The sequence below is a fragment of the Poeciliopsis prolifica genome, unplaced genomic scaffold (genome assembly GCF_027474105.1).
Source record: "Poeciliopsis prolifica strain line A6 unplaced genomic scaffold, Auburn_PproV2 SCAFFOLD004, whole genome shotgun sequence".
NCBI lineage: Eukaryota > Metazoa > Chordata > Actinopteri > Cyprinodontiformes > Poeciliidae > Poeciliopsis > Poeciliopsis prolifica.
The window spans coordinates 3910652-3982740 of NW_026562379.1; the positions used below are offsets into that span (position 1 = coordinate 3910652).

The 72089-nt window shown below is 37.8% G+C and overlaps 1 protein-coding gene across 2 annotated transcripts; it reads left to right on the plus strand.

Moving 5' to 3' along the window:
• The first annotated feature begins 3562 nt into the window (after positions 1-3562).
• On the plus strand, positions 3563-60577 carry pdgfd (platelet derived growth factor d). Of its 2 annotated transcripts, none has more exons than XM_055029096.1 (7): positions 3563-4136; positions 35583-35772; positions 38209-38386; positions 45370-45408; positions 49285-49480; positions 55368-55585; positions 60108-60577. In XM_055029096.1, the coding sequence occupies exons 1-7, from the start codon at positions 4019-4021 to the stop codon at positions 60240-60242; spliced, it is 1074 nt and encodes a 357-aa protein (XP_054885071.1). In that variant the 5' UTR covers positions 3563-4018; the 3' UTR covers positions 60243-60577. The 2 variants fall into 2 exon arrangements, with proteins under 2 accessions (XP_054885071.1, XP_054885072.1); XM_055029097.1 differs by lacking the exon at positions 3563-4136 and adding an exon at positions 34292-34337.
• The last annotated feature ends 11512 nt before the right edge of the window (positions 60578-72089 follow it).

The following is a 72089-nucleotide window of genomic DNA, read 5'->3' on the forward strand; positions in this document are numbered from 1 at the left end:
GAATTCCACAGTCTACATGTAGCATCATGTTCATCCTTTAGCAAGGTACAGAAGCTTTAGCAAGGTGTCACTCTGGAGCACTTCCACTGAGCAGCACAATTTACACAGATTGAACAACGTTGTTTGGTATATGTGGGGAAAAAAAAGAAAAATATCTTGGTCCAGTTCTGGGAACATATGCTGTTATTTAAATGTACAATAAAGCTGGTTAAGTGTAATTTAGTTTAGAGAAGCTGATAATAATAGATGCTGAAATACATCTAGCAGATGTATCAAGCTGTACGCCAAGAGTGAGCGAGACATCGACTCACTGATCCACACCACCAGGATCTACAGCACGGACATTGGGATGTCATTCGGACTAGAGAAGTGTGGTCGGCTGATCACAAAGAGGGGGAAGGTGATCCGCACAGAAGGAGTCTCACCCCCACAAGGAACAATAGCAGACATAGAGGACAGCTACAAGTACCTAGGTATACCACAAGCAAATGGTAACCTCGATGAGGCCACAAGGAAAGGCACAACGAATAAGGCAAGTCCTGAGAAGCCAGCTCAATGGCAAGAACAAAATCCGTGCGATAAACAGCTATGCCCTGCCAGTAATCAGATACCCTGCTGGAATAATTAGCTGGAGGAGATAAAAGCCACAGATATTGAGACCAGAAAACTACTAACAATGCATGGAGGGTTCCATCCCAGATCCAGACAGACAGAATGGTAATGGCGAACCAACCAGACATTGTCGTAGTGGATAAACAACAGAGGAAAGCCGTTGTGGTAGATGTAGCAATACCAAGTGATTGCAACATCAGGAAAAAGGAGCACGAGAAACTGGAAAAATACCAGGGCCTCAGGGAAGAACTGGAGAGGGCCTGGAAGGTGAAGACCACAGTGGTGCCTGTGGTCATCGGGGCCCTCGGGGCAGTAACCCCCAAAGTGGAGCAGTGGCTACAACAGATCCCAGGAACAACATCAGACATCTCAGTCCAGAAATGTGCAGTCCTTGGCACAGCCAAAATACTGCGCAGGACCCTCAAGCTCCCAGGCCTCTGAGGATTTGAACCACCTGCGGTGGGTGAGAAGGGAATTTATATATATATATATATATATATATATATATATATATATATATATATATATATATATATATATATATATATATATATATATATATATATATATATATACTGGCAGCCCAAATGAACCAGCTGCTACAAAGTGGGACTCACCCTGAATGGTTAACTGAAGGGCGGACAATCCTAATCCAGAAGGATCCAACAAAGGGTCCAGTCCCACCCAACTACCGACCAATAACCTGCCTCTCCACAACCTGGAAGCTCATGTCAGGCATCATAGCGGCCAAGATAAGCAAACACATGGATAAACACATGAGCACGGCACAGAAGGGTATCGGTGTAAATACCAGAGGAGCCAAACACCAACTCCTCGTAGACCGCACAGTTGCCCGAGACTGCAAAACCCGACACCAACCTGTGCATGGCTTGGATCGATTACAAGAAAGCCTATGACTCAATGCCGCATACTTGGATCATTGAATGCCTAGAGATGTATAACATCAACAGGATTCTGAGAGCCTTCATTGCAAACTCGATGAAGCTGTGGAAAACCACCCTTGAAGCCAACTGCAAACCACTTGCACAAGTGTCCATTAAATGTGGCATATACCAAGGAGATGCTCTGTCCCCGCTACTGTTCTGCATAGGCCTGAACCCCCTCAGCCAAATTATCAACAAGACTGGCTACGGATACCGACTCAAAAATGGGGCCAACATCAGTCACCTCCTCTACATGGATGACATCAAGCTGTATGCCAAGAGTGAGCGAGACATCGACTCACTGATCCACACCACAAGGATCTACAGCACGGACATTGGGATGTCATTCGGACTAGAGAAGTGTGGTCGGCTGATCACAAAGAGGGGGAAGGTGATCCGCACAGAAGGAGTCTCACTCCCACAAGGAACAATAGCAGACATAGAGGACAGTTACAAGTACCTAGGTATACCACAAGCAAATGGCAACCTCGATGAGGCCACAAGGAAAGGAGCCACAGCTAAATACCTCCAATGAATAAGGCAAGTCCTGAGAAGCCAGCTCAATGGCAAGAACAAAATCCGTGCGATAAACAGCTATGCCCTGCCAGTAATCAGATACCCTGCTGGAATAATTAGCTGGCCAAAGGAGGAGATAAAAGCCACAGATATTAAGACTAGAAAGCTACTAACCATGCATGGAGGGTTCCATCCCAAATCCAGCACCCTGAGACTGTACACGAGCCGCAAGGAAGGAGGCAGAGGACTAGTGAGTGTGAGAACCACTGTCCAGGACGAAACAACTAAGATCCATAAATACATCAGGGACAAAGCCTCAACAGACAATGTGCTCAGTGAATGTCTCAGACAACAGGGAACGGAGGTTGAGGTGCCAGAGATACCATCCTGGGAGGACAAGCCCCTACATGGGATGTACCACCAGCAAATAACCCAAGTGGCTGATATCAGTAAATCCTACCAATGGCTGGAAAAAGCTGGATTCAAGGACAGCACAGAGGCCCTCATCCTGGCCGCCCAGGAACAGGCCCTAAACACCAGAGCAATAGAGGCCCAGATCTACCACACCAGACAAGACCCAAGGTGTAGGTTGTGCAAGGAGGCCCCAGAGACAGTCCAGCACATCACAGCAGGGTGCAAGATACTGGCAGGGAAAGCGTACATGGAGCGACATAACCAAGTGGCAGGCATAGTGTACAGAAACATCTGTGCAGAATATGGACTGGAAACCCCGAGATCAAAGTGGGAAACACCCCCAAAGGTGGTGGAGAACGACAGAGCTAAGATCCTGTGGGACTTCCAGATCCAGACAGACAAAATGGTAATGGCGAACCAACCAGACATTGTCGTAGTGGATAAACATCAGAGGAAAGCCGTTGTGGTTGATGTAGCAATACCAAGTGATTGCAACATCAGGAAAAAGGAGCACGAGAAACTGGAGAAATACCAGGGCCTCAGGGAAGAACTGGAGAGGGCCTGGAAGGTGAAGACCACAGTGGTGCCTGTGGTCATCGGGGCCCTCGGGGCAGTAACCCCCAAAGTGGAGCAGTGGCTACAACAGATCCCAGGAACAACATCAGACATCTCAGTCCAGAAATGTGCAGTCCTTGGCACAGCCAAGATACTGCGCAGAACCCTCAAGCTCCCAGGCCTCTGGTAGAGGACCCGAGCTCAGAGGATAAGAACCACCCGCGGTGGGTGAGAAGGGAATTTATATATATATATATATATATATATATATATATATATATATATATATATATATATATATATATATATATATATATATATATATATATATATATATAATGTGTGTGTGTATGAATGGCAGCATTGAGTTTATTTGTGTCTTTAAATGTTTTGTAAAAATAAATAAATAAATAACTTTTGACCGCCTGTGCCAACATCTGTTATTGTAACACACCCCCACAAACACACGCGCGCGCCCTCGTGAATGGAGAGCGCGCGCGCCGCTCTGTTGGCAAACTTTTGACGCGCCCTGACTTTCACAGTGCAGATGCGTTAGATAGAAACTATTTGTCAGCGACTGACTTGAATTCTTTTTTTTATTATTTCCACGGTGATAAGACGTCCGACGCCTCTGGTCTCATTGTCTGACCGTGAGCGGAGCTATATTATCCTCCACCTGCTCTTCCTTGTTTCGGAGTTTGCCCTCGGTTTCAACAGGAGCCTAAACTTTCACAGCAACTTCCCTCCACACTTTGGCTCTTTGGCATAAGCCGAGACGCTGCGTCCGCACCTCATGAGCTCCTGGAAGGCAGCACTTGTATTTCCTTCATCTAAAGAGTAAATATATTGGCAGACACAAGAGCTGTTGAAAGGAAAGCGGTCAAAGCGTCTTCTTGCTCGCTGGGAATTATAAGCTAGTCGTTTATTTGGAGGTTAAGAGGACAGTTTCCTAAAGAGGGCAAAAGTTTAACAGCACCATGAATGGAGCGATGGTTTTCCAGATGTGGATCATTTTATTGTTGGCCACTTTAAGCAAAGTCGGGAGGGCTCAGGTCGCCAATGCCAAAGTGTTGAGGGGAAACAGCAGGAGAGACGGTAAGATGCCTGTTTTTGTTTTTGTTTTTTCTCCACTTTATAAGGTCGCAGCCTTCTTGTTTGTATGAAAGATGTTTTGAACCATTTTAGACAACAAAGGGGGAAACAAAGTGAGTTTTAAATAAATGAGACAGCTTGTAAATGTTCAATGATCAGGAGAAATGAGCAACGGAAATAACTAAATAAATGTTTAACTATCCCAACGAGCATCAACCAGTGGAGAAAGCAGAGAGAGAGAAAAAAAAAAGCATTTTGTGGCAGACTGTCATCAGGGTGCTTAGATCCTGTCATTGGTTCTACAACTTCCCTAATCCATTGCATACTCTCTGGAAGTGTGCCACACTTACTTTTTACTTACCCTTGAGGCTGAAGTCATACTGCAGTGCCTATGACTGTACACCTTCACTCAACCGCAGGGTTGCTTTTAGCTGGAAAACTTGAAAATATGTGAGTGCATTACATTCTGTCCAGCAAAGCTGCTCTTCCAGGACTGCATTATCTGAAATCATTTTGAGTCTTTGTTGATGATGAGCAACGCATGATGCATAATCATAAGGGACTTGAACTTTAAATGTGAATGTATTAAATGATCTCTGTTGCACAATCTAAAATACAGTGTCTTGAGAAAGCATTGATGCTGGTTGAACATCTACCCACGTTACAGTCAAAAACTTCAATGTGTTTTATTAGGATGCTATGTGGTGAACCTGCACAGAGAAATACATCACTGTGAAGTTCAAGGAAAATATTGCAGGGCTCTAAACATTTTTTTTTTCTTGAATGAATATCTGAAATCTGAATGCAATCAAATGCCGGTTTGTATCAAAAAATTACTAACGAGGGTCCACAAGTCTATATACTGTAAGCACAGCTGTTTCGTAAATTCCTCACAGATCTGCTAGCGAGCATTATTGAACAAATATTTGGACTTTGAATATCCGTTAGCACTGCTCAACCCATCATCAGGAAATGAAAAGAGTATGGAACAATTTCAAACTTACAAAGTTGACTCAACAAAGATAAGATGGTTTAACAATAATGCCTGCCACACATTTAAGATTTTTTTATTGTAAAATGTTTGGAGAGCTTTTGATATATGCTTTCTGTTTGCAGCTATTTGGTTTATGACATAAAATTCTAATAAAATACATTACAGTTTGTAAAGCGACACATTTGGCACAAACAGAAAAGCTTAAAGTAGGGCCGATGCTTTTAGCTGAAAAACATGAAAATGTATGAGCGCTTTACCACATCAAACTATATTGGGTTAACTTGAGATCCATTTTAATTCTGCATGTATCTGTTAAAAATATAAACACTTACATTTATGCATGCTACTTGTTGCAGTATCGAGAAAATGTTAGTTTGAATGATAGCAAGTGTGCTGTGTCAAATGTTCTCTTTCTGCTTGTCAAATGATTGTGTGTGAACTGAATTATCTCACACAAACAGTCACAGCTGTTCTAGAGTGGCAGACTGAGAAAAAGCTGGCAGGATAGAAAAAGTATCTGAATGCAAAAAGTTAAAGTTTTAAGATGATGTCAGATGAACCAGTGGCTGACAGCTTGAGTTCCCAGTTTCGGAAAAAACATTGCGTAGAAAAGGACAAGAATATATCATAAAGCTAGAAGATCACTAGGATGCATTATTAACATAATAATTTGCTTTTAAAGTAGTTATTTGTTATAACTGTTTCTGTCCAAACTGATGAAAGGAGTTTTAACTTAATCTCAAAACAGATATTAGACAGTTAACATGATAATATATATTTTTAATAAAAAAATTCTATATATATATGGATATATATATATAGATTGTCAAGACTGTCTTCAATGTAAGAAACTGTAACCTTTAAAATCTACTGAGAAACGTCCAGGTCCTAACTCAAGACAAATATGTAGGTCATAATATGAGCTGTTGTATGCTCAAATCATTTTGAGCATACAACAGCTCAAAATGATTTGATATTTCAATAAACTTCATTTATATTTTAGACTTTTTATTACCTTTCATATGCATTGCTATTAGTCCCATCACACTATTGTGTATCTCCTTAGTGTTTCAGTTTTGTTGGAAAGATGTGCAGCCTTTGGTAAATAAGTCTTAAGTATGTGACACTACAGAACACACAGCTTGTTGTGCTACTAAGCCAGACTACCACCAGTTGTACTTGACATGTTGGAATGTCAAGTATGTGCCTTTGCAAGAGCATTTGCATAATTGGATTTGCTTTTGAAATGTTTCAGCAATTATCTATTTCTAATAATATTATTATGAACAACTAAACTCTTCTTATGCTATGCAATCACTTTTGCTTCTCCAGGACAGTTCACTCACCTGGCCATGGTAAATGTTTGGAGTGTCTTTGACACCAGGGTTGTGTGACCAACTTTTCGACTTATTTAGCTAATAATTATTTGACTGTGGACAATCAAAAACTTTGCAGACATTGGTAAACATTCATCAAGTTTAGAACAGAATAAAAAAAGAAGGTGACATGGCAGCAAAAGTAACCTTTTGTCCTGAATATTGTAAAAAAAAAATTCAATAAATCCAACATTTGGAGTTCAGCTTATAACTGATGGGTTGCTGGTTTGAGCCCCGACTTACTAGTTGTGTTTGCGGGCAAGACACTTTCTCTGCTTTGCCTGCTGGTGTCGGACAGAAGGCCCTGTGGTGCCGTTGCATTGCTGCCTCGCTTCTGTCAGACTGCCCCAGGGCAGCTGTGGGCAGCTTACAATATGTAGTGTGTGAAGTGTAGTGTGAAGTGGTCTGGGGTCCTGAAAAAGCGCTACACAAGTATTGGCCATTTACCTTTTACTATATGCCTACTTTATAGCATATGTCATTGACATGACAAATCCCAAAGTTATTTTCTCAAAATGCTAATTTCTTCATGCTGAAGCCCAAGTCACACATGTTTTTAGGTGATTTTTCTATTTTTAAGATTATGAAGTAAGATTAAAAATAAAACTAGTTTACATACACAAATAGACACCTGAGTGAATGTATTCCTTCATATCTTTGTTCAGCTCTAACTATGCCAAATGACTGCGCTATACATTAAGGCTGATTGGTGCTACAGAATGTTGTTTGAGCTGTTATGCCTTCAAAAAATATTAACAATCTTCTTTTAGCACATGACCAAGCAAAAAATTGTTTCAATTAATTGTTAGTGTTCTGCTATATTCTGTTTGCTCATCCAAAACTCACAGTAAAGGAGTGCCATCCTAAGCTGAATGTGGACAAAACAATACTTCACTGCTAAAAGCTAGTGGTGTACCTTTGATGACCTCTGTAAACTTGCATTATCTTCAGAATAGTAGCTCTAAAGCAGCCCCACTTTCATTAAAAGTAAAGCATGTGGGGGCTATTAAGTCGACATGACAAGATAAGATGGTTGTAGAAAGTTTGACTTGAGATTTTAATAACCTAACAATTTCAGCAAAAGAAAAATTGACAGTCCAGTAATGTGTTCTTCAGATTTCTGTCAGTTTTAATTTTGCTACATGTGCTTTAAGGTAGTTTTGTTTTGTTTTTTTGTTTTTTTCAATATGAGTGCAAACAATGTTTCTAAGTAGTTGAATTATTTGTGTAGAAAGTGCATAATACTGCCTCTTTAAGAGCTCTTTAATCCACAACAGTCTTGCTATAATTCACTCTCTAGAAGCTCTCATAGCCAACATGTATTAATAAGTGTGTGTTTGTTTTCCTCGGCTGATAGGTGGAACTTGAGAGCTTAGTTCCGGTATTTGATTGACTGGTTCTGATTAGAGTTGCTTCCATGTGCATAACCTCATGCTGATAGGGACACCCAGGCATTCACTTGTCCACTGACTACTGTGAATGAGCCTGTGTGTCCCAGAGCATATTTATTAAAGGAGGTGTTACTTCATAGATATTCTGACAGAAAGTTAGACTCCCCTTCAATTAACCCTGCCTCACTAGATTCCCTTACTTCCCTCTTAAGCATTTTTGGCACTTGACTCATTTTTTTTTTCCATCTTTTGTAATATGTCTGTACATCAACAGTCTGTTGAGATTCAAATCAACCCCCAATATTTCCCCTCTTTAACATAACCCAATTTCTAAAATAACCCACAAATAAACACAATGAATGCTGTAAAAAATATAATGCAAGCAGTTATAAACTCTTGGGCTATGTTCACACAGCAAATCTTGATGCTCAATTCTGATGTTTTCCTAAAATCCAATTTCTTTTTTTAATTTTTTGCATGGTTGCTCATATTACGAATAAATTTGACTGCAATCAGTATTCAAAATGACTAACTTTCAAAAAAGAAGAATGTAGATATGCAGAAGTAATAGTGGATTCCACAATCTATGGGTCGATTTTAAAAGTATTCAGCAATGGGAGCCAAGAACATTCTTACAAAAACATAACAAGACAAAGAAAACTAACAAAGAGTCAGTACAACAAATAGCATTGGCCTTTTGTGGAGGTTTGGTGGCAACTTCTGTAGAAAAGTCTATTTAGATGCGTAGTCAGATCAGGAAGACCAGGAGTGGTGTGATTGTGATGTAATATACTGAAATGAATGTTTTTCATAATTTTATAATAATTTTCAGCCATCGTTTAGTTCCAGGTTAACTGCATATGGTCTGTTCTGATGCAGAATTATTATTCATGTCTCACATTAATAGTGTAAAAGTTAGATGAAATGTGATATGCTTGTTCAGACTGCAGATGCTTTACATACTATCAGATGTGCATTGGTACATACAATGTGAAAAAAAGTCTCTAATGTACGGTGGTTTCCAGAATTTTACCATGTTCATACTGTAAATTAGAGATTTTCTTACTACAGTGCAGTACCATATAAGGAAGTGGCAAAATTAGATTTTTTGGGGGATGAAAATATCGGAATTGGTAGATTCACACTGTATTGAAAAAGTTGGATATAGGTTGCATTTAGGGTCGAAACAAATCATCGTGATTAATTGATTATTGAAATAATAATCAACTAATTTAGTCATCAAATAATTGTTAATTGGCGTATACGGAGTGTGAACAACATAATTTTCTGAAATAATTGCACACTCTGAACAGAAATAAAGACAAAACTGTTCAATAAATATATAGCTATTTTTTTACATGCTACAAATGATTAAGTGCACACAAAAGGAATGCTGTTTTATTGTATTGTAGGCAATAAAATATTTATTTTTCTTCCAGGAAGTGGAGTATTTGCTTACTTTATTTTGTACCTGCCGCAAAACACCCCTTTTATCTCTTTATCCGTTTCCCATCTAAAGAAAACTTCTTAGATTAATAAAAATAATTTTAATCCTAAATCTTCTAAGGGTATAAATATGTTCAAGAGCATACGAAATGCTTTTAATCAAATTTTAATTTTCACTCTTTAACATTCCCTTTTTTCTTGGTGAGGTTATTATGAGAGTTTAACGTGATTTTACAAACATTGTTTAAAACAATCATTATTGTTTTTTGTGGTTAACAGTCATGTTACATATTTTCTACAGCTACAAAACGTATTATTTTTTTCTTCTTTCATGTTGATGGTGATAAGGGAAAACAGATAAGGAGCTACTGGCTGGGTGCATTGCTGACTTCTCTTGGCCCCTTTCCACTTTCCCTTCATCAACTTTCCTGATTTATTCACTGAAATATTCCGAAAGGAGAGACATTTCCAAGTTTCAGATTAAGTTTATTGTCCCAGTGTTTATTACAGTTGGTGCAGGATTGGGTTCCAGAGTCGTGGCGGAAAGTTTCCACACCAAAGACATTTGCAAGTTCTTGTGGTCACCTCTGCCATGTTGTTTAGGATTTGTTTGCTTTGATTATTTTAATTCTGTGGTTACTGCACATAGCTTATCTAATGGACAGTCTGATTTTATTCACCAGCTAAAAAAAATCAGTGCATACCCAGTCAGCATAAATTTGGCTAATTGTCAGAAGAGGATGCAAATATGGACCATGCATTACATGTTTGCTTAAATCTTTTCACATTTTGTCACATTATTACTAGAAGCCTTGTGTATTTATGTGTGTTGACATCATGAGGGTTTCACCATAATGTTTCACAGTGAGAATAGCAAATTTTAGATGATATGCAGTGTTAGTTTTCTGTCTGCTGTAATTGTAAAATAAAAAGTCAAACGTTGATTCCATTTGACAAATTACCACAATTTTGCTATATTTCTTACATGGCTTTGGGCTAAATTTATTTAGAGATGTTTTGATGTTTTGTTTTTTTTTTTGTTTTTTTTAGTGAAGACTTTTTTTCTCGTCACTTTTGCTCAGCAGTGTACAGTTGTGGAAAACAAGACTTTTCAATTCCACGCTGTAGGGTTCATTTACTACATAGGTGACTTTTGCAGAAGACTGGATTTTGCTTTGGGGTATGGGAGCTAAAAAGGACTAAACACAAATCAGAACAAAACAGTTCAGATTTTTATTACTGCCCAAAATTGAAAACCATGTCTCACTTCACAAATATGCACCATTTTGAGATTTTTGGTTGTAACATAACAAGCTGTGGACATTTTCCAATTAATTAACACTTTTTCCAAAGCGCTGCATAGGTCAAAGAACTGTACTACACACATATCAGCCTAGCACTAAATATGACAAACGGATGGCAATGCAGATGCTAATGCCCTTCTTTCTAGAGTATAATAGTTAAAAGCGATAGAGGGAGAATAGGAACAAGAGGTAGCTCTGGAAGCTCTTATGTGAGCAGGAGATGACACTCCTCAAACATCTGTTTCAGCAGCAGTCACTCTTTAAAATTTTCCAAGAACATTTCTTATCCTGCTTTGTATTGTAGAACATTGTTGAAGGTCATCTCTGTTCATGGGAGTTCTAATTTTGGGAGTTCTCGTTGCGTGTATGAAACTATCTTTACTAAGAAGGAAAATAGTCGCCCAAGACAAAAAAAAATACACCAAACCCCATATTATCTCACTATTGTTACGCTGGTCACATTTTTAAGATTTTTTGGTTTATATAGAAAGGCATAAAAAAGCTATGTATGAAATATATTACTGGGTTTGGTCATCATAATGCACCTTCAAGCAGTCATTCAAAAAAGTTTAGAGTTTGAATAAGACATTTTTGGGCTGTGATACATTTTTTATCTTTAAGCTCTGATATTTGGAGAGCAGCCTATGCTCTGTTGATTGTTATAATGTGACAAAATGTAAAAAATAAAAAAAACACTTCTTTTGATATCTCTGATATCTGTTCCTAAGAATAGGGAAGACACAAAAACCATAATCTAGAACAAGACTTAAACGATGCTTGTGATTGACTTATGTTGACTTACGTATTATTGTGTGCACACAAAATCTTTTATTTACTGCTTTGTTTCTTAAAATCATTCATAATGCCAAGCAGGATTCTTTGATTTATAACTTACATTCATTGTTTAATTTTTAAAAGAGTTTTGACACCAACAAAGTGTGAAAAGCTCACATATTCACTTGTAAACTATGAAATATACCATGAAAATTCTGCCTCTTTTTATTGGTAATGTGTGTTGTACAGCAGCATTTCTCATAATGAGGCTCTTTGGTAGATGTACAACTGAAGGAATAATAAATGAAGCAGTCTAAGGATTTAGACTACTTCATGTTCCAAACAGGTGCAATTGAAGTGCTACATTGGAAAAGCAGTCATGCTTACAACCGTGGTTAACTTCCCATGCAGAAACATGTTTGACATACTGGTTCAAATATTCAATGTCAAGAAGCCATTATTTAGTTAAAGAGGAGCTGAGCTTAACAGAGAATATAACGTCTGTTCTTGGTTGGGCCAGAGCTTCCTCATGTTTTGTTAAAGCGCACTGGCATAGCAGTCTAAATCCTCTTCTTCTAATAACGCCCTTCTTATCTCTTGCCTTCCTCTCTCAGGCCCTTCTTATCATTCTGTGCTTCTCCACATATCACTCAATCTCTCCAGTTCCTTCTCTTTTAATCTCTCTCTGTCTTATTTCTGACTTTATCTTCTCATCTTTTTGCCTTCTGTTTCAGCTGTTTTTAATCAAAAGCTGCAGTTCTGATAGCAAATGTTGCAAAACGGCATTGCTCGTATGCACTTCGGCGTCACACAAAACTGTTACATAAGCAAGTTTAACGCATTAAAGTTAAATGCAGTTTGTAAAACTTTAGAAATTTACATAGATCTATAAAGCATAGATCTATAATGTGATTGAAAGGGCAAAAAATGCATATCTGCTTTAAAGTTTCACTCATAATGAGAAAAAACCTTACAAAATGTAAACTCAAGTGTAGTGGCTGTGGACCCAAAATGTTTATAATGTTTATAGTCAAGTTTATTTGGATGTTTTCAACAATGAGGCAGTTCAAATTGCTTTGCCTCATAAAACATCATACAGTCACAAATTATAAAACAGAAAACAAACATTACATTTTATCAAATACTATAATTAAACTCAAGTAAATACACAATAAACATGATCAATGTTCTACTTACTACTAATCAAATGCAGCTTGAAACAGGTGGGTTTGGCCTGGATATAGTGTCACCGTTTTAGTGACGCTAGAAAGGTTTTCCCAGAAAAAAGTGTTACACTATTTGATATTTGTTGTAAATGATCACTGGTCAGGAGAGAGCTACATTGGGAATTGGTGAGCCTGCATGTACAATTGAAGCTCATCAGACATTTTCTTTCTTTCATACAATAGACAATAATCACAAAGTGTTTATTTAGTTGATCTATTTCCTGCTCTTCATAGACTTTTTATGTCTAAAGGTAATTAGATTGACTATTAGATGTGTTTTGTCCTGAAATGGGTTTTCTTAGAATCTCCTATTTTACTGTGGCCATTTGTTGTGTGTCTCTTCTGCAGGCTCCAAAGCAGGGCAATTTTTATAAATATGTGCAGATCACTTATCAACTCACATATAGTCACTACAAATGCTCCAGAATGTTCCTGTTTTGTCACCTTTAATACAAGAGGAGCAGAAACAGACGTCCAATTGGGATTTGAAGTGTTACATTTCTGAAACATAACCAAAGTCAGAAAACAGGTTGTGACCTTCTGATTTTAATAATTAAATTCAGAGATATACTTCCTGGAAACAATAACCTGACACACAGGCATCGCTGTGTTTTGTGTCTTACTTTAAAATCAGGAGAGATTACTCCTTCCTCCTCTATAGATATTGATGATGTAGATTCTGTTTTGTTGAGGTTAACAGAAATTAGCTGAAATGGCTGAATTACTTTACTTAAAACAAAATCACCAAACAGAAGGCTTTAGCATTCTCCATATATTCAAGTTTGTAGTTAATGGAAAGTAAGTAGTTGTCCTCACAAAAGCCCTTTTCTGGGAGACAATTTTTTCCTGGTAATATGCTTTTATCATGAGGAAAGATGCAAAGAGGAGTAATAATGAAAGGCAAACCATCCTGGGTTCTTGAAATACCTTTAACAGTCAAAATAGACTTTGAAGTTGGTGACATTTAAATTACTTACCTAACAGATTACGTCACTTTCTGGAAAGAAAGTCAGCGGAAACTTGAAAATACCGAAATTAAGCTTGAAGAAACTTTGCTAAAGAATACTTAGATTACAAGAACGGCGAGTCTTAGAAACTAAAGGAGAGCAGACTTGCTCAGTCAGAACAGTAAAGTGCATTCTTATTTATTTTTGTTTTAAAAGTAGTGTTTACTTGACTTTATCTCTAATAAATTACAGCTCTGTGAGAATGTGAGAATGAAAAGACTGTTTTCATTTTTATTAACTGGTTTTGACTTCTTGATTAAATCATATTTAATATGAGATCCTCTAAATCATAAAAAAAAAACTGTGTATTCATTTGGCATGAAACGGGAAGATCCAGTCTTCTCTTTATGGGCAATGATGTTTGTGAGCTTGTTTACCCAGTCTTGTCATATTAAACAGCAGGATTTAAAGGGGGAAGCACAGTCGCTGAGGTTATTTGGAATTCATGAGTCACATTGAGTCCCATCCCAGTGCGCTGAACTGCCCACCCACCTCAGCTCGCTCACATCCAAACACAATTGCAGGACCTCCCTTTCGAGGGAATCCCCCAATAAATAGCTGTCATCATGAGATATAAACATCCACAGTCTGCTCGAGCCAAAGTCACCACACCTCTAAATGTTTGGCAGACACTATTGTCATCTCCTGCTAACAAGTATTAGGGTGTTCACCAGTGAGACATTGTGGTGTGGGGAGGGGTAGGAGTTTAATTTCTTTCTATTACAAAAACAAAAACAGAACAATTAGTGTGAATTATGTCTTGCAAAATGATGCTTATGGTCATTCATAAGGTGATACTTGGATTTTAATATGAAGTTTGGGCAGCTGATGAACAAATCTAGAAAAAACCTGAAGGGCAGAGAAGAGAAGGAGGGAAAAGGTGTTTGGAAAAAGATACGCCTCGTTCAAAAAGCGGTCCCTCCACTTTTCTGCTTCGTCAGCTTCCAAAGAGATGGAGAGGACCAATGGCAGGACAAAGTGATAGAGTATAAAAGAGGAGATAGACGAAAGCAGGAATGATTGAGGAGTGGAGAGGAGAGATAAGACATTTCTGGAAAGGGAGAGCAGAGCCAAGTATAGTATCAAACATAAGCAGATTATCTGATCTCAACATCTGATCAGAATCGAAGCCAAATGAGATAAAAATACAGAACCATGACTTTTTTTTTTTATTCCTTCTATGTGCTCAGGGAAGTCAAAATATAATTTAGCTTCTTAATCTCATACCTCCAATATCTGTCTTTGGCTTTAACTATTTGACAAATATCTGAATAGCTGTAAGAGAAGGCTTTTCATGATCTGCTAGAAATAGAAAATGGTTTTCTGGAGAGAAAAAAAAAGGCATTCGGGCAACATAAATAAATGCTCCAAAACATCTTCATATCTATAATTTTGTCTATAAATAGCTATAATGCATCCCATTTAAACAATATTATCTATGCTGGTAAAAAGCCTGTTTTGGGGTTTTTTACTCTGGAGGCACAGAATTTATAATTTCCAAAGAAAATAGTTTGTTTGCAAAGTTGTGATTTGTGCAGACTCATTTATCTCTTCTAATGTGTATTGTCTTCCTTTGGCAATAATAACTCAATTTACCATCCAATAAAGCACTTCTGAAAATGAGCTGAGTTGGGGACACAGCGGAGGAGAATTAGAAAGCAAGCTAGAGGGTGTTAGAAAGACAGATGTTTAGTTTTTGTGGAGCACAATAAGCCTTGGAAGCTGAAGCATCTGAGTTTTAGTGGATGTAGTTAAAAAAGGAAAGTATGACAGAGGAAGCAAGCAGTATTTGCATAAAACAAACATTGTCAAGGGAAGGACAAAGTGAAATGGTTAGAAATTAGAAATGGGTGAGCAAAAGGAGAATTAAGAGAACAAGGAGTCTAAACAAGGACAAGGTCTTGAGTAGAAGATTAGGACAAGCAGCATGCAGCAAAAAAGAAAAGGCAAAGAAAATGACAGGGAAATTCTGCAGCCTGCCTGTATGTGAGTTTCACAGAAAACAGCTGACAAGTGCATGAACAAAAGAGCTGATGAAAGATGGAGACGGGAAAGGGATGAAATGAGACAACAGAAATAGAGCATGATGGATATGAAAGAGACGCAGTAGAAGTGTGAAAAAAGCAGTGATGTGGGAGAGAGTGCATGGCATCACAAAAGAGAAACATGAGAACCAGGGCTGTGCTGCATAAGCAGAGACGGCAAAAAAATTAACCAGATTGTGATAAGACAAGTACAGAGGGAGAGACGGCTTGAGGAGGGATTCAGAGGTTTCCTGAAACTTAAATAAAAGTCTGATGAATAAGAAATGGAGTGTAACACATGGGAGTAAAGCAGCATGCAGAACACAGCATGTGCTTTGAAAGGATGTAGATTAAGTGCATAGTGATCTTCTCTAAGTGTTGGCTCTGTCTCAGTCCTTGAAAAAACAAAGCTTATGTGGGTAAACAGCAAAGAGATGGAAAGCCTGCTGATGTGCTGGTGGGAGTGTGTTAAAGATTCAAAGATGAGGCTGCTTGTTCATGTGTTTGAGAATGGATTTTGGATGACACTATAACTGTAGAATATCGCAGCTCAAATAGCACTTACAATGTAATTGCCACTAAAACATATATAATGCTTGTGAGAAGTCTGAATATTTTCATCAGCAGCATAAATTTTTCAGTAATTTGGGGATTTTACTGAGACAGTTGAACATTTTCCTTTTTCCATTATGTAGGGACTATATAACAGAAATCTACTATGAGCAGAAAAACAAGAATTGTGTGCAAATCGTACATGTAGCTTTAAATATATGCATACTCTATCAACAATATTTGGTTGAACATCCCTTAGGAAATTGCAGACTGCTGACATTTCATTGCCTATCAGCAACTTTTGTTCTAGCGAGATATTTAACTTGTCTTCCCGTCAGAACTTATAAAAATTAATTAGCTTCCCGGTAAAGATTCGGTTTATAAATATAGTCTTTTGAAGACTTCTCACTCCTCAAAACAGTGGGGAGTCAAGAGTGTCAACCTTGACATAACCTTGACAGTTATGTCAAGGTTTCAGTCTTTTGACCAAAACTGTCTCTTCAAATGAAAAGAAATATATTTCTTTTCACGTGTTTGTTTTGGAGGAACTCAGGGTCAAGCAGCCTAATAGGTGCTAAACACTGCCTACAGTGAAGTGATTGACTAAGAGGCTGCTGACCAAATAGGTGCCTACTTAAATATTATCTTCCAGCATGACTGAAAATTACAGCTACTCACATGGAGAAACCAAATACCTTGAGAAATGTTTTGTTGTTAGAAGAGATAACAATTTTATTGTTAAATTGACTACTCTTAAAAGCCAGGACTGTTGCAGGTAACAAGTCATTTTAAAGGAGCTCTAACATTTCTGACTGGTTCAAATACCCTGAACCAGTCCAGAAGCCAAATAAAAAGCATGTGGTTCTTCTATCGCTTCTTAATGGACATTCATGATCATGGATGTATGCATGGCTTTGACTCTGTATCTATAATGTTGATTGTGTGATTTTGATAAATAAGTTCAAACTTTTTCCTTTGACTGAAGGTTGCATATTTTAAAACAAATGCTGCCCTGGAGAAAGAAAAAATAATAATTGAAGTTCAAAACTAATTTGGCATTTATTCTCATATTTTCTATATATGAACTTTTGCTTGGTTATATATGTACATTGCTTATAGACTGGTACATCATATATCCCCAATGCTAATGTCAGCATCCACAGTCTACATTTCTTAGGAAGTATTTTTTCAGAGATGTTACATGAATGAGCAGAGATTCCTGTAACACTTCAAAGCTGAATGGACGCAATAGCACTTGGCAACAATCTGGCGGTTGAAAAAATATAATAAGAGGTTCAAAACAACAAATATATATAAATATATAGTGTAAATATAAAACAATTCAAGCTGCTGATGGTACGCCTATAAGGATCCTTAGGAATTAGAATTGCTTTATGTTTCAGCAGCACAGATGGTTGGCTTGACCTGCAGGTTTGTCCTCCTAGGTTTCAGTCTTTTATGTTTATCTCCCCAATGCAGTGTGTTTATGCATTCAGCTCTAGCTCCCTTTGCGCTTATGGGAGCTGCTACTTAAAAATTGTTCACATTCACAGACAAAGTCTCCAGTTATTGTGAAAAACACTGAATATTGGCTCTGTTTGCATCATACAGTAAATGTGCAGTGGGGGAAAGGATTATCAGCCTCTAGAGTATGGCAGATGTTTTCACTCTGTGAAGTTGTTATTATTATAGCAAATAGTCTTCATGGAGACACATAATGAGGCAGCGACTATACCACAGAGGCGGCTCCTGCACGTCTTTTTTGACAGATTTTATCAGCACGATAACACAGAAACTGTACAATACGTACAAACAATATGTGGCTAGGATTAGAGTGAAGACCTGGCTAAAATAAATTCTTTGTCCAAATAAGCAGGATGGTTCTAGAAGGTTTGCATTAATAAATGAAATCATCTGTTGAAAATTGATTTTGTGTTTACCTTTGCTATGTTTCCTTGGCTGTCTTTAGAATTTCTTTACTGTCACTCTGCTTTCTCTGAGAGCTCAAAAACATGCATAATCTGTTAATTGGTCCATCTAGCAGATGCCTTTTGGTGTGATCGTGTGTGCATGACTATTTGCTTTGTCCCTCTATGTTGCCACGTGATGGAATGGCATCCATTTCAGGGTATGCCTCCCAATCTGACTGAGGTTAATGGGGTAAACAAAATGGAAAGATTAACTTTTAGAAAAAAGGGATTTGTCATTGCATTTGATAAACTGTCTTGGCTCCCACTTGACAGCAATCCAGCAATGCAGGAGGCTGGAGTGTTTTATCAAGAAAAGAGTCAAGCATTTTAAATGTTTTCACTGCCTCCTAAAACACTAGAGACACACACCCCTCCCCACTAAAAGAACCTTGAAATGAGCAAAATTGTGTTTGCAGGACTATGTAATAGTAAGAACATGTCAAGTGTCAAAAGTGACACTACAGAAAGATGAGAGCAGAAGCTGCTTTCACCCCCAGGAGAGGCATCCCAGCTGAAGAAAAGAGATAAACACTGTATGTTTTATACTGCGTGTGTGCGTTGAAAAAAGTCTGTGTTTGAGACATCCTCTAGTGCACTGAAAGAGCTACGTCTTTGTTACTCTGACAATGCTGCCCTGACACATTTGAAAAATACTTTTTTTCCCCCTCCTCTGTCAAACACTTTTATCTTTCCTTCTCTAACTGTCAGCGTTTCGTCCCCCTCCTCTCTGATTCTTTATTTGTACATCTCAGCATTTCTTCTGTTGCCCCCAAACCCCCAATCTCTGAGTTGTCTTCATTAGTTTTCTCTTCTGGTTTCATTTCGTAGTCAACTCTTTGTTGAGTCTCAGTATTATTATTTTTTTTGTTTGGTATCTTGGAAGAACAGAGTGAGGAAGAGTTAGATGCAAACATGGGGAGAAAAGCAGAGAATATGCAGTATGGCGAAGAGAGGATTGGGGATAGGGGACACTGACATGAGAAAAGGCGTTTTTAGAGTGCTATCAGAATAATGAAATGATAGGCAGAAAGCTTGGAGCTAAAAGAGAAAAATGGTTAAAAAGAGGAATAAAAAACAGCAGAAGGATGAAGTTATGTGCTACTGCAGCGCCTGCAGCAGGATAAGTGATCCCCGCGGTAGATAGAAGGTCAGACACACACTTGACAGTCAGATCGCAGCTTAACCCTGCATCATAACTACACACATACAGGCAACAATGCACTTGGGCACATGCTCCCTGACACAAACGTATACAAATGCACACTCACAGACACATCCAGATGATGCAAGGCAGACGGACTGGGAGCAGGATGGCTGTCAAAACAACAGCATCTGCTCAGCATCACACACAACGCTCCAAGCAAACACACACAAGCATATATCCAGCAAACAGCGCCCAAGCAGTCCTTAGAGGGATCAACTCTGATTTTTGATAAACTAGTGCAAGCCCAGCTGGGGCCTGGCAAACACACTCAAAACTCACACACTTTAAAAGTGCAAGGTGCACATAGCTCTAAACATTTCACACTAATTTTTCTGTTTTAAATGTAATTGTTACTGTTACTTTTAAGTGAAGAACTGCAAATATCTGTGTACTGAAACCTTTTATTTTTTGTTTTATTTTGTGGTGTTATGCAGAAATATTTAAGCCCCTTTGCCCTTTTCAGATTTTGCCTAGTTCCTACCACAGACATCAGTGCATTTTATTGGACGTTTATGTGATAGAGCATGTGTACTTAGTCCAAATACGAATGCAATTTCCAACATCTAGAGACTGATATCAATTTTTCTTTGCAAAAATAAACTCAAGCTCAGTCAGATTGGCTGGAGAGCATCGATGACCTACATATATGTATGTTTAGGTCTAGCCTTGATTTCTCAATTGGATTTAGGCCTAATTTTCACATGGATGTGTTCCTCTAAACCATTTCACTGTATCTCTGGTTGTATGTTTAGGCTCCTTGTCCTGTTGGAAGGTCAACCTCTGTCCACTTAAGTATTTTGCAGACTCCAATGTATTTAACTCAATCATCTCTACCCAACCATGTCCAATAACTGAAAATGTTGTGTAAAAAAAAAAAATCAAAATGTGCTGTATTCTTTATTATAACATGAAGGATTAAACAAGTTATATTATGGTTGTAATGTGACAAAAAATAAAAAATAAAAATACAAGTCAGTGTATTATTGCAAACACTGGCGCCTCAAAATTTCTCAATAGAGCCAGATAAAAGTAGATGGAAAAACAACCCAGTTAAATAACATTTAAATAATTTCTTAATTGCTTGTCTTCCAGAAGATGTACAATCCAGTCAAGTTATTTATACTTTTTCCAATTTTGACCTTATTTAACTTTAATAAGTTAGCACATTAACTTTACCAGTAAGGAGCATTTATCATCAAAGATAGATACATCAAAGACTCAAGCCAAAAGTTAGTATCACTAAGTTCTCATATTTTCTTTCTTTCTTTTTTTTTACTACAATGTTGATGCCATTTTCAAATCTTCCATATTATCTAATTTGTCCTAAAATAGATTAATTAGTTCCCTTTATTTTTCTTCAGCAACTATAGAAACACATTTTATTCTCTTTGGACTGCAGTACTTTGTCCTTGAGGCCTGATTTGTCACAAAATGCTTTAAAAATGCACAAAATCAGTAATCTGACCACAGTGGGGAGACACTGTTAGTCAGCAGGTCCTGTGGTTTGCTCACAGAGGGAGAGGGAGCTGCTTGGTCAGGGAAAGACGAAAACATGACCACAGACACATAACTATTAATAAAAACAGATTGATCAAATCAAAATCAAATCAAATTTTATTTGTAAAGCACATTTCAGCAGCAAGGCATTTCAAAGTGCATTACATCATAAACACAAAAACACAAAGTCATGCTTCATGGAATAAACAATACATTGTTACATATTACGTTTCAAATACAATTCTAAACAGGTGTGTTTTTAGTTGAGATTTAAAGGAAGTCAGGGTTTCCGCTGTTTCACAGTTTTCTGGAAGTTTGTTCCAAATTTTTGGTGCATAGATGCTGAAAGCTGCTTCTCCTCTCTTGGTTGATGTAGTCAAATCATCTGGAGATAATACTACAAAAAGGCAAAGATCAAAAGTGGCAAAAATTAAGACATGCAATGAAACATTGTCATATTCAAACCAGTGAGGTTTTGAAAGGAGATAAGAATAAAACCTTTTTTTTTTAATCAAGAAACTTTTCAGTGACTTTACTGAATTGACCTGATCTCACTCTGTTGAGTTCCTCACACTTCATGATGCTCTCATGTCATAAAGACAGTTGCAGATAAGGTAAGCCCTTGTGTTAATGTTGGGTCTAAGCTTTTGAAATGGTCTCTGTTTATTTTCAGTATAAGATAACATTGATTTAAGATCAATAAACACTCTAACGTGATTGTCACCTCATTAGCCAAAAAGACAGAGCTTCAGCTTCCAGTTCATGTTCACACTGGCTGGTGTAGCATCGGCCAGAGTTTGCTCAGTAAGCAAGGATTTTGTCTTTCATTTAATTTAGTAAAAATTCTACACTGTATTCTTTAAACTGAAATGGGTAATCCTTTAGAAACCACTGCATTTTGTAGAGGCAACATCTGTTTGTCTGCTTTAGTGTAAATCGGGGCTAATTGATTGTCCTCGTCAGCCCTGCTGTTCAGACTACAGTAGCTGTCAACAGGGGCCCAGTGTTTCTCTAACAAGCTGCATGAACATACACACCTTCACAATCTCCTAAGCTCATGCACTATTATGTCAACTCCTAATGTGAGTAAAATTTAGCTACGAACCTTCATAGAAGCACATATTCACACCTACAAAAGGTCGGTAAAATTCAGGTGGCATGATCTTGTCCCAAGTGGTTTCTATGACATTTGCCAGTTTGACAGATGTTGAAGATTTCGGAAGAGAATCCCCTGCTTTGATTGATAAGTATTTATACCGCAGCCACACTTCAGGCCTAAGTAATAGAACATTTTCAAAAATACTATCTGGATTATGTTGCAAAAACAGTCAGTAACACTTATTAATGTAGAATAATGTAAAGGCAGCAGTCCTCATCAAGCTTAACTGTAAAGACATATTTGTTCACACAGGGAGGACGTAGTCGATGAGCAAAGGCGTTCCACCGTGGGAGGCTACAAAGGGAGAAGATTCTCTCATCCTTCATCCATTACTTCTTTCTGTCTGGCCCTTCCTTCAATCTCAACTCTCTTCCCACTCCCACAGACTTCCCCCTCTTTGCTTTCTTCCATGCAATGATGGATTTCTGCCCTATCCATCATTCTGTTCTTCCTTTTCTCTCTTCCTCCTTCTATTTTCTGCATGTCTTCTTCTCTTTATCTCGCGATTTGTCTTCCAATTTCTTCTCTTTTTTACGGTAATGCTTTTATTTTTGCTCATGTTACAACATGCACAGTGGGTATCAAAAGTATTCACATCCCTTTTTAATGTAAAGAAACCATAATACATTCTTATAATGCCTTCCCTACATATTTTGTGTCTCTTAATAAGTGTAGTTTGTAACTGACAAAATTATTTAACAAGAAAAAATTAGAAAGATATTCATGTCATATGTTGACATTAATGTAAAGTGCTCTGTGAATGTCTCAGACAATGGAAACGTCACAAGAAGGAGTTGAAGGAACCATCATGGCATAAAAAACCCCTGCATGGGATGCACCATGGATAGATAAATGCAACAGCCTGGCATTTTAAGTACGGATTTATTGGAGTTTTGCATATCATTCAGAATATCCCTTTAACCCACTTGTTTTTTTTTCTTTTCTTTTTTCAGCAGTTTTGTGTGTAAAACATGATGTGCTGCAGTGCTAGTGTTTTTTGTGGCTTTTTTTTGTAAATTGTATAGTGTGTAGATTTGCCGTTAAAACTTTGTAGATGATGTTTGTTACTGCCAAAAGATACAGGATGCTGTAGGTAACTGGTCAGCTACAATATATTCTTGTTCAGGGCCTTAAAACAAGCTATAATCCATATTAATTACACATACCAACATAGTCCCTTTGGTTTGCACAGAGATGCATTCTGCCAATTGTGTGTAGAGGAAACAATATTTGTGTGCGCATGTGGCGTGTGTGAGAAGTGTGTGTACCTCTTCTGCATTCATGTGACAAGGCTGCCAGTCGTTCAAACGCTGCGTTTCCACTGACCTGTCCTCAGTGCTGACTCAGCCAATGCTGCTCTTTCCTGCATTATTCAGCAAGCTCAGCCAAGGTGTTAAACAGGAGCGCATCAGAGCAGAGGACGGGTGCCTGCTAAGTTGACTGCTGACAGATAAGGAGAATGGAGACGTGTTAGTTTTGTGCATTGCAAAGGTTGTGGAAAGGTGGACATTTGTAGATTAATTACATTTCAGCTTTGTGTTAGAAAAATTCAAATGGATAGCGAATCATATTTTATTATTATTATTATTATTTTTTTATTATTATTTTAGTGAACTCAAATCAGGAAAGATCTAACATGGTATAGCAGAGTATTATAAAAAAACAAGGCCCTTGAAAGTTAACTCCTAACCTACAAATATTTTTGTACTTGGTTTCCATGCGTTTTTCCAGTGTTGCAGATCAACAGCACAATTAAAATCAGCCCGCCTCTGACCAATTTTGAAAAATTCCAGCAAAGTGGGTGCAGCAAAGAGACAGTGAGGGGCACAGCCAAATTTGGGGATGAGCAGAGAGGGGATAAGCTGGGCTTTGGTCGCAAAGAAAGATGCATTGGTGTTCACTTATCGAATGTATTGCTAAACTTAGCAACTTTTCAAACCCCCCTAACAACTGTTTACCAAAAAAACAAAAAGTGACAAATTTAGGAACTTTTTTTGTGTTGTTCGAGATTTGTATGACAACCACACTCTGCAGCTTAGCTGTAGCCCTGCTCAATCCTGAGCAAGCAGCTAATGCTGCCATAAGCCCCTCCTGCTATATTGGCGCCAATAATAAGAGTAGAAGAGACCTATTCCCCTGTGCATACATTGCCAACACTTTAAACATTTCACAAATGTTCAATAAAGCTAGACAATTGATAGTAGCAAGGGAAAATGTTGTGTAAAATCAACATTTTTTTTGCTTTACATCATGTTATAATGTTAATCCCACATTAAAACCATATCTAGACTGTTGCCTTGATTCTTTCAGGCATGATTGAGCAGTCCTTTAATCTCCCTCACACCATTCAGATGTGCAAAACACCTGGGTGGACATAGTGCCGCTTTCGAGACGCACCCAAACTTTCACCTCACAAAGCACCTCTCCCCTGCGACATCCTCCCTCAGCTCCTTCAGACTAGCCATCAGCAATTAGCAAAACACTTGGTCAAACTGCGCATCTGCTAAGCTCATTGTATGAGCCACTTCTCAGTGCGATCCTGGTAAAAACATTGTTAGAGGGTGAGTAGAGGAGTGATGTTGTAATGACTTCTTGAAGGCAGTTTTAGAAAGAGAGCTTAGCCATTAAATTATGAAGTCAAATTTATTTTAAGTTATATTTCATATATAACATTTTTATTACAATTGAAGTTAACATAGTTACTCAACTGTGCTACAAAATGGCACTATGTGCCTGGAAAATGCATAAGACCACCCCTTTCAACAACTGTTATGTTCTGGAGAACATTGCACTTCCTAATAATTTCTTAGTCTCAGGTTGTGTTCTTACCAAGGGAAGAAAAAAGAAATCTGACATACTTATCCCTGAGTAACAGTTTGAGCAAAATGAAGACAGGGCAGTAATACATTCGCAGACTCCTGTAAAACCTGAGCAGGATGACGTTGGTCCAGCTAACGAACAGGTGTTTCTACCATAGCATATTCTGAAACACTAAAGCAATTTCTTTTACAAAGGCTGACTTTGTTTTGGGGCATCTTTCTTCATTAAAATGTTGTGCTCAGAGGCTATCTGAAATTATCTAAAAATACACTCTTTTTGATCTTTATAGCCACCCTTTCTAGCAGAGAGCAGACCATCCCCCTCTTTTCTGCCCATTAGGCTAATTTGCCCTCTCAGAAGGTGTTGAGTCACAGATGTCTAAGAGGCCCTTGTGGAAGTTAAGTGGATGCTAATGCTAATCAACGGCCCCAAAAGCACCATTGAAACCTGCTGGCAAATATGTAGGAACCAGCAAAAAAAGATTCTGCAGTGGATAATATTGTAAATGCATTGTGAGTTGCTGATATCTTGAGGTGTTCTGCATTAGTTGACAAAAATAAAAATAAGAAATGAAGTTGTACACATGGCAGCAAAACACTAGAGACATTGAGCCAAGCATAGATGGTATTTCGAGGATAGACCTGAAACAGTTAATGCCATGCCTTCTTTATGAGTCAACCTTAGACATGCTCTTTGGTGAAGCCTTCACAGCATTTGAAGCGTTGAGGCCCCTTGGGGCCTGACTTGTTCTTTCCCTTGTCTCTACTCCTTTCATTTTTCTATGCTACATGCATTTTCATGTTTCTTTTTTCTTTATCTTTGTCCTTCTCTATCTCATTCAATCACCTTCTCCTCTTGTGTGTGTTTTTTTTTTTTTTTTTCTCCAGTAGGTTACTGCTCTTCATCTTTGCTCTGTTCTGGACCTGTTTATAATCCCCTATGTACATTTTTTGTAATTCTGACTCTGTATAGGGTGATATTTCTGTCCTGTGAGGATGCCTGCTCTGTCATATGTGGGCGTTATGCTGAGCAAACGTGGCTCTGGTCATGCTCGCGTTTGTTTGTCTAACCTTTCCTGTCGGTGTCACAGGGCATGCCTTTGTTTTGTCTTCAAAGGTATATTCACACTTTCTCACGCAAATTCACACACTCAGTTGCTCTTAGACAAAAATCTCTTACATCTTTGCACAGAAGTATGCGGTCACAATGAACCCTTTTCGCATGTTGATGCTGTCACACTGAAGACATCCACCCACACAGATGCACACGGATGGTGTTACCCCCTTCATAAGTAGAGACTGCAGAGACAAACACCCCACAGTGTTTCTGACTGAATCAAAATGGTCTTCAGGCAGGGGGCCTCTAAGGACAACTGTTCAGTCTTAACTTTGTTTTGCAAAGACTGAGGAAAAGAGCTAAATTAAGAAAAGATAATAGTGATAGTACAAAAAGGAAAGTGATTGATGTACTATTATGCAAATCATAAACAAGTTTATTAATTGTAGGAACAATACTCATTCAACAGTCTGAAGGTTGAGCAGAATGCACTGTCGTAAGAATAATCAGAGGTGAATGCTTTGTGTGAGATGGCCTGAGAATTACAACAAGTCATATCAGGTTGAGATTTATTCACCAAGTCTGCACACAGACAATGACTTCGGTTCTACTTTACCCTCAATGAAGACATTTGAAATATAATAAAAATGATTTGTTTTAGTAAATTTGAGTATATATGCAGTGTCAAAACACAAGGTTGAATTAGCTTAAATATGAGCTGTATTAATCTGAGCATAGTTACTCATAAAGGAGATGGTCTGGGTTAAGAAACTGCCTCTATGGCAGCTATTTTTTGTAAAGAATTTGTGTCCAGAATGTGTGGGGTTTTTAGACAGTTTAGCTGCCTTTTTTCCCCCTTACTCTAGACATGTTAGAGTCAGTGTCAGTGTTCCTTTCTGCATACTTAATTGTTTGTTGTACAAATGAGCCAAGCAAATAGTGATGGGCAAAGACAGAGCAGACTGAATAATGGAAATGTAGAGGATGACCAGCAGCTCATGTGAAAGTTCTACCTTTTGAGTTACTGAAAAAAATGCTCAGTCTCTTGCTCAAACCTTCTTCCAAATGGTATTTGTGTGATTTTAGGCCTCCAGAAAGTTGTTGGAGGTGGTGAGTGGTGGAAGTGTGCTGGGTGCTTTGTGGAAGTCCACCATAATCTCCACTGTCATAAGCAGCTTATCCTCCAGGATTCTGATAGTGGACCCACTGATCTTCCTCCTGTCTGTATGCAGGCTTGTCATTGTCAAATGATAACACCTTCAGGAGAAGTGTTATCATTTGTGTAAGGATAAAAAAAGGTGTGGGGAGTGAACACACCCTTCAGGAGCACCGGTACTGATGGTTCTTGTATGGGAAAAGATACCCATACAAGAACCTGGCAGCTTGCACTGTGTGTTGGGTAAGCTGAAGTTTGTCTAAGTTGTTGGTGTTGAAGTCCAAGATCTGTTGAAGAACGGGATCCTGGTGCACTGCCCTGCGTGCAGGATGAAGTCGCTTATAGACTTTCAAGGGCAGCAGGCCCCATGATAATGTGTTTCTTGGGAACCAGGGTGATGATGGAGTGTTTTGAGCCTGAGGGAACTTCACGCAATTTCAGAGACTTGTTGAACATCTGGGTGAAGACGGGCCAGTTGGTCAGTGGATGTTCTTGTGTATGAGAGGAAGACTTCTTTCTGGAGCTTTCTCAGTCTTCTGACTCTAAACAAAAGCATATTTACATATTTACTTCTTCATAAGTTGTAAGTCTAGGGAGGAGGTCAGAGAAGAGGAGGATGGAGGATACATGGAGAGCTTTTGGGTCAGAGTGTGGTGCACCTGCAGTAGAAGCTTGTAAGACTGTCTGCAGAAGGATTTTGCTGAGATTGGGGGAATGAGCTCCTATAATTAATGATATTTTTGGATATTTCCAAACTGAAGTTGGGTCTTCTACTGCAAAACTGTCCTTTGCTGTCAGTTAAAGCCCTGATGGTGTTTACTCGTCCATAGCAGGGCAGATGTTGGACATGGTGAAGCCTCCCATATTCATATGATTTATATAAAATTCACTTGCAAATTGTTGGGAAACATCCTAGTGCATGTGCCAATTTCAATCCCAACACTTTTAACATAATTGCAACACTTATACTACACATTTACAACATTTAGCATCTTAGCCTTAAGAATGATATACAAAGTTCACCATAGGCCAATAATCTGAATAAGAAATAAATGTTGACCAACATATGGCATTCTCTTTTAAAGTATTTAATATTTTAAAGTACTTTGAAATAATCCATGAGGGTCAGAAATAATGTGGTTAGGTTGTTTCTTTGCTTTATCTTTTTAACAATAAAGGTTATCTGAGACCTTCAGTTTTTTTTACCTCAATTGTGTGTATTTGTATTGTGTGAAAGAATTAGTGAAGCATTAGTGAAAGGTTAGCACTAGCTAGTTAATTAAGCTAGTTAATTTTCTAATTTCATGAGGCACTTCTAGACTCTTACTTTAAGTTGTGCACTATCTTAGGTGATTAGCTCGAACAAAAATAAATGTTTTCCAATAATTTAATAAAATGTTGCAGTAGCAAAACACAGTTCTTAATATATTTTCTGTTTTTCACATGACATTTGAGCAATAGCTTGGACTCTATGGAAGGATGTTAACACTAAATTATTATGTCCCTTAGCACTCACCCATTTGTCAAGAATGACATAAAAGGAAATGGACCATGCAGCACTGCTTTCAATTGAGATTACTTCTAACTCGGTCAGGCCTGGATTCTTCTCTCTAAGGCACATGGTCAAATGGGTATTTTTAATAGTTTTAAACAAATGACAGATGTTGCAAATTACTTTTAAAGAATAAATATTTAATGTTGTGTCACTTGGGATTAAGTCACTGTTCCTACTCTTCATCTTAATATTACATTAACCTGTTGCTTTCTGTCCTAATTCTTTCTCTATCTTGTTTCTGTCCATCCTCACAGCTGAGATATAAACTTTGTGTAAAGTTTATATGTTACAAATATGCAGCAATTGACCACATAAAAACATGACACTTTAAATTAGATTCTTTTTAGGTTACACACTGCATCTGATCAAACTTATTAGATCCATCACAACTGTGAATTATCTTGCACTGTTAGACTGAGTGACGACATTTAAACTTAAGTTTATGACTTCAAATACCAACATTTAATGTGTTTTATGATTCATCAAGTTAAACAAATGATTACCAAAGAACCACAAGAAAACCACTTTATTTTTCTTGTCATGATCATATAGCAGATGCAGGACAACAAGGACTTTTCACTTTTCTAACAGTAACTTATGCCAACCTGTGTGGCTTATACAGTAACCAGAGTAAGCTGCACTGACATTACTTACCTACCATCTATCAACCACTTTGAAAAGCTTTTTTTTAAATTTCCTATGATATATTTATCTTTTTTCCCTGCTGTGTTTTTGTGCCCATGAGAGTTTTCTTTTCTGCTTCTCCATCTCGAGCTCTGTCATCTAATGACAACACGATTCAAATGAAAAAAAAATGCACCACAGTGTGTTCTCAAAGGGCTGCACACTGGATTGTGTTTGTGTGTGTATGTGAGGAAATAACAGGAGGGGAAGGAGCAGGGAGGAGCCTAATCCATGCCGTATCTCTGATATTGATCATATCATTTACACATGCATAAACAGCTCTTAAATACAGAAAATGCTGATTAGAGATACTTTTTCCTCCATTGCTTTGTTTTTATTCATCACCCCTATGCTCACCAGCTAGCTCACATTACCCTGTTTATAATGTGTGTCAGTGTGTCATTCATGAATGTTGTGTGAAAGATGTCTCAGTTGTTGTAATCATCTATCATTAATTTAGCCTATTTAATAACTTTATACGTTTGCTAAACTAGCAAGCTGCCATTAGCCTATAGTGCATTGTTCTGGTGTTTCTGTGTGTGTTGTCTCTTGCATGTGTGCTTCCATATTCATAATTATTTTTAATTATGACTCAAAAATATATTATACTTACTCAACCAATATACGGCTGCAAGACATACAGCTGAAATGGTCCTACCCACAGACTCTTGCACTCTCACACACAAAATAGATATTGACATTGTTCTATTGCTGTTGTGCAGTTTTTCTTCCAACTTTCAGAATGTCTCAAGTGTTTTAAAAATGTTAAATATGTCAAAAATACAATTATTTATATAAAACCTTGAAATCATTAAGTGAGCTCAAATATTGCACACAATGTATTACAAGTGAAAGACCGAAACCATAATGACAAAAGTAACCCCGAAATATATTGATTCTAAAATGGATCATTCTAGAAGAGGGTAGGGCCCTGTCACTCAGGCATAAGGGTTTAGTAACCTATAGGGGAAAATGCAGTGAAAATGGAGCAGGATGGAGACACTGAAGAACCAAAGGAAAAGTAGTTGCAAGCACATTTGGAGAGATAGTTGATGCTGACCAAAGCTGACACCCCTCGGTATGCAGAGCACACTCCTGAACTGTGTGCATGTCTGTGTCTTTTTCTTCCTTTTTACATGCCTCTATGCTCTTGTGAGCGTGACTGAAAAACATGCAAGAAAATTTAAATCTGATTTGTCCTGAGAGAGTGGCAAAACAGTGGAGCCCGCATCAGCTCTGATAAGCAGCACAGCGATGCATGTAGGCACACACACTTGAGATGCTCCCACACATGCATTGGGCTAACATTTAGCCAGATGGAAAGGGCTTTGGTTATTTCTCATGGGTAGAACTACGCTGAGGGAGGAAGTAAAGACTCTCACATCTACAGCCAATGCACATTTACAACACGGAGCATATGTAACGCTGAACAGATGCTAATAGGGGTGTAACGATGCTTAAAAGTCACAAGATGAGACAAGGCACCATATTCAGTTCAGAAGAACGAGTCGGGACAAGATTTGAAAATAACTTTCAAGAAATGTCTCTCTCCTTTATTCTGCTTTTTATTGATTTTTTGTCAAACTCACAAGCTGTCTTTCTTCTTTTCATCTTTTTTTATATTTTCAGACCTTTGCAGTCCTTCAACTAAGCATAGACTGCAGAGCAACAGTTACCATCTCCAAGTTGCTATTGATATGATGTGCTGTGATTGTGATGTGGCTCAATGTACCCTAGAAACTTTGCCATTGGTTTGATTTAGCTAACTCAGTGACGCCAATCCTGTGTGACGGAATGGGGCAAAACTATTGTGGAAAGCTTGTGAACCCAGAGCACTTTGACACAAATCATATAGTTTGCAAGTTAATTTTCCCAAATAGTAAGAAAATCTATGTGAAAAATTGTCATAATATTTCTTGATGAGGTGAGTTCTATCTCATTAGCAATTTGTGATCATCATGGCTTCGCCTGAGGAAATTGTAACAGAAGATCCCCCAACCACACCGAAATCATTTGTACGAACATTGAGCATTGCCTCGCTAAAACAACAGAGGACTGGATGTATAGGCTGTGATTGTGAGGTATGCCACATCACAGTGCACATTATCAATAGAAGCTGAGAAATGTTAAATGTTATGCTGCAGATAAACATTATTGTAGCTCTGTCCTTAGGTCTAAAGAGATAAAAGGAAATCAGAAAAAAACTGTTTGTGGAGTCCGTTGCAAAAGTTATAAAAATGGCCCTCTGGTAGCATAAATTTAGTCTTCGAAGTTTTCTTGAAATTGCTTATAAAATCTTGTCCTGTCTCTTTCTCAAGAACCAAACATAAATGCATATATATATATATATAAGAATGCAAACATCAAGATTCCATCATTTACCTATGGCGTTATTCACATTTGAAAGAGAGGATTTTAAAAGCACTATTGTCTTGTTTTTGGTTCAGAAAAGTTTAGTTTACGAAGATGAAAGACAGCCTGGATATGTTAGAAGATGAGAGACAGAAGAAATTGGGTTGCCTTGTTTTAGGCATTATCCTGTGGGAGTTTGTTCCTGAGTGGAAATGTATCAACTGTCAGTCAAGAAATAAAAATGTGTTTGGTCTGCACAGAACAGACACTTTTATTAAAAATGGCTGATGTTTAATATTGGGTAAATGTTTGCACTACTGTGACTTCAGCAAGTTCAACTTGAATATCAACTAAATCAGAGACTTGAGAGATTAATTTCCTTTGTTATCAACTCCTTCAATGTGACTTGCTGTACTCCAGCGTGAGAGCTATTTTTCAGCCTCTGATGCACCATGTTGCCGGGTGATTAGAGTGTGATTGGCACTTGGATCAGAAATAGATCTTGAAGCCATGGAGAACATCACACCCTGGCACTGGAGGTGGGAGAGCCAAGTTTAATTAGTGAGAAAATACCCACATAAAACCAACCTGACAAGCCTACATGCAAATCTGCACAAAGTATCATGAACTTTTCTCCTGAAACCTGGCACATCCACTCTTCCGTCTGCCCACCACACATGCAGATTTACCACACAGTCACGCATCATCATTGTCACAGCTACTGAAGTGTCAGATCAGGAGTCTTAAAGTCTAATTGCTGAGGTCAGATAATGCGTGTCGGTACATGTGAAAGAAAAACAAGAGAGTGTTGGTGTGCTTATATGTATTTAAGGTGTGAGTCAGACTCTAAGGAATAGAGCATCACCAGATTTTCTGCAGCAGCAAACAAATTAACCTTTAGATACATTTTAAAGATATTAACTTTGTTTAGTTGAAGAACTGTGGTGTGTTCAAGCGTGCTTTAATGGAACTGATTTTCAAGTGTAGTTGCTATACAAGAACTTGAGTGCCTGTCTTTTTTACATTTTATCCTGCTTCAAACATAAAAGGCACGTTTTTAAGGTTGCGTGTGGTAGAAAAACACAAAGTGGAGCAGGATTGTGAAGAGGGAGTAAAATAAAACAACTTTTTAAAGTTTTATTCTTTTTTAATTTATGTTCTAACAGATCAACTTCTGTATTTCTTTATGTTGTTATTTAATTTCAACTGGCACACCCTCACCATGAAACATGATGATGGCAGCATGATGCTCTGGGGATGATTTTGTCTTCAGCATGAAGTGGAAGAGGTTGATTAGAGGTCATGGGAACATGGATGGAGTTAAAGTGTAACTAACACCGCAGTGAAAGCATAACTCCGTCCCTGACAAACTTTGAAACGTTCAAGCAAAGGCGGTGAAGCCAAGAGACACTGAGGGGCCTGGATGAAAGAAGCACTTTGCCTACTTATAAACTTTGTCACTATATTTAGAAACTTTAAAAATATACCAACAGTTGATAAATGAAGCTTCTTTTTCCTGTGATGATAAGGAAAAAGAGACTTATAACACAGAAACGTATAGATGGAACATAAAGATAGAACCCTAAATAGCCTATTTAGATGGTTTATCCGCAAAACCTTGATTTGAAGATTAGTCACACTTTACATACTGCAAGGGTGCAAAAAAAAAAAAAAAACCTGTCAGACGCAGCTAAAGTGAAAAGAGACTCCCTTTCAAACAGGACAACTTGAAACATGCAGCCAGGAATGGTATGGTTTAAATCAAAGTATATTAATATGCTAGAAGGACCTAGTCAAAGCCTAGACACAAATCCATTTCAAATTTGTGAAAAGAATTAAAAATCCATCCTCAAATATTATTATCTAATGTCTGCAAGGAAAAAATATGGCGTTACATTCCTGCCAAAAACCCTGAGGAGTGTATTAAGCAATCACAATATTAATTAAGAGGGCACATAGCTCTTATCGTGGCCACATTTATTAACTGAGAGCGCATTGCTCTGGCCAAGTCTAAGCCTGGCTGTCATCGCATTTGAGCGTAAAATCCAGCCAATCAGATCAGTCAGAAGAATCACTGCCCCCAGATGACAAATACGGCCACGAAACAGAGAGTGCAATTTTCTGGCAAGAGTGAACAGATGGTTGGAGGGAGCATATTTTACTGCTCAATGATTATGTCCAAAATAAATGAGACCATTCCTTATTTTCATTCATAATATGATTAAAATATAAAGTATTAGTATCTGGAATAATGATGAAAATCCCAAAACACAAAGACGTACATTAATTTTATTTTATTTTTTTCTCTTATGCAAGTAAGCTATTATGATTTTTATTGCAAAAAAAACATTAGTCCTGCTTTCTTTTACAGAAAGTGTACTTGTGAATTACTTTGGTTGATTATAACCAAGGTGATTCCTTACATCAATAGTTTTATATTAAATGAAGTTTTACAAAGTTTTACAAAGACTACATGTTTACCTTTTATGATGCCCTCTGTAATATCACAATACTAACAATTGTGATATTACAGACAACACTGGTTGCAATTGATTCACCTCACTCTTTTCTTTCTGGTTCTTTCTTTCATATCACTCTTGAGAAGGCTTTGAGTCCCTGGCCAATGCCATCTACAACAGGGGAGATCATCAAGAGAAGTGAGAGTACCCAACTGACTAATATGACAACAGTACTCAGAAAGTGAATGCATTACATTTAGATAGCACCCAAAATATTGTGGCCTACAAATGTAGCTTACAAGCAATCCATTCTGACTTTTTTTTTAAAATATGTACACTTACACTGCGGTCTTGATTAAAGTTCTATATGTTGTGCAGCTCTAGCTTATGACCTGAACAATACCCAGGCAGTCCTTGCATGACACAGATTATGTGGAGCATAAAATGACCTTTCTGCTTGCAACAGCAACATGTGTGTTAACCATAATGACTTTTGTAAGCTGTGCTGAATTCCCTTCAGACATTAGTGAGTGAAACTCTCTGATACATAAGCACTTTCATGACTGAGGGGAGCCTCACAGTGAAGCGTCTGATCAACAGAGTGTAAAAATTCCTTTACAAACAAATTCATCTTCATCACGCACGCCCACATACACTGACAAGTCCACCAAAGCACACAGCTATATAACTATAGTATGACATGTTGTTTCTCCCATGAACTGCAACTTTAGGGGCTAATGTTTTGGATCAACACATCAGAGAATCAGAAGATAACGAGAATAGCTACGATGGGAAGAAAAATACACTAAGAGAGGGAATGGAGTGGTGGGACAGGAGTAAAATTTAGGCAAAGTTTGCAGCAAAGAGGTAGATGAGAAGGCTGAAGCTTCATCATCATCTCTCAGGGGTGCATGCTGCGGCACCTTGATTACGGATTCAGCTCTCTTGCAGAAAAAAACCCACACAGCAGTCAGAAAATATCGCCCTGTCAGCCCAGTTCAGCACAAATCCTGACCTTCCGACAGTGCGTGTGCGCGCGTCTGCGTGCGTCGGTGTGTTTGGGTGTGTGCATGTGAAGGTCTTGTGTATAAGAACACAGTTTTGTGGGCAATTTATTTTTGAATAAAAATAAATTATTTTTATAATTCATTATAAAAATAATAAATTTTTACACAAAAAATTGGTGTAAAAACAGCTAAGTCATAATAAGCTATGAAATTGCTTAAAAGCTCTGACACAGTCGTTATTGTGTTCATGTATCATATATTCTTTGTCACGACATTGTTTTTTGTGCATGTTTTAGCTTTCTCTGCTGATGTTTGCCAACTTCCAATATTTTGCCTTTTTGTGTGACTATTTGCTCTCAGTGCGGATGTGTCTGTAAAATGGATGAACTTATTCATCAGTTGTAATCACTAACAGACAGCAATCGCCCTACCACAGACTTGTACCACAAGGACGAAAACATCACGGTGACTCCAGCGGGTGGCGTCATCTTCAGCCCAAACTACCCCAAAGCTTATCCCCGCAACCTGTGTCTGTCATGGAAACTGCTAGCACCACCTGGGAGCCTCATCCACCTTCAGTTTGATGAACAGTTCCACCTGGAGGAGCCTGTGAATGGAAAGTGCAGGTAAAAAACACAGGATTGAAGAAGATAAAGAGAACAGATGGAGATGGTGGGGATGGAATTCAGATTATATGATTACGGCAGATAATATGGAAAGACAAAGAATAAGACATAATGTACCCTTAGAGAGACAAAAGGAGAGAAAGAGAAAGGAAGATTGAGATACTGAGGACAAACAGGAGGGAGCACTGATGCATCACGGGCATGTGTAATGGAGAGAAGTTGTCTGAAAGACAAAAGTGATTAAAAAGTTTGAGGCTGAGTAATGGAGAGAATGGCTTAAAGTAACACATCAAGGACAAGTAAAAATCTACTCTGTATAAAATGTCAGTCCAAAAAATTGAAACTCTTTCACGTTTGGATTATTTCCCTGTGTAATTGTAATACCACGGCAATGAAAGTTCTTCATTGATAGGATGTGACAAATGTTTAGAGGGAAATTTTCCTTTTTCGGTAAAAACTTAGAGTTTGATAGCTGAACAAAAATATGTGTAATCCCAAAATGTAACTCAGCTGTCAGTGTAAGCGCCATAATGAAAGACAATCTTGCAGTCATAATAAAAAAGGAGAAAATATCTAAGGCTTAGAAAAGGAGAAAAACTGTGTTGGTGAGTATTTTGCATTTTGATTTAACATTACATATAACTACTGTGTACATAGAAGTGAGTGAGTTTTAATTGCTTTTCATCGTTTTGTGTTTTAGCTTGATGGCTTGAAAAATGGCTGTAAAGTTGTCAGATTAGTGTAAAATTTAGGACGTATAATTTTTAATGTTCATGTGTTTGATTTCCTGATATTTGCTTAAAACAACATCCTCAAATAGGATTCTCAGATGAGTCAGTTTGACTTTGGCCTTTAGACAGTCCAATATACTTGCAATTTCTTTCTTTCTACTTGGCTACTTCCCAGCTTATCTGTAAAAAGTGCCTTGAAAAATTTATTTATAACAATGTTCCACTTCGTGCTTATAGTTAAAAACTACCTTACTGTTATTTGTATAGAGACGGGCAGAAGGATTTCTATCCAAAACCAGCAATTGTTTTTTTACAATTTATTAACATATCTGAATGCTTCAAATAATCACACTGCTAAAATATGTTTATACTAAAGAGGAGGTTGAACTTACTTGTGATCAATCCTCAGTCAGGGTTTGGAGTACAGAAGTAGGCTAAAATGAACTTTTGTTATTTTGAGTAGTTTTAAGATTTTTGTCTAGCGACACAAATGCAATATTGTTATTGTTTTTGGTTTATCTGACACTTCGCTTATCTCCTGTCATGATCTGTTCAGGATTAAAAATGAATTCCTGTTAGATCTATTTGACACAGGATTAACTTTCACTTTATAGTGAAAATAGGAAGCTATTGTTTTGATCAGATGTGCGATTATAGTCCATCAGTACTCTTTTTTTTTTTGGAGAAACTTCAAAATAAGAAAATTTGTTGGCTAATTAATTCTATTTAAATTATTAAGTCAAATTAAATTAAATGACTATTTCTGTTGTTTAAAAAGTGCATGAAAATATTGACTAGACATCTTTCCTCATCAGTAATTATAAGGCTTAATGATAGTTGTAAGAACACTGTTTCTATCAGGCGTAACATTGTGACCACCTGGGCCCTGAATGTTTGCTTTGGTATCTTGATGTTAGCAACACACCCTAAAAGCCCCTAAAGTTGTGTTTTGGGACCCCCATGTATTAGACCTGACCTGGATTAAGATTTGCCAAATTTTGAGGCTAATTTAACTTCTTAAATTTGTTTTACATTTCTGAACCAGTTTTGCTTTGTGGGTCGCCACATTATCCTTACTGGAAGAGCCCACAATTATAGTGGAATATCATTCCGATGAAAAGGTATAAATGGTCTGCAGCAGTGCCAAGGTATGTGGTATGTGTCAAGATAGCATCCTCCTATGCTAACTTGAACTGGATGACATAAAGTTTCCTGGCAGAACATTGCCCAAAGCATAACTCTGCCTTTCTTCCCAAGTAAATCTTTGTGCCATTTGTTCTCCGGGTCAGCAATGCACAACCCTCTGGCCGTCCACATGATTTGAAAGAAACGGTGATTCATCAGACCAAGCCACCTTTTCCCATTGCTTTGGGCTCCTGCTTTGACTGTGATGCATGGTGCATTATGGGACTTTTCCAGCAGAACCATCTAAGTGTTGTTAAGACAGTGTCTTAATATAATGCCATAGAGGTCTTTATATATTTATAAACGCATCACTTCAGGATTAAGTATCACACCTTGTACTGTGTTTTTAGTCAAACAATATAAAATTTTATACAACATCAAAATTAATGTAGAAAATTATTGATCTATGCATAAACACAGCTATTAGTCGTTTTTGTGTTTATCCCATAATTTTTTCTGTCTGCTGCCATGAATTGATCTGTTTATACATTTTTGTCTTTCCTTTTTTTTTTCATTTCAGTTATGACTTTGTTGAAGTGGAGGAAAAATCACAGAGCAGCATTATAACGTGGGGTCGTTGGTGTGGGCAGAAGGCACCGTCCAGTCTGACTTCAAGATCCAACACACTCAGAATCATCTTCAATTCGGACGATTACTTTGTGGCAAAGCCGGGATTCAAAATCTATTACTCACTGCTGGTAAGGAAGCCTCACATGTTGCAGCTGCAATTATTAGAGACAGCACAAATATGTTTTTAATTTAACATGCTTGCCTTCAAGCACTTACGACTGGATTTGACAGCAAACAAAACAATGGCGTGAAGTGCAATAAAATATGGTGCTGTAGTGGTCATAGCAAAGCATTCTGTAAAATACCAAGCTGTAAGATGTAGCCAAGCCTTTCCTATCCATACATTTGACAGAATCGAGAGAAATAGGACGGGACACTAGGAGGATGCAAAGCTGTTCTCTTAGAGGCTGTCAAATGAATGGATAAGGAGATTTGCTTTGTCATTTTGTCAGGAAGCCCAAAGAACAAAGAGAGAGGCTCTGAATTTAAGACGTTACTCTGCTCTGTAATCGACGGGCTAAAGGGGAAGAGCGAGCAGCAGAAAGTCAAAGAGGCATTAAAGAAGGTTCCTAGTAAAAAGAGGAAGAGATGAAGAGCTCCTGGCTCTCTCTATTATCTGAGAAGAAAGAGTCATGAGAAGGAATAAAAGTCAAGACAAACCATAAAGAAAGAGAAAGCAGGCATATTTATTCATGAGCCTTCATTTGTGGTGTCATTTTTGTACTTTACTGAGTGAATATGAAATAAAAAAGCCTTCAATGCAACTTGCAACAATTTGTCCTTTTAGGAAACAGATGCAAGATAAATATTTAAGCTACATGCATTCAAATTGACTAAAATCACTTTAAACAATTTATATATATAATAAATTATTATTTATTATAAAATATACAATTATATATATAGATATATAATCGTATACAATTATATATGTAATGTATACAAACACGCGAAATGAATAATTTTCTATATTTTATAATATAGAAAATATCAAGGTACAGATCTGTGTTTATGGTATTCTTATCATAAACCTGAACAAAAATATTATTTTCTTAATGTAGTCTTTTTAGTAGATTGCTAAAAAGACTGGGAGATGTCTCGCTCATTAAATTTTAATCTTGCAGTATTATTTTTTATTTTTATGTTAGCAACTTGATATTGTAATGAATGATAATATATTCCATAGTTGATATCTGACTTTTGTAAAGCTTTGTAAATACTGTAGACGACTCAAATTTTGGTTTAAAACCTTTTTATTTTATCTGCAAAGATGTTACAAAGTTTGATCGTTCTTGTTAATTGCCCCTTAGGACTGGAATAAACGCAAACCTGAACAGAGTGGTGTATGAATCTACCAGTTACGTAGCATTTCAAACAATTAGCACAACTTTTATTTTCTGTCAAATCTCACTCATGCATTTCCAAGCTAATTCTCGGCTTCGGATATACTCACTCTTAACTCACAGCTAACTTGACTCAGAATTGAGTTGCCTGATTGACACCACTTGTTCTGAAATTGAAAATATTTAGTATCACAGCGTCCGGTAGGTTGCCCAAAGTGTTTGCCTTCTATTCAGAGTTTGCTAAGCCTGCTTTCTAAAACAGGGCCTTGGTCTGTCTTTTTGCCCCTTCATCTATAACAAGCAAAGGTCAACAATTGACTTTCTGTGGCACTCGTCTCGTTTTACCAAAAAAATATCCAAACAGTAAAAGTTCAAATTGCCAAGCAGCCTCTGAAGTCTAGCCCCCTGTTGTAGCTAATGAATGAACTGCTGGCATGCCTCTGGTTTCATTTTAAAAAGCTTCTTCTAACTTTTGCGATTCCTCTGACTTCATTTTTTTAACACCTCTTTGATCCCAATACCTTGAGACTTCTTTCCTCAACAGCAGCTTTGATACAGAGGAGTGTTGTTGTCAGTGGAGCCTGTTAGTGCTTAGGTTTGGTGCGCTCTCTCACTGGAAGAATGTCAGAATTTTATTTTCCATCCAGTCTGTCACCAGTCAGGTCCAATCAACCTGAAAACTCTTTGAGTCTGGCCACCACCTGATTTCACTGCACTTAATATTTATGATTACGCTGCGATGCAGCTCAGCACACGCTGATATTACAAAACATGACTTTTACATTAACATTGAGGACAAAATATTATAACAACATGAAATTTTAGAGCAGATAACAGACTATTTTATTCCTCTATTCTAGTATTAAGATGTCTTACAACAGCTCAGGACTACTGATGACATTTAGTTTTTGTGTCATTTTATATTTCCATTAGAGCGTAATACAGATGTGTTAATACACACCATCCTAAATGAAGACCCTCACTTACATTTAAAGTTGCTTTCTAAACAACAGCCACTCTAACTTTACACTGAAACTCCTGCAGCTTGTGGATTTTACTGCACTTCTACTCTTGCTTTGTACGAGTGCTACCTAGTATTTCTTTTTTTACTGTGTGGCAGGACTATTTGGAATGATCTGGTTTGTCTAAAGCTTTGTAGAACAAGGAAAATATATTTTAAGCGGTTTGACTCTGACTTCTCATAAATATTTTACTAGCAAGCTACAAAAAGCAAAAAAAAAAAAAATCAGTTTAGTTCGCTTTTTAATAAGTTGATAGTAATTATTATATTTTTTGAATAACCATAGTTCTTAACTTTCCTGATGGTAAGATGGATGCACCTCGGTGCAGTCATGTTCCAGCTGGTAGTTGGTGAAAAGCAGATTGCATGTTGGAAACTAACTTGTGAATCACAGGACTAATGCTGAGAGACAGACAACGACTCAGGCTCACTTTATAATCTGCAGTCACCAATTAACTGCGTCACTTATCAATCTGGACTGTGGGAAGGACCACCTGGAGAAATTCAAACTCTAAAATAGACTGCAGTCAACCATCTTGCACTGAGTGCTACCTTTTAGTCTGTAATGATGAAAGGGAAATGTGAAAGCCTCCCATCATGAAGTTCTGACCTAAATATACCTACTTACTTACCCTGCCACTGTGTAAACCACAAATAACTTTCTTATCTACCCCTCTCAGAGTCTTACAGCCCCTGCCCCATCCCTTTCCTCCCTCATTTTTTGCAATCTCTCCTCTGGTCAAATAATCAAAACCCCTTGCATTACGAACAGAAACCAATTCTTGAGGCCCTGCTCATTAGATCAGTTTTACCCAATTTTTAAAGAGCTCCTGCATTTGAGTGTGAGTGTTGCATCTTTCTGTCTTTAGCAGACATGCACGCACTCACACACATAAACCCCCTCAAGCTAGACTGGAGCTCTGCGTGTGGCTTAATTTAGTAGGTCTAATTTGTTCTCTCCAGACCTGTCGAACAGATAAGGAGAAGGAGAGGAGGCACCAAAAAAAAAAAAAAAGTGTGAAGGAAAAAGAGTTGGAGGGAGAGAATGGGGAGAAGCAGCACTGGAAGGGGAGAACAGGTGTCTGCGATGCTATCAGGATGTCAGCTAATGACTAAAACAAGCCAAACTGCGGGAGACAATGAGAAAACTGGCGAGAAAGGCAGTCGTGAGGTACTGGGCTCTGTGGAATAAATTGGTGTGGACCTGATTAAACAAAAATCCATATAGGAAACTAAAGCAAAGACAGCATATAGAGAGGAATGAAGGCAAAAACGAAGAACCAGAAATGAACTTAAGAACTGTCCTATCGTTACACTACAGCTAAATTGACTGTTCAAAAGTGTTTCTTGTCACAACAAACATGGGCAGCTTTGATTTGGAAACTAAATTTAGAGTTAGACAAGCTGCAAGCACCATGTCTGGTCAAGCAACCAAAAGTAGGTTAGTAAGTACTACTTAATTCAGTAAATAACCAGCTACAATGCTTTTCTTGACGCAGTTTCCAATTTGTCATCATAATTTTTCAATATCTGTGGAAGACTGCTCTGGAAAGACTCATTTACCTGTAATATGTCCCATTTGATCAAGTAGTTCACCACACAAGCATTTATTGTGTCACAACAATACATGCATAGCATTTCTTTATATAAATCTCTTAAGAAAAATACTAAAATTGTTAGGTAGAAGTGTGCAAGTTCAGAAGTGTGATACTAAATCTAAAGGAAAGATTTATTGCTGCATGAGAATATTCTTTAGGTTATAACCTGAGAATAAGCTTCAGCTCAAGTATAGATGAAACAGCAGAGACGTGGCTCGTGTAATTTATCCTCTAACTCGAATGTCCTTCCAGCTGCTCATGCGTTGTAAAAGCTGATGGGGAAAAGCATTTGCTTTCCTCTCTGTCTACCACACGCTTGATTCTCTGCTGTTTGAGTGTCCAATTGTACAAAATGGAGTTGAAAGGGGCAGCTCCCTTATGTCCTTTCCACTAGGCTGCTACTGTAAATAACAATCCATTCCCTCACCGCCGGTGAATATGCCAAGGTACATTTTTTCTTTCAGTGAACCAAAGTATTGAAAGCAAAACTGAAAGCAGGACTGTCTGTTTCTCCCAGCAACAGTAATAAATCATATAAAACAAAAGCATGTTACAATAACACAGGCTTTATGTGAACTCTCTAAGGGAATAATATGATGCTTCAGGTAGTTCCACAAGAAATTAATAAGTTTGTTAACATCTGATCATAAAAAAAAAGAAAACACTTTCTTTTAATTCAACATAGAAATGGTCTGGTCTTTACCAGTGTATATATATATATTTTTCTTACCAACGTCTACAATTAGAGTTAAATTGAACTGCATCTTTTAGCTGTTGCAGCTCATAACAGTCTAATTGTGATTGTTTAGGAATTGCTGCATCTGTAACTTATCCAAGAGACATTCCTGTTGAATTGAAAAAAACAAAGCATACATTTTATAAATTATTGTTGGAAGATTTTTTTTTTTTGCACCATCTGCTATAACTGAAAGAATATTTTTGTTATTTTGATAAAAGTAATGATGGCTTTCAGTGCTATATGGAATTTAAGATGTGTTGATATGGATCAGCATAGCCAGCTGCTGCAGAGGTGATTAAACCATAATAATTTTAACATAGATTTTTTTTATTTTAAAATTTAAAAGATTGCATTCAGTAGGACCTATATTTACATAGGGAACAAAGATTTATATCTTTGTAATAGTACCAATGTGGTTGATTGAACCAAAAAAGTGACCCAGAATTTGGTTCACATTCAGCATTTGGTTTTTTGAAAGGAAAAAAAATAGCCAAGAATGGCCAAGAATGCTGTAAACATGTTCTTGAGTTAGTCATTGGGAATATTGACTCAGATGTGTTTCCTTTAGACTCATCCATGAAATATTTTCTAACTGCCCATCCCTTGCTAACTTTAGTTCTCCTTGATTGTAACTTTTAAGAAGATTTAGGCCATAAACTTAGATCCAACTCACCGCAGAGCGAGTAATAGTAGTGCTCACAATCTTATAGGAAACTCTTTAACCTCAGTCACAACTACTTTGGACATCTACATTTGTGAGTGCATTTCTAGCCACATACAAGAGTCTTTTAAAACACACACTGACCACCTTTCATCTCAGCCCTATTACAGCTACAGCTCACACAGACACATGCAGCAGCACAAAGTGAAGGCACTGTGTTCATTTGAGTGCATGCAGACAGATTTACTGTTCCACATTTATCAGGAAGGGGATTTAGGACTCTTCAAGGAGACAGAGCCAAAAGCCAGTGCAACTTGATGCGCTTTGTGAGTCCTTATATGTCTATAAATGCAAGTATGCGGATGGGAACATGCAAAACAAACTTGGTCAAACATGTGTCCAGAACAACACACTGTGACTGGAGTCTGATTTGTTTCTCCAACAATTGCACATATCTGCATAGATGTGCTATGACTAGGTTCCTTGGAAACCCTCTGCTGGCAGCCAGTCAGGCAAGACACCTGGTTTTCCTGGAAAACATGTGAATGCTCCACCCAGTTCTTTGCAAGTTCTTTTTAAGGTCAAGTATGTAATAAAAGAAAAAGAAAACTTGAGGAGCACTGAACTGTTAGGTGGGAGGTCACTTCTTAAACAATCTGACTTTTCATTTTGTTTAATGTTAAGGACCTTTGCCAAACCTTTTGCTTTATGTATTTCAGCATGACTTACAGTAGCTTCAGTCCAGCTTACATGTGGACACCGAATAGTTAAGACCCTTTGATTTAATGGGAAACTTAAGAAGAGTGACCTTTAAACATCAAAGATTCATGAAAGTTTTCTAGATTCTCCTGAGCCTGTTTTGTCAAAAAAGTAGCAAAATAATATAGGTTTGAATATTTATACATTTTTAAAGATATTTCCTTATCCTCACTTTATGGGAATAATTTAGGGGTAAATTATTCCTGTTTAATGTCAGACAATTTAAATACAGTTTATTTTTAGTATGCATATAGATAAACAGAGTTAAAACTTTTCAGATCAAACAGATATGTTGTTTTGTGTGTAGACATTTCAGGAGAAGTTCTACTTTCACAAACATGATTTGTTGCTGTAAGCTCACACAAGCCAAACATTAATTTGATATGGGAATATTTTGAACCTACAATGTTTTGTTTCTTTTATCATACTTTTCATTGTGTATCACTTTAATGCAGTGATTATTTAACTTTATGTCACAAGTACCACTTAATTTTGGCACAATCAGTTTACAACAACAGGACTTGGACTTTAGTATGTTTTGTTTTGCTTTTTTAAGAAATAAATGACGAAAACAAACACCTATTAATGTATTATGCTTGTGTTGGTCAAATAATGCTAATCATTTATCCCTCAGTGAAATCGTAGAGGAGAATGACTGACACATCTTTAAAACAAATGTGGTGGTGAACTGTCTATTTATACTTCTGTTGATTTGTATCTTTGTAAGTCAGTCGCCAGTCAATGTTTTGACTTGTGTTCAATATGCTGCTTCCTGGCATCAAAGTAAAATAATTCAGTGGATAGTACAGTAATTGCAAGTACCACCAGTCTTGCTTCATCCACTTTTTAAACTTTATATTCTACTAATGCCAAAAAACATCAAAAATAATCAATACACTAAGTGGGTCAGGCCTTTACAAATAATCCTCCAAATAATTATTTCAAATGACATTACATTTAATTGATCTTGTTCTGTTTTACATTTTCTAGGGCGACACCAATTGGGAGGCTGTCACTGAACTCATGTCGGTGAGTTATTACACTAACCAATAGAAAGCTAAATGGAAAGGCTTGATCCATCCATCCATTTTCTAACACCCTGGTCCCTAGTGGGGTCAGGAGGTGCTGGTGCCTCTCCAGCTAACGTTCCGGGCGAGAGGCGGGGTCACCCTGAACAGGTTGCCAGTCTGACGCAGGGCAACACAGATGGCTTGATTTTATGAGAAGACTAAATGTATACTTTTCTTTTTGTATTTTCAGTAGTAATTTTAAAGTTAGAAATTTATTTTATATACTAGACTGATGTTCCAATATATATATATATATATATATATATATATATATATATATATATATATATATATATATATATATATATATATATATATATATATATATATATATATATATATATAAAAATTCCCTTCTCACCCACCGCGGGTGGTTCTTATCCTCTGAGCTCGGGTCCTCTACCAGAGGCCTGGGAGCTTAAGGGTTCTGCGCAGTATCTTGGCTGTGCCAAGGACTGCACATTTCTGGACTGAGATGTCTGATGTTGTTCCTTGGATCTGTTGTAGCCACTGCTCCACTTGGGGGTTACTGCCCCGAGGGCCCCGATGACCACAGGCACCACTGTGGTCTTCACCTTCCAGGCCCTCTCCAGTTCTTCCCTGAGGCCCTGGTATTTCTCCAGTTTCTCGTGATGCTTTTTTCTGATGTTGCAGTCACTTGGTATTGCTACATCTACCACAACGGCTTTTCTCTGATGTTTATCCACTACGACAATGTCTGGTTGGTTCGCCATTACCATTTTGTCTGTCTGGATCTGGAAGTCCCACAGGATTTTAGCTCTGGTGTTCTCTACCACCTTTGGGGGTGTTTCCCACTTTGATCTCTGGGTTTCCAGTCCATATTCTGCACAGATGTTTCTGTACACAATGCCTGCCACTTGGTTATGTCGCTCCATGTACGCTTTCCCTGCCAGTATCTTACAAGTACCAGGTATACCACAAGCAAATGGCAACCTCGATGAGGCCACAAGGAAAGGAGCCACAGCTAAATACCTCCAACGAATAAGGCAAGTCCTGAGAAGCCAGCTCAATGGCAAGAACAAAATCCGTGCGATAAACAGTTATGCCTTGCCAGTGATCAGATACCCTGCTGGAATAATTAGCTGGAGGAGATAAAAGCCACAGATATTAAGACTAGAAAGCTACTAACCATGCATGGAGGGTTCCATCCCAAATCCAGCACCCTGAGACTGTACACGAGCCGCAAGGAAGGAGGTAGAGGACTAGTGAGTGTGAGAACCACTGTCCAGGACGAAACAACTAAGATCCATAAATACATCAAGGACAAAGCCTCAACAGACTATGTGCTCAGTGAATGTCTCAGACAACAGGGAACGGAGGTTGAGGTGCCAGAGATACCATCATGGGAGGACAAGCCCCTACATGGGATGTACCACCAGCAAATAACCCAAGTGGCTGATATCAGTAAATCCTACCAATGGCTGGAAAAAGTTGGACTCAAGGACAGCACAGAGGCCCTCATCCTGGCCGCCCAGGAACAGGCCCTAAACACCAGAGCAATAGAGGCCCAGATCTACCACACCAGACAAGACCCAAGGTGTAGGTTGTGCAAGGAGGCCCCTGAGACAGTCCAGCACATCACAGCAGGGTGCAAGATACTGGCAGGGAAAGCGTACATGGAATGACATAACCAAGTGGCAGGCATAGTGTACAGAAACATCTGTGCAGAATATGGACTGGAAACCCCGAGATCAAAGTGGGAAACACCCCCAAAGGTGGTGGAGAATGCCAGAGCTAAGATCCTGTGGGACTTCCAGATCCAGACAGACAAAATGGTAGTGGCGAACCAACCAGACATTGTCATAGTGGATAAACAACAGAAAGCCATTGTGATAGATATAGCAATACCAAGCGACTGCAACATCAGGAAAAAGGAGCATGAGAAGCTGGAGAAATACCAGGGCCTCAGGGAGGAACTGGAGAGGGCCTGGAAGGTGAAGACCACAGTGGTGCCTGTGGTCATCGGGGCCCTCGGGGCAGTAACCCCCAAACTGGAGCAGTGGCTACAACAGATCCCAGGAACAACATCAGACATCTCAGTCCAGAAATGTGCAGTCCTTGGCACAGCCAAGATACTGCGCAGAACCCTCAAGCTCCCAGGCCTCTGGTAAAGGACCCGAGCTCAGAGGATAAGAACCACCCGCGGTGGGTGAGAAGGGAATTTATATATATATATATATATATATATATATAATATATATATATATATATATATATATATATATATTTATTTATTTATTTATAAAATGCTTTTGTATTTCACATAGTAAATGCATGTACTTAAAGCTGAGCCATTACCAAAAAAAAGAGAGAAATAATTTCTTTAGACTTGCATTTGTGACATATTTTGTGACCAACACACACCCACACATTGTACATGGGGCATATACTACATTTATTATATTAGTGGTTTGAAATATAGAGCCACACTTACTTATTCTAAATTAACAGTGGGATATTTGTATGCATACTTTGAAACTTGTAGGCTTTTATTTATTGGTTCATGATGTTTTTTTACTTGCTCCTGTTTGCTTTGTAGACCTCTTAATAATTTCAATAATACAGCCAGGCTAAAATTTGATTAAACTGCCATTCAATTGTAAGGTGTTGCATCAAAAACTAATGTCTAACCTTCTAGTCTTTATTAGGTTTTAAAAGAATTTGAATGCAACTTCAAATCAAAAACAGCTAAGGGCCTGTTACAGTGTCACGTATTTATTAAAAAAATGAAATCACTGCAGGGACCATGTGTAAAAGGCTACACCCTGGAAATGAATTTTTTCTAGAACCTCAGTTGACGGCTATAACTTGCAGTAATTATCTTTGTCTTGACCTTTTCACTGCCTTGCCTCTTTGAGGAGGATTTTTTTTTTTTGTGTGTGTGTGTGTGTTAATGAAAGCTGCTACTTCTTCAAGATTAGTGGTAATGTATGTCCTTCTTAGCATTCTATTACATTGGACCTTCATTTTCCAGATCAGCAAACTGATAGAATTCCTTATTTTACAGAGGTGGGGATACTTGTTGATAGCCAGTCAATTACATGGCGAAAACTAGCTGCATGCTTTCACTTTTTAATTATTTTGTATTTACTAAAGCACTCTGACATTTATCAGATAAATAAGTAGATGCTAACAATAACCAGTGAAAGTCAAATAATTAGGTTTTTACCGTCTCTTGATTTATAAAATCTCATAAATGTATAAAGTGACCGTGCATCTCCTCCTAAGTCCATTTATGTAGCTCCTTCCAAGTGAGCAGCAGATGTAAAATGTGACCCGTCCATTATAGCCATTTGTCCTTTTAAATTGATTATGCAAAGGCAGACATTTTTCAGGCGTTAACCTCACATTCATAAAGTACTACATCTTGATATAGTGGCTTTTAAAATTCCTTTTATAGTATTATATTGAGTTGGGCTGATCTATTTCACATTTTATAAAAAAAAAAAAAAATGGAGGAAGGCATAAGGCAGTGTGATTGATTTATGCCCACAGGGCCACCTAATTTAAGCTCTTACAGTAAATATTAACAAATGTTAAGTCCCAGTGGAGGACTTCTGTTTTATTGTCATCTTTAATCAGGCCAACTCTCCCATATAACCTTTATAGATCATCTCATTACTTAGCAGTCCTTTGAAACATGACTGCTAATGTCTCAGAGTGAATAGTCTCGATCTATATGAGAGTTTGAGTTTCACTGCTAATGCTTTGTCCAAAAACATACCTTTTATTGAAAATCATTTTAATTTTATTAGTTTTTTATTTTTACCTTTGAAAATTTTAGTTTTAATCTTTCCTCCTTTATTCATTGCAGGACATGATGCCAGCCACAGAGGTTCCTCAGACACTGGAAGACTTGGATAGAACCATAGCTGCCTTTGACACTATAGAGCAGCTTCTTCAGTCTTTGAGCCCAGACACTTGGAGACAAGATCTGGACAATATCTACACTCAAACATACATATATTATAGATCCAAGTCCTATCATCTGGCAAGCCGGCAGAATAAAGGTAACGGTAACAACTCTGTGTTTTCCAAAATTTGTGAGAATTTAACCTATAAGAGAGAAATAAAATTCAGAACCCAGTAATATGCAGAGGAAAAACTGTGTAAAGTACCACGACAAAACCAAGAAGAAGTCACCAGAGTAGAAACAGAGGAAAAAAGTTTACACTCATTTCAAAAGAAATACTTGAGCTCATGAAGAAACCACCCTCTGCTTGCAACACAAGCAAACATATCCCACTTTTTTGTCATTGGTTTCAACCAAAAAGATGAACGTTTGAAAGAAACACATGGTTACTTAACATTTCCATCACAGTGCAGTATTTTTATAGCACTTATGGACTACAGCACCTCTGACCCAGAACCACAATCTATATCCACTGTGTAAAAAAAAGACATCAGCTCAGGTTTCTTTATGCAGCAAGGATGAATTTTTTAAAAAAAATTTGTGTTTGATGTGCCTGGCTGCAGTACATTAATTTTGCCAAATGTCACATCTAGATTTTTTTTTTCATTCTTACTGATCTGGATATTAAAGTCTACTGTCCTACCTACAGCAAACAGCACAAGTGTCAAACTGCAATCCTTGAGGGCCGGTTTCCTGCAGTTTTTTGATGTGCCATAGGTACAAAACACTGGAATGAAATGGCTTAATTACCTCCTCCTTGTGTAGATAAGTTCTCCAGAGCCTTGCTAATGACCTAATTATTCTATTCACGTGTGGAGCAGCAGAGGCACATCTAAAAGTTGCAGGACGCCAGCCCTGGAGGACTTTAGCACCCCTGGCATACTGGTACACCAAAGTGGTCAAATAATAATAATAATAATTAATTGGATTGTCAGGACGAGTATGTTAGACATGGACACTTCAAGAATTCTGTATCCTGTGGTGAGTAGATCACCATCCTTGCAGACAGAGCATCTGAATGGAGTAGTATGTGTTAAGGTAATGTTTTTACTGAACCATTGCTGCTGCAGTTGAGTAACATTTACATTGATTATGTGGCCTTAGTACATATCTGTGATATATGTAGCAATTTAGAGATGCAACATTAAGCTGGTATAGCTGAAGATTATGTTTGCAAGATAATTGTGTGGCCATTATTACACAGCTACATGAATAAAATGTTAAAAAAAATATCTTTAATAATTCCCACTCTCAGAAACCTCACATAGAAGAACGTGCACATCTCTTTCAGAGGTTTGTGATTCACTCACTATACAGCTTTGCTTCACAAAAACATTAAATAAAACTAGAAGCACTTGGAAGCTGCCTTTAGCTTTTTTTCTGGAATGTAATGTTGAGAAAGATTACTAAGAAACCAAGTGTTGTGTGTGTAATGTAACCGTGCCAATCAGGCATTTTTAGCTGAAAGCTGACTAAGTTTTTTTCGATCACTCAAATGATTACACCTACACTCACGTTTACCCTGACTACATGAAATAAAGATTCAAGTCCTAGACCTGAAGATTGGGTCGAGTCTTGAGTATTTAAATCAAATCCAAGTCAATTTTCTGCCACTGTTTTTGCATCGTTAATGTAAGAGTTAATATGATAACCTGTATACACATTTGCAGCAGTGTTTATGTGAAAATACCAGTGTATATACCCAGTGCTTTAGACTTCATCTCTTCCAGCTGTGCCTTTATATATTTCTCTGTTGCTGTATGTCTATCTGAGTGATGTTCTGTTCCTTTGTAAATATTTGCACCTGACAGCAAATCTATTTCTATTTAATGGTAGATGTGTGTGCTCTGTTGGCATGGGGAGGGTTTCTGTGCGCGGAGTATTTGCATTTTACCGGGAAGCTTTAAGCTGGGTTGGCACTGTGGGTCCTTAATACACCAATGTTGTGCTCTCTAATTGGAGGTTCAACATGTGCAGCAGCACACAATCTGCCACACTCAGCAGCTTAACTTTGCTTTCATTAAAGCACACAAAAAATGTAGACCTATCTTTGTTTTTGCAGAAAAAGTTTGCATGACGATAATATTAATCGGTATGCATTTGGAATACACTATTAGGTGCATATGTTCATAAATTCAAATCAAACCTACGCAATACATATATAAGTACACAACACTTTGTGCACATGGGTGGCAGCACAAATAGCTAGTATTTCCTACAGTAATGTAGGGAGGCAGCTTTTTCTTCATGTTGTTGCCTTTATGTGTGACAGTCTTTCCAGCCACCTTTCATTTTTTGGGGGGCCTTTTTTTTTAGTTCTTTTCCCTCCTACACACTTTGACAGGGTTCCACACCACTGCTCTTCTGAGATTACACTACTTTAAACAGGCACAGCTTTAGCTCGGCCTAAGCAAGGAAGCACACACGCTCAGGAAACTCTCTCATGTAGACACCTATGTGCAACTCTTGCCGCTTCTGTCACTCCTGTAAAGATTCAACTAAACATAATAGAGCCTTCCACAAAAACTAAGAATTTAGGAGTAACAAACACTTATTTACGTTTAGCATTTCACCACCTGTTATGGTCATCCAAAAATGTTTATACAACTTGAAAACTTACCTTTTTTTGGAAAAAATTTTAAGGTCCTATATTAAGTGTTAAAAGTAAACAAAAAATATGTATTTTTATTAATTAGAAAAGGAAACTATAACACTCTAGTATTGTAGTATTTTTTAATATACCTCAGGATTGTTGCTGACCATGTCCATCTCATTATGACTACTGGGTTCCCATCTTCTGATGGATACGTGCAGCTGGATGAGTCACCCATGTAGCAAAATTTAAATCAACTCAAGCAAGGAAAAGTTTATCTTAAAAACTATTGTCTTCTAATAGGTTGTGAAATAAATGTATCCCCAAATGTTTTATAATCTCCAATCAAAATGATCTTTTAAATGCTAGACTTTTCCTCTTTTGTAAATATGTGAGGTCCTTTAGTAAGCGAGCTCTTCAGAACTAACAATAAATATTCGTACCTTACGCAAACTACAGACCAGGCCAACATATACAAACTTGCATTCGACTTCCTTTCAGTGGGCTTATAGTGTAATGGACTGTAGCTGGATCAATGGGGAGTTTGATTGTCACTAAAGAGGCTGATGCTCACAAGGAAATCAATTTGAGAATAGTTCAATGAGCACATGCCTGTATTCAAATAGCCCCTCATTGTTTGATCCCTGAACAGCTTCAGAGATCCTCCAGGTGGGGAAGAAGGTTCCACTTCTAAAAGATTGGTCAATTATTATGGCCTGAATGGTTGAATGGTGCAGTTGGAGTGCTTGATGCACCATTGTTGACTGTTGATGAATGTAGACCTTTTGCTTTTACTACTGTGTCTCCCTCTTTTTCTTTTTTTACCGTTATCTTCTGCTGCAGAAATAAACGCATCAAGAGTTTCTTCTTTCTCCTTCTCACTTTCCCCATTAGTGGGAATCTGCCATCATATTATCTGCAAGGTCATAATGTTAGCTCTCAGTTGGCGCCTCCATTGGTGATCAAAGATAAGACAATGAACTTTGGTAGGTCACAGCAGGAGCAATCATATTTCAGCACTTTTTCCACATAGAATGAAACCCCTGAAACAGGAATGTGTTTCTTTGTAGTTGAGATTTTACCTGCTCTCCTCGGCTTCAGTGTTTTTACACAAGTATTGAGAATGTTTTCTGTAACACACAGACAAATACAGAAAAATTATGACTGAGCATGCATTCCAAGTCGGGCTTGCCTTTCTTTGCTCTTTCACTAAGGGTTTCTGCTTGAGCCAAAACAATACAAAAAATGTAATACATTGAAAACAAAGAACTTTTTTTTTCTGACAAAGCACCTGTAGACAGATAGGGGAAGTACAAATATCCAAAAGTTGCAATACCGCAAACCGCATATTTATCTTGAACTGAACCAAGACGTAGGTTTGTAGATGGACCAGAGCTCGCATTTTTGGTCCACATGAGAGTTCGATTGGAAAGAGAACGAGAGTTACATTAAAGTAGACTGAACAGGGCTAGAGTGAATGCTCCCTAAAGCATAATCCTGGAAAAGCCAGTTTAATCCCAACTGAAAGACTCCAACAATCTACATAGCATTGTGGACATATATTAGTCTGGTTTTAAAGCATTTCACGGAGCAGAAACTGCTCTGTTGAGGGTTTTATCGATAATTTTCTGTAACTGATTCTCTTAACACTATTTTTCTGAAATTTAGTCTTTATAGTCACGTTTATTTTGACAAAACTGCCTCCATCATGGTGAAAGTGTGATTTGTGATGTAATTGCTGCCTTTGCAATGAAGTGTGTTGATTATTACTTTGCTCACTACAATCACAGACCACTCAGCTCTGTGCTGATTGTTCTTCTCAGGTTTCTTTTTTTTTTTCCAGTCCCATTCGTCCTTCAAAAGTTACATCAGATTATCCTTAAGAGTATTTTCACATTTTATTTGACTGATATGTAGTTTTTTTTGGAAAACAAAACCAACTGATGCAATTCAGTCAGTTTAGACGTTTTAACTGACTCGTGATAAAGACATGTTTTATTGAACTTGATGCTTTGGATTTCTTCCTTTTTTAACCTCTCTCTTCAAATTCTTATAATTTATAATTTCTATCATTGTGTCTGATCCTTTTCACCTCCCTGAAATGAGGCAGGGCAGAGGGTCTTATGTAGACAAATGAGGCAATTTGGCAGCAGACTGATGACAAGAAGGAAGACCAGAATCACGAGATTGATCTTCGATGAATTAGAGCCTCTCTGCTCTGCTTCGTTTTCTGTCCGGTAGTGTGTTGTCTTTCATCTACTCATCTAACCATCCCTGCCATCCATGGTTATAGTGCTATGGCATTTGTCCTCATAACAAGAAGGACTTTACCTCCCAGCCATTTCATCTGATCGATTCCAGTGTACAGTATGCCTTCACAATGTTGGAACAGTAAGCATTTGCTTGTAGTTGTTGTACAAAGTACCGTCACTCTATTGAATTATTTCATATGCAAACATCCATCAGTTATAGCAGAAATATTAATGTGATAGAAAACCTAATGCAGTTTCTCCCTCTGTGAGATTCTGATACTGGGAGGAGGTTACTGGTTTCAGAAGCTGGTTGCAAACCTGACGCCAGCAGGTGTCAATCAGTGATGGTGGATCTGAACTTTGGTTTGATGACCTCAGACTGATGGGAGGAACCACAGAGCACTGTTAAGATAAAAACACCTCTTATGAAGTTGGGGTATTTTTCCTCCAACAGGATCCAGAGGAATGTAAAGTTTACACACTGAATACATTTTATTTATTTTTCAACACTTTATAAAAGAATTCATATCAGACTCACTGACCTCCAACACCAAACAAAATTGCTTATGAGCAAGGATTTAGTAACAGTGGGAAGGAATGCAACTCTCTTTCGACCAGAAGAACCAGCAGAGCCAGATTCCATGAAGAGATGGAAAAATTAAAGAATAGCAAAATGCTCTGCCTCTCAAATAGTACTATAAACAAAACATAAGTAAGTCTACGCTGGAAGCAAAGTGATTAAATGGCACTGTGGCCTATTTAAGATCTGACGCACATTAATCTGTCATACCTTTAGATGATTGCACAGTATTTAGAAGATGGTGCTTAAATTACTTTCTGGGTTTCACAGAGAAAAGACAAAAGGAGGGTAAAATCTTTCTTTGACTGCAGGAGGTTTGTAGGTTGATACTGGTAGTAAAATTGTTACAGAACAGAATAAAATATACTGTATTTATCGCACAAGGGAAATTGCTTATTTGACGACAATCTACTCCATCTATCAGCAATACAGAATTTATTTTATTTATATATATATATGTGTGTGTGTGGGTGTGTGTGTGTGTGTATGAGGGTCAGAAGTTGTTTTACAGAAAATAATTAGAAACTATTTTTTTCTCTGTTTTCTCTTAAATACCCAGTTGATCTGAATCGTCTCCATGATGATGTCAAGCGGTATAGCTGCACACCGCGGAACTACTCTGTGAACCTTCGGGAGGAGCTGAAGACCACCAACGCTGTCTTCTTCCCTCGATGTCTGCTGGTGAAACGCTGCGGAGGCAACTGTGGCTGTGGGACCAATCACTGGAACACCGGTTGTACCTGTCAGCCCTCGAAAACCACAACAAAACTACACGAGGCAGGTTCCTTTGTAATGTAAAGGTCTTAGTTGATGCACAACTCAAAAGACATGAATGTCAAATACATTTGGGGCTTTCAATTGATTTTTGTTTTTGTTTGTTTGTTTGTTTCAAACTGCTCTTTTCCAGAGTGGAGTGATTGTACAGCTAACGTCTGTAGCTAATTTTACAACAACAAATCAAAACACAAGCTTTATAACATAGTGGATTATCCATAATGAAAAGTCAGCATGATATGTACAAGTTCAAATGCAGTTCAGTACATACACACTCACTTATATTTGGTCAAATGACCCCTACCGAGTTTCACCTAGACCAGGTGCTTTTTGTAGCAACTAACCACCTTCTTCCACAATCCTTGTTTGATAATACACCACGATTCATATTAGAAAAGGTGGAATTTGGCTAAATTGTACGGTTTTCCCAGGTACTTCTATCTGGCTTTTAAATATACGTCATAAATGTTCAACATGGTTCAGATTGGAGATTTGGGAAGGGTATTAGAAGGGCTTGCTTCTATTTTAAAAACATTTTGATGTCTTTCTGGGACCCACTGCTCAACATGGATGAAGCAAATCTCTTCCGGAGAGAAATGTTCTGATGAGATTAAATAAGCAATGACCTGTTTTCATTTAATGACTGAGTATTTTTGGCAAAGTCCAGGTGTTTCTACCAGAAGCTTTTTGATGGCCACATGTCGTCTGTGTTTGAGGTGGAGCAATTTTAACCAAATTGTAGTGAGTGTGTATTCATATATTTGAGCCTGTATATAAAATTGAATTGCATAGATTAGATAAACCACCAATAAAACCTCAGATGTGCACCTAAGTCTTCTTTTTCAAATATTTTTTGTGTATTGATTCCATCAAGAAGACTGGCTCAAACATACCATTTATGCATGTGATCATTGCTTATAAACTTCCAATAGAAACTATTAACGCCACAATCTCCAAAAATCCCAAATCCTGAATACAAAGGAATTTCCCTGAAACCTGAGTGAAATGATGACTGATGGCTTTATCCTGCTCAACAAAAAGACTGCAGAATAAATGTATTTTGAACTTGATGCCAGCAGTGTGTTTGAAAAAAGTTGGAATAAGGTCAAAGAGAATCCCATAGAGGACGATCTGTTCTGAGGTAAAGGATTCACTGCTCCATCAAACAGTCACTGAATATATTTTAACCAGTAGAAACTTTTATTTTTAGATGAAAGATGGCAGACTTTAAGGAGTTAATTATCTTCAAAATCGAATATTACTAGAGCAGTGGAGCAATCCAGCTGCATTCCTAAATTCATGGAACACGACTGAAAAGCACCGCTGACTAGTTGTGCTCTACGGGTCTTCAGGCCACGCAGCTTTAAAAACAAACATGACTCTGAAGTGGAAATGGCCGCGGGGCGCCAGGAACACCTCTGAAAATTATTGTTAGCGAGCAGAGTTCATATGGAGCACATCCCAGCTGTCATGGGCATACAGCGTGCACGTAGGACAGGTCGGCAGCGGAAATTCAAAATTCTTTTTGAAATCGAGAAGGCATCATGCTTGCTAATGAGCACAGGGACTAACAGGCCTGTTATCACAGCACAGTGAGAAGTGAACATCTGTCGTGATATATATTAAGTTACAGCAGTCCATGTGGCTTGGCTAACTTTGACATCTCCATTAACAATGAAAGCGTGAGTCTCCCAGCAACATATATTGCTATCAACATGGTTCCTGTTTCAGATGAGACCCCGCTGATTTAATAAGACGACTAAATTATAATTAGTACAAATTTCCTACAATCCACTGAAGATGGATTTCTGCTGTCCAACTTAATATAAATAAGATTGGAAAATGTTCATCATTTGAAACTACATCTTTTTATCTCCTTTTTTTGTGCTTAAATTGATTTAGCTATAAATAGAAGGTTTTTGTTCGAACTTTCGAAACGCTGCTGTTCTACAAACATATCTCCATAAATTAGATGACCATTGAAAAGTTAATGGATTTCCGCAATTTGATTCAAAACACTCATATATTTTAAACATTCTTTACACATACATAATGTGATTGGTTGTTTCTAGTTCGCACTGGGCAGAGGAGCATGATTTTATTTTTTCACGAATTGTCTGCCTCATATCATACTGCCGCAGCATACAGACAATTTTAACAAATATGTAAAAAAAAAAAAAAAAAAAAAAGAAACACGTTTTATAAGAGTTGCATGCTGCAGCTGTAAAATTAATGAACTAAAAACAATATTAATTTAAAATGTATTTACTGGCTTGGTGTTTTGACACAACAGAGACATAAATTTCAAAAATGAATATCTGGAAACACACCACTGTTTCGTTGATCACTAAAATAAATTCAATTTTCTACGATATTTAAATTTGCTGAGCTGATTTTTTTTTATATGTAAGGATTGTAGGAGTGTACTTAATACCTGTAAATGTGTCAGTGCCCATCAAACACCTAGACAAGATCTGCTGGTGAGCGTTCATCAGGGTTTTCAAACATGAGCTTCTATTTAACTTTCATTCACACTTGAGTGAATTTCTCAGAAAAGCATCTTAAAAAGATGGCGAGAGAGTAAGATCGTGTGAAAGGACAAGAAATATTGAGACGCTCAATGTGGGAGGAGAAGGAAGAAGAAGCTGAGCGTTTCGAGGCCGGCGCTGCTTCAACAGCAAAGGAAACAGTGCACCAGTCTGGCTCTTTCTCTCCGCTTCTCATTTCCTTCCAGTCACTCCATCTTCTGAGCATTCTATCTCCCATCCCCTTCTCCCTCGCCTTTCATTCTTCCCAATTCCCATTTTCAATTTGTCCCTTTGCAATGCACCATTCTTGCTTTTTAAGCCTGTCATTCATTTCTTTGTGCCTTTGTTCTCCTATAGCTTCATTATTGAAACGTGGTCCACAGGGCTCTTTTTCTGCCTTAGGCCCTTTTCAGAGTTAAAAACCACACAATAGAAATTTAGACAAAAGTGGGATTTGGGATTGTAATTGTTCTCTGTCTGTGAGTGTGTTAGCATGTAAATGTGTGGAATGCAGTCAAAAAATGTGCAAGCATGAAAGAAGAGCATTTGCCCGGATGAGCAGTCAGATTTTTTATGTTCATGAATATTTGTCTGCTATGAATGTTTTGTGTGTTTGATGGGCAGCTTCTTCTGGATCTCATCGTGGATCTGTTCCTGCTTCCTTTAGCAGCGGTTACTACTACCAAAGGAAACAGTCTGCGACACACAAGTATTACTAACACTGCCGCTTTTGTGCTGGGAAATCACACACACACTCTATTTCCTTCATCCAGCCGTGTTAAATAAATTCACTGCAACACTTGTGGAGGAATGTGTGTTTCACCTTAAATTCGTTGGGAGTTGTTGCTGCTGTTGCCTCGCAGCCAGACAGTACTGGATTCAAATCTCAGGACAGGGACTTTCTTTGATAAGTTGCATGTTCTCCCTGTTCATACTTGGGTTTATTCTAGTCTCATACCTCCTATTCAAAAACCTTGAATAGGTTCTTTGTAACCCACCTTAGCATGTGTGCATGCAGGGTTGTCTGTGTGCTATGTGTCCGAAATGACCTTGTAAAGTTATCTCTAAGTACATTTATGTTTCTTTGTAGCTTCTGAATTTTATTTTGTTGGAAATATTCATTTTTTTATTTTTTATTGAATGTGTATTGGGATACCTTGGGAGCGTCTCCTGTTTTCCAACAAAAAAAAAGAACTATAACAAAAACACAACCTGGAAATAAGAAGAAACAAATACAGGATTTCCATCATAGCTTGTTATTTTCAACTGTCAGGGTGGTTGTTGTACCCCACATTTGTCCATCCTTATCTGTTCAACTCTTTTTAAAGCAGAATAGCTGCAGCATATACGGTAGCACACAATTACTGCACATATCACCAGATCACTCGAAGACGTTTTCTTATATGTGATAGCATTTTTAATACACTAAATCCCTTTTGGAACCTCTTACAGGTGTCCAAGTTAGAGGTTGTCAGCATTCCTCCCATCCTCTGGAGTAAAGTTATTTCCTCCCCTACACTGCTTGGTCAGTGGTGTTTGAGGGATCCTTGCCCACACTGCAGATACATCTGGTGTCTCAGAGCACAACTGTAACAGCGTCCCAATGTCATTTCGAATGAGTAAGAGAGAAAACCTCTCTGTCCACCGTGGGTAGCTGTCTGTCTGAGACAGGAGGGTGATGCACAGAGAGGGGACTGTCCCTCTGACCACAACAGTAATAGACAGGCCCACCCAGCACAAAGTCTGGAAGGATTCTGTTGAATGACGCTTCACTTATCAACCTACTAACTTTACATTATATGGTAAATAGAAAATATATCCATTCTCCTGCATGATGTTTCAAAATCTAACTTTTTAGCAACTTGCTCCTTTATTTGAGTCTTTTGCTGCAAACAATGCACATAATTAAATAATTTTGTTTCATAGTCATAGTGCTTTCTGTTTGGCTTACTTGTTAAGTTTTCATCCATTCCTATCTCTTCCTTTGTCTCCTGTAGGTGCTGAAGTATGCCCCAGAGACCACTCCGTACAAGCACCAGCAGAGGCAGCGAATGCGCTGGGTTATTGATGAAATTTTCCTCTCGCATCATGAAATGTGCGAATGTGCGTGTCCGCTGCAGCCTCCTCGCTGAGACACTGATTCCGGCTCGTGCGTCTAGAACTGATGGATGAATTCTTCTCCCTGTTTTGCAACGGACTCTGTATCCCCAAACAGCACCTCTGACAAACATGCAGCAGAAAAGAGGGCAATAATCTGACTGATGCACTGCAGCTTGCGTTGTACAAAATGTCGTTTGCTTCAGAAACTAAATGACTTTCTCTGAGCATAGATTGCTTTCTTCAAAATTTGGTCAAAATTTTCCGATGAAACAATTTCTCATGTTTCTTTAAGACTTCTCTGTCCATACCGAATCTTAACTCAATGTATTGTGTCTTACAGGAGTATTAAAACCTGCAACCTTTGTTACATTTTTGTCATATTAGAATGATTAATTTCAATTTGTATTTGGAGTTTTGATGTGATAAATCCAGACAAATTATACGTTTCTATTTCACCCTTAAAAATCTGAAAATTCCTACCCAGTCTGATGAAACCTGAACAGCGCCCCCACAGTATGATGTTGCCACCACCATGTATCTCTATAAATTTGTAGGGTAATGTTTTTCACTCTTTTTATAATTTTCTTCTTCCAAATTGCTGCCGTGTCCCCAACATATATTGGATGAGCTACAAACGGGGCATCTTGTGACTTTGTTTTTCAACAATGGCTTTTTTCTTGCAACGCTACGATAAGGGTCAGATTTAAGATTGTTTAACTTATTGTTGTCCTGTTGACAGATTGTCCCAATTAAAGTGTGGCTCTCTGCTTTACTCCAGACTTACTCTGGGCCTCTTACCTTCTCTGGTTATTGCTTTCCATGCCCAGCCTTTCAGCTTTGATGGACAGTCATGTCTTGGTAGGTTTATGGTTGTCCATCATCATTTTGAAATGATGAGTTCAACAATTCTCCACAGAACGTTGCTTGGAGTATTGTACCTGACAATTAAAAAGGGAAATATTTATCTATGCCACAGATTTTATCTCCTTCCTATTCTTTCCCTTCCTCCCCAAACTACACAGTACTTTTTGTGGGTGTAATAATTGTGGGAAGTCAAAATGTGTAAAAAAAAAAAATCAAGGGGTGTGAATATGTCGGCTTAAATTGAATAATGTTTTTCTTTAAAAGGAACAGAAAAAAACACATTTGAAAGAAATTAACTGTGTTGAAAGTTACTTTAGGTTTCAAAGGGCTTTACTAGATGCCAATCTGACTTAAGTAAAACTAAATTTACCCTGTGCACTATTTACGCCTTCCGGATTTTACTTTGTTTCACGTGCATGCATGTTTATGCATTTGCAGGGTTTTGTGTTTAATGACTGTTTTGAGAAACTTCATGCAAATCCTTTTCCAGGAGGAGAGTGAAATGAGTGAACGAGAGGAAGAAGGAGGGAGGGAGGTTACAGAAAGTTTACACCAAAATAACACATTGCCAGTTGTGAAATTAGGCAAACTGGAACCCTTCAGGTCTGAATTTGACAAATTTCACACAAACATGAAGTACAAAAACATTCACTCTGGGCAATCTTAGGCTCAAAACCAATACATATGTACAAAGTGTGGCTTTATTTTGCTCATATTTAATTCAAATGTACCCCTTGACTTTGTGTGTCGGTTAGTTCATTCACTTTAAAACACACATTCCCTTCTTCAATCACCTTAGAAGACATCAAAGAAAGCATCAGATCATGCTGCAGTGCTGTGCCCATTTTCTTTCCTGAGCATTCCTGGCATTCCGGCTGCTAAGCGAAATCCTGCTGCAGCGGATAAAGCCGTGAACCTCAGACCCCAAACACATCGAAGAGGAAAGAGACCTGGAAACTCAGGAAGACCGACAGAGAGGAAGTTTTTTTGGAAAGGTGTCTGAACAGTCAGAACGTTTATTTGTAGGTTGGCAGTATTTCAGGGTGAGACACTTTCTGCACAAATAAGAGCAAGCCTCCTGTGAAAGAAAAAAAACAACAACCAATACTTGAATGTGTGCATGGGTGTGTGTCAGTCTAATAGCTCAGGAAGAGACTCTTTTGTTTTAAAAGGTGGAGGGTTATGAACAGTCTGTGAGAGTTGGCAGCAGCTGCGGAAATGTGAATGGTCAGCATGTGCAAGGTGTGTGCATGATATCAAACCAGTCAGAAGCAGCAAAACAGTATACTGTTTGCAAAACTGAGCAAATGTCTATAAAGGTGGTAAACTGTTCATCTGTCACTTTTCTTCTAACTTCTCCTATTCTACCTTCTTAACACACAGGTTCATGTGTAGGCTGGATTTCAACAGAGAAAATTAGATTTCACATGCTACCTCACCTCTAAAAGCTGAAAAACAAAAGAGCTTGGCATGGAGATGGTTCTGCAGTCAGACTGTAACCCAATCAATGCAGAGGTTTTGCATGCATGTGTGTGATGCAGGACATGGCTATTAAGTTCCTGGATATTTAATACTGTAAAGTGGCAAGTTGGCCAGTAGTCACATTTTTAGGTCATTTATACCAGGCAACATGATAAACAAGTGTGAGTTCAGTTATTGGCTCCTCTTGTGGGGATGTGTGTAAATCCTCTCTGTTTTTGTTTTTATTCTGATGGTGAAAAGTTTAGACAACTACATTTTTTAAGATGAGTACAATTATTCTGTTGATTATAAGAAAACAAGCGCAGGTGGTTGACATAAATGGAAATTAAATTTAAAAAAAAGTTCTAAGCTTTCACAGTTGTCAAATTAAAAATGGAAAATATTTGATAAAACACCATTTCTCTTCAATAAATATTTTTTTCTCTTATGTTTACTTTCGCTTTCATTTAAATTTCATAGTAAATAGGACCAGAGTTAACCAACAAGGTTAACTCATTCATTGAATGAAACGCATTCAAGTGTTGGAATGGGTTTTTGTTTGTTTTGTTTTTTTTCTTTCCTAAAAAGCTTAAACTTAGTCTCACCTGACCAAAGCACACCGTCCAAGTTACAGCCCAACTAGAATTAAAGTTTATGAAGTTTGTACAGGTGAGAGTTATTCTGCTGCGTCTCCCTTAAGAAATCATCTAATGGCTGTTATGGAGACTTTGTGACCCCAAGGTGACACTCCATGCTGCTAACAGGAAGCTTTGAAGATTGAAGATTTGCACCTCTCTTACCGTCCCACTCGATGTGTAGCGACAAGATAAATATGGTTCCTGGTCCAGCTTCCTGCCAACTGGCTTGAAGAAACTGGCCTCTATGTCATCTCACATTTCAACTTGAGGGAATCAGGAAGTGAGGAACTCTTAACAAAAGGTTTAAAGAAAAAAAAATCTATTAAATGACTACTATATTTATTACAAACAAAATATAAAGATGGTAAATATGTGTGCAAAAATTATTTGTATTCAAATTAAAAGTTGTATCACTTGACATTTTTCTTTTCAATGCAAAATTATGGTGCTAGAATAATCTTAAATCTATAAGAAGCAACAACAAATGTGTCTGTATCTGAATACATGTGTGCTGCATTGGAAAATGAACGTTTATGAAAGGTTGTTTATGCATGTCTTTGCTTTTAACTCTAGAAGGAAAAAGAGAGACTGACTGGGGTTAATTAATGTAGCAATGTAAATTATATATGGAGATTTTATAGATGACACTGAAAAGGAATATTGTACACAACGTACAGAGTAAATGAGCACAATCAATTGCAAATGTATGCATTGTAAAAACATGTGAGTGGATGTGTGTGTGCATCCTGTGCCTGCCACTTTCTTTGTGTTAACGACACATTCCATTGTTAGCTCTAAAGTGACACTTTTCTTTTATCAGATGAGGTTTTGTTTTCTCACACAGTTCCTTACAAAATCCTTCACACATTCATTTGGTTCACTTATGACAACGGAATCAGTGCCACACAGTTTCACTTTTTAAACAGATTTATTCCAATATTATTTTACTTATGTGCAATCAGGTGACTGTCATCAACACAGAGAAAGTTTCTGACGTGAGATTGGCAAAACAAAATAGTCATTGTCCTTTGTTGCATTGTGGGAAAGAAAAAAATTAATGACCAAACTCTATGCTTCACTTAAGTAATTTATTGTTTCTTTCTGTTTTGTTTTATTAAAATATCAGCTGGATAGTTTTGATAAATAAAATATTTGAGACAGCACGATGTCCAGTTTTTTGTTTTATTTCTAAAAACTGTTTTTGCAGACAAAACTGGAGAAGCTCCTAGTTTAAACATGAGCGCAAGGAGAAAGTAAGAAGATATAGAGCAACAGATGTGACAGTGACACAGAAGCTCATCTGTTGCTTAGGCGTCAAAGACCTTCTCACACACAGTCAACAGAGAACAAAGATCACCACGGTTATCCAAAAATGTACTCTTATGTGTTACCTATTAGGAAGGGTGGAATAATGAAGAGGTTTACTCTTTGTGATCTGAGTTTATTGCAAGAGTTTGACTGGATCCTTTGAGCTGCCGCCATGTTTATATGCTGATTGTATGTTGTTACCCATAGTACCCAGTAGGGGGTGCTGTACTCTGGTTGACGTTGAGAGTTGGTGCCGTCATTTAAACCGACAAACAAGAGGAAGCGTCGCTAGTCTTCCTGTCAGTCAGCATTTTGGGCTGAAATATACCACAGACGAGAGGAAGAGGAGGATATTCTTTATTTTTGCCTCTGGCCTGAAGCGCACATTCTTCAGAAAAGGCTGAAAGCAGCGCAACACGGACTTTAACCGCCATAAGCGAGGTACATGTTTAGAGCTGTATTAGTTTGTGACGTTAGCGTAACTGTGTAAAGTATTCATGTTTTGTGTCAAACAAAAGCGCTTAAGTATTTTATTTTCTTTTAGTTTTCACGGTGTATTTATTCACTGCTCTTTGACGAAACTTGGTTTCGAAACGAAGCAAATACGAATCTGCCGCACCCGTGGAAGCCCTCCGTGTTTTCTTGGGTCTGAGGGACAGTTGTTGGCTTTTTGAGTGACCATGGTGACGTAATTAGCGGAAAAACGGCAAATTCTAACTGAAAACACAGATATTGTTTTGTCTCCCCGTCACGTGACAGTTCTCAGAGGATCCATTACCACAGCATCTCTGCTAAGAGATGTTTATAAGCATGAGCTTATCTTTTTATTTATCATTCTGATAGTACATCACATTTCTTTTGTGGGAAGAACATTCAGTCAGCTTCTATGAATTTGCTGGTTTCAGTCGGCTGTGTTTGCATTTCAGATGTTGAAATGAAGCATAAAGTGCATACAAAATGCTCCAAAAATCAAGATTTATCTGATTGCACTCTTTGTGTCAAAGACTGATTTAAATAAATCTCGCGTGTTACCATATTAATGAACTTTTTACCGTGTCTCTTGAAGTGTGTGGATGTTGTTCTACTTAGACGCTAGAACGTCAGCAAAAAACATCTGCATTTTGCCATTTTTTTAGATTCAGTTTTTTGCCACTTTGTTGCCATTTTTCAGACAAAATTCCTTTTCATTATGAATGGATATCTAAACCCCTTTGATAGGCAGCACCTGTGGTTTCTGGAGTGTTGTCATGAGGTGAGGTGGTGAGGCAGGCACTGAGGACCTACGTAGAAATGAAGAAACAATGATTTAATGATGAATTCAGAAAAAACAAAACAATCCAAAGTCCAGGCAGGACAGATAAAAGAGTGGAAGGCTATGACATTAAAATCTGGTAGCAACTGGAAACTCAGTGCACTGCAGTAACAGACATTAACATGACAGTATGACAAGACAGATACGACAGCTTGGTACGACCAGACCGATTCGACGAGGACCCCAGGTAGTAAAGAACACAGGTGGGATTAAATACACAGAGGGTAATCAAGGAACGACAAACGCCTGGGAACAACCAAGGGGTAGACAGGACAGACAACACGACTCAATAGACACAGAAACCTAAAATAAACACAGAAATACTCAATTCCTCATAAGTGTTTTGTTTTTAGTAAGCAGCTACTTCAACAAGACTGTGTCCAACTGAAGGACATGAGACAATGTGTACTGTTGCAAAAGTTACCAGATCTTCAAGTTGATCCACAATCCTTGTGCAATTTTAGAAATAAATGAAAGTTCATATTTACCCAAGTTTATGCAAATTGTGTTCACTGGGTTAGAACATCTGCCTCACTGGCAACCAATTTGAAACGCCACACTGAGTTGAAGCCTGTTTAGAGTCTTGGAAAATGCATACAAGCAACAGATAAAAACAACAAACCATTATAAAAGTGCACCTTGGGAGAGCAGCTGTGACATTAACTCAGAATTACATTTGTAATGCTCTGGTTAAGAAGGCCACCTCTAAAAAGAAAAAAAGAGAAAGAACCAAGAGATAAATAGTAGACTATGAGGTTCTCCTTGAAAACAAATTAGGATCAAAAATAAAAGAGGAGTCTACAACAAAATAAATAAAACCATCTCCAATTTCCTAATCTTTTCCAAAAAGATAGTTTCTGGTAAACTTTTAAGAAGCAATGATCAACAGTTTTTCCTTTTGGGATTTTGAAGATTTCTAAAAGACATGGGCACAATACTTTTACTTAGGTGTTGACAGCATAATGTATAGAATATCATATTGGAAAAAAAAAATGGACAAGTGTTCTGCCAAAGAAGCTATAATTTATCCCTTATCTTCAACCTTCTCCACAGATTTTCTATCAAATTTAAGTGAGAACTCTTGACTGTGTCACTCAAAAACATTGTTACTTTTAGTCAGAGGAAACGTTTCGGTCAGATTAGAAGATTATTTTGGGATTGGCAGGTGATGTAGCAGTAGAGCAGGGGACACCAAAACGGAGACATTACTTGATGTCACTAGTGTTCAAAGTCTAACTTGAGACATTTGCTGTCTGTCTTTTTTCTCTTCTCTCCACCCGTATCCTATCTGATTACTGTAAATACAGGGCGTCATTTTACAAAGTCTTAAAATAGATTAGTTTGGAACACATGTCTGTACAACTTCTTTTGCTTGCAGATTGACGTCTACTTTTGTATCTGCATATTTTGTTTTTTTTGTTTAAAATATTAACCAATATTTTCTGAAAATATTATTATTTAAACCTAAATCTCTTTGGGATACTAATACTTTTGGCCTTTACTGTATTTGAAGTAGGTGGGCTTTAGATGAAAAAAGAATAAACCCAGATTTTGAAAAGAAGGGGCCATAAATTTAAAACAGCTTTCACCTTTTAAAATGCCAACACTCCCAGCCTTAGTATTGTACCCATGCATTTTTCTACATTTCTCAAGGCTGTTTCCTGTCTTTTTTGTTGCTGTGGCAACCCTTCCTGTGCTGTTATCATGACGCAGCAGTCTCCCACATACAGCCAGACAGCCACATCCCACAGTCTACCACCTAGCTAGACATTTGTCCATCTGACACCCGTCACTGAGCTTTTTTTTTTTCTTTCCCTCACAGGACAGAAATTCAACAAAGCAAAGTAGACTCTTTAGTCTAGAGGGATCAGAGCAAGACAAGAATACAAAACAATATGGAGGCAAACAGGAGTGATCAGCATGAAGATTGAGGTTTAAAAGTGGAGCAAACAAAGAACAAGACAGTAGGGAAAGGGAGATCAATCAGAAAAAAAGGTCAGCAAGACTTGGGTTACGTTTATTTGAACTCATCATTCAGAAGGGCTTCTACTGTCTGTTGACAGCTGCTTATCTTTTCCTTGTCGTCCAGCAAATATACTTTAAACACCATTCATTTGTCCTGCAGAATATCGTGCTCTCGGGTTGGGGGGATCTTATTCTTCCTAAACTTGCACATGTTTGTACGTAGTCATTGAAGCTCCCCTGGTCTTGTCAATGATGCACTGTGCCTTTCCTGCACTACATGCCGGTATCCCGCTGTTATTTCCATCCATAACGTCCTTCAGAATGACGTCTTTAAGCACTTTTTTTCCCTCTTATGCTCAAGATACTTTTGGCTTTTCTAATCAGTAACCTGGGGTTACCTAAGCAACAAAGAAATGAAAACATGAAGAGCAAGAGAACTTACTGCATATTTATTACATGTTGATATGATTTGTGCTGGTACAAATCACAATTATAAATCATAAAGACAGACATGCATTTTTGACCAACAAGTCAGTACTGTCAAAAACACTTTCAGCGCTAAAAGCGTACAGTTAGGTGCAATTGCCTCTGGAAATACAGCTGTTTATTCTTGCGCAGCCTCAACAGCACATGTAAATTTTTATTTATTGAAAATTGAGTGGATTGCACAGAAACTATTTAGTCCAATTTGGCTTGTTGTCAGTAAGAACTGAGTTATATTTGTAGCAAAAAATGGGTGGGTGAAAAAAGCTTTGAGAAAAGCATGAGCTTTGTAGGGTGAAGAGTTTGTTTGTGTTTAACTAGCATGGACAACATTTGAGTCGAGAAAGGGAAAAAAAAAATAAAAATCAGAGTGGATGATGGATCCAATGAGTTCGGAGTTATTTCTGACTTTAGTTGAAGAAAAGCAATAAAAGAAGTTTCTGGAGAAGAGAAGGCAGAGTTAAACAGAGAAAGGGCTCGAAGATAAAAAATAAAAATTCAGACAGAGAGAAAAGGCGACACATGGACAGATGATGAGGAGGTGGAGGAGAGCTGATGAAGTCACTGAGGCGTGTAGAAAAGAGTGGTGAGAATATGACCCTCAACTGGGACACGATGTAGCAAGACAGCAATGGCCTACATCACCAACATGGGAGGGTTACTGTCAATCAGGCAAGCTGTTTTTTTTTCCCCATCAGAGACTGATTTCCATTATGAGAGAGAGCATTCCTCTCTATGACAGTTTAATGTTGCACAATTTCCACCAAACAATAGTGTAATCCTACTCGTTCATCTTGGCACCGATGTAGCCTTCCTCGCTCGGTTGTTTGTCACCTGGTACGATACAGAACGAAGCACTCTTCACAATGTGATTTTGACTGCATGCAAGTGGCCCCTCAGCTACACCAGCATTCCTCAGAATTCTTTACTCTTTCTCTTCTTTTTGTTTTTTGAAATGTGATTGTATAATTTAACCAATGAAACAGTTAACAATTGCTCAAAAACAAAACATTCTTATTCCAAAAATAAGAACAACACAAAATAACAGACAACTGTCATAGCAGTTAATAGTTGACAGTTACACCATTCACAAAACACATTTATATATATATAGTCATAAATTTATACTTTGAACCCACCTTGCATGATACAGAATGAAACACTCTTCACAATGTGACTTTAACTGCATGCAGCTGAAAAATAAGACACAGTTAGTGTCGTGAGTGAGTGGTCAGCAACGAACACCAACTAGCAGCTCCCACTCATAGGGTCACGTTTTCAGCCCAACCACGAGACAACTTCACAAATCAAATTCATAGATGTTAAATGTTCTTACAGTATTTCATTAATTGTTGAACTGGAAAAATATGACCCTAAGTAAAAAAAAAAATGTAGTGAAGAGCTGCTTCCCTCACACCTACCTCCATCAGCAGGGAAGCCGTGAGGGTGCCTGTAGGACCCATTACACGCAGCCACTCATCACACCACTAGGTGGTTCTAAACATATGCATTGGTTAAAAATCTCATTATAAATACATACTATTATTATTATGATTTTGGGTAATATTCACATACACATACACACTTTTCTCTCAGTTACAACAAAAAGACACACTTAAGCACTTCTTTGTCAGTCACATAAAATCACAATTAAATTCACTGATGTCTGGTTCTAGGGAAAAAAAAAAAAGTAGAAGTTAAAGAAAACCAAACACTTTTCCAAAGCACTATATTTTATAACCACTGAACCACACACAGATATAAGCAGTCACCCATCTACAACACCCACACCATTATTCTTGTGTTCACCACAAACCTCAAGTCCTTCATCCCTGTCCCTCGCTTCCATCCTACCCTTCTTTCACCCTACATTATAGAACAGCTTTCATTTAGGTATGAATATTAGATATTTCTCCTGAATTATAGAAAACGACCGTATGTGAAAAATATGCAGAGATAGTGATAAAAAGAAGCGCTGTACTTGTCAGTCTTCACCCGCACATTCAAAATAGTCCAATAAAAAATGACATTCTCAGATCCAAACTGTTCCATTAAATAAATGATTAATATAAAGTGCAAGTAAAGACGTGAGATATCTCTCTTTCTGAGCTGCTTTGCATCAAAGACAGTAAAGTTGCAGGATTTTTTCATATTCTCTTTTTTCCGACTGATAATCTACAGAGGCAGGTTAGTGTGTACTCAGAGTGAAAATATGTTACAGCTGTTCTCTTGTTTGGGATATTTCACACTCCATTGCTTTGGGATGCATTCGCTGATGAATTATACCCAGAATGAAGACAAGCAACAATTTATTTCTTAAAAGTGCCTGGTGTTAGAAATAAAATTTATGGCAGCATCAGATTGGCAACTGAACGGAGCGAGGAGACCTCTGAAAGACAATAAGGAGGAGAGTCTAGGAAGAAACGACAAGAGTAGCCCAGAGGCAACAGACTTACTTTAATTTGATGAAAGTGGTCAGCTTACTCTGTGTGTGTGATCTTGCATTTGATACATTGTGAGAATCATTTTCCTAATACATACTATATGGTAGGGACCAACCCATCCTTATGGAGCCCAAAGCCAGGGTCCAAAAAGAAGATGCGCTGTGTTTGTAGGTATAGCACTAATGTATGAATTGATCTTAAATTAGGTTTAGGATTAGGCATGCAGTGGTAATGGTTAAGTTTAGGATATAGAAATTAATAAGAAATTAATGGAAGAGTAAGTCCTTGTGAAAGGAGACGTGTGTGTGTGTGTGTGTGTGTGTGTGTGGGTGTGTGTGTGTGTCGCCTTGTTTTTGATACTGTCTATTCTTCATTCATTTACTTGGTGCATAGGTTGAATGAGCTTTCCATTGTACTTTTATTATTTTTCCAGTGACGTTTGCAGTCAAAGAACTTTATTCCAACAAAAGTAGTAATGAAAAAATGATAGACAATCAAATGCGCATAGAGAAATACAGTAGACACTGTCAGTAGATTATATCATTTAACCTAACTTGCATTGTTTTAAACTGCTAGTACAAGTCAATGGCCTACACAATTAGGAATAATAGTGAATTGTTTTACAAGCAGTTGGAGCATTGAGGCAGTTATATACTAAAGGAATCTAACGTAAGCACTGAGCTGAAAGGTATTTTGTCTGCAGCAGAGATTATACACAGATGAAAACACTGCTCAGAGACGACAAGGAATTAATGACTGAGTCACCTGAAATGCACTTTTCCTCTTAGGTTTGATTAATTGGAGTTCCTGTCTGACTGTATTTGCTTTGCACAGGGATTCCTGAGAGCTGCTCAGTAATTCATTTGTTCATACTATTGCCTTGAAGCAAAAAGGTCTTAGGTTCAACTGGTGAGTGAGAACTTTTGAATCTACAGACAACAATGACAATATACTCAAAAATATTCTGTCATACTCTGACATTTAACAAATAGAATATATTTTTGCCATACTTCTGACTGAAGTAGAATATGAAACATTTAGTCTAATTTGATGTCAGATAAGTTGTGTTTACAAGTTTACCTTATAATCCGATTTTAACTGTATCCAAAAAAGGTTTTGATTTTGTCTCTAAACCTTATTACACAACATAAACATCTAAGCCTCCGCAGGGATTTGCATGTTTCTCACTGTGAGAAAAATTAGATACCAGTCTGTAAGACTAGTCCACCAGGAGCAGGAATAAAGGTTGCCAGTCATCCTGCATTCACTGTACGAATGCAGGTGAGTCAGGACACCTGTCTCAAGTGATGGATCAGTCTGCAGGAAGCAACATGAGTGTATCACAGTCATCACCAAGTATCTGAGTAAACAAACTGTGGTCAGCTCTCTGTACTGGATGACAAG

Bases quoted from the DNA above. Each gene is read 5' to 3' on its own strand.
- pdgfd (XM_055029096.1), top strand. From the start codon at position 4,019: ATGAATGGAGCGATGGTTTTCCAGATGTGGATCATTTTATTGTTGGCC. The intron at 35,773-38,208 runs GTAAAAAACACA...TTTTCATTTCAG, and splicing joins CCTGTGAATGGAAAGTGCAG to TTATGACTTTGTTGAAGTGG. The intron at 55,586-60,107 runs GCAGGTTCCTTT...TGTCTCCTGTAG, and splicing joins CCACAACAAAACTACACGAG to GTGCTGAAGTATGCCCCAGA.